Source organism: Euphorbia lathyris, chromosome 5 (genome assembly GCF_963576675.1).
Source record: "Euphorbia lathyris chromosome 5, ddEupLath1.1, whole genome shotgun sequence".
NCBI lineage: Eukaryota > Viridiplantae > Streptophyta > Magnoliopsida > Malpighiales > Euphorbiaceae > Euphorbia > Euphorbia lathyris.
The window spans coordinates 73,182,448-73,254,536 of NC_088914.1; the positions used below are offsets into that span (position 1 = coordinate 73,182,448).

The window sequence follows — 72,089 nt, forward strand, 5'->3', positions numbered from 1 at the left end:
TTCCATTTCTAAGATCACCTCAATCTTTGCGGGATTAGGCTCGATACCTCTTTCCGAAACTACGCAACCCAGGAACTTGCCGCTACGAATACCGAAGAAACATTTCTCCGGGTTCAGCTTGAGGTTGTATTCCCTAAAATTTTTAAATACCTCCGCCAAGTCACGCGGGTGGTCACTCTCAACAGCGCTTAGGACGACCATGTCGTCAATGTATACCTGCACCGTTTTACCGATGAGGTGAGCGAACATCTTATCTACCAGTCGCTGGTATATGGCCCCCGCATTCTTCAAGCCGAAAGGCATCACGTTGTAGCAATATGTGCCTTCATGCGTTATGAAGGAGGTCTTCTCGGCATCGGCCGGGTCCAGAGGGATTTGCTGAAAACCGGCGATGGCATCAAACTGGGACAAGATTTTGCGACCAGCCGTCTGGTCAAGAAGCTGATCTATGTTAGGCAGCGGGTAGGAATCTTTGGGGCATGCTTTATTAACATTGGTGAAATCTACACACATGCGATACTTTCTGCTGGCCTTCTTTACAAGTACAACATTAGAAAGCCAGTCCGGATAGTAGACCTCGCGAATAAATTTTACAGCTAGTAGCTTTTCGATCTCTGCTTTGACTGCAGCTTGCTTGTCCCTTGCCTGTACCCTCTTCTTCTGCTTTACGGGCTCAATAGAGGAGTCGATGTTTAATCTGTGAGTTGCTTGTTCGGGTGAAACTCCTATGATGTCTTCGGTGCACCATGCAAACACGTCCGAATGCTCCGTTAGAACGACCTTGATCTCGCTAGCCAGAGGAGGCGGGAGCTTAGTCCCGATCTTCAGTGTCTTGTTCTCCCCGAGGGCACAGTCGCTGACCGATTCAATTGGCGTTGGACTATACCCCCTCATATCCATTAGACCGTCCTCTAGGTAAAGCGCTGTCCGAGTTTGAGTCGCCTCCCATTGCAGTTTTTTGGCCAGGATGCGATCTCCGTGGATGGTGATTTTGTCGTGTCGAAGCGGCAAAGTCAAGCATAAGTTGGAGATATCAATTGTAGCTTTGAGGCTAGCTAGCAGAGGTCTCCCGATAATGGCGTTGTAGGCCAAGGGGATATCCACTACCACCCATTCTGCGGTGTCCTCTACTTCTTGATTGCTTTCGGCGAAGATTGTTGACAAAGAGATGACTCCCTTCACGGGGACTTCAATTTCTGACAGGCCAACTAGGGGAAAAGTTCCGGCGCGGAGGGCCGTGTGAGTATTTTTCATAGCGCAGAGCGCTTTCCAGGTGAGCAAGTTCACCGAGCTTCCTGTGTCCACCAGCACCCGATGCGTTTTAAAGCCGGCGATGTTGATGGTGACTACGAGGGCCTCCGAATGGCTGGTCCGGAGTGGTGGCTGCAACGTCAGGGTCTGATCAGCTGCTTTTCTCTTTCGGGAGCTCTCTGGGAATGGACAGAGTGCCGACGCTCCCTCCCTTATGACATGGATCTCTCGATGATACCTTGGTCGCTTCGCTTCATGTGTCTTGAGCATGCACTGTCTATATACCAAAGTTTTGACTTCTCCACGCATGTCAAGCTGACCTTCATTTTAAACTATTCGTTTTTAGGTACCCAATTCTTTTTGGGTCCTTTCTTGTTAGTGTAAACAGGTGCAAAGTCATATTTCAACTTGTGACGACATACTTTTATAGTGTGGCCAGGCTTACCACAGAAGTCACAAAAAGGTACCCTTTGAGGGTTGTACTGAGTATAGTCAGCATTGTTGTGTTGAGCATGTCAGCATACTTTTGTGGAATGCCCTTTTCTTCCGTAGAAGTCACATTGGACAATCCGCTTGTTATGCCAACACACATTTTTTGTGTGCCCCCTTTTTCCACAACACTCACATTGAGTGAATTGCTTATGCTGACTAGTACTTGCGTACTCAGCATGGGGTTTATTTCTACTTGAGCCATTCACTTGGCTCTGTAAGGTTGTGACATCCTTTCTAAGTTTCTTTGACTCAGATTGGACCTCCGTGACAAACTTATGCACGATTTGCATGTTGGTATGTAAATCTGAGTTGTCCTGGAGGAGATATCGGAGGTCACTCAGCTTGACCTCTTCAATCTCATCACATCGCCTGCTGAGTGATTTTATTTTGTTATTGCATTTTTTAGTTAGCTTATATAAATCACTCAGGGCATTTACCATCTCATTTCTAAACAAAAGTAGGGGTGTTACCTCATTAGTGTGTACCTCCTGGTCAGTTTCATCAGAGAGGTCATTATGCTCAGATTGAGAATGGTCAGCATCGTCAGCCATGAAGCATATGTTGGCTGTTTCATTTGCATCAGCTTCAGATGAGGTTGACTCATCACTATCGCTCCATGTTGCTACTATAGCCTTTTTGCTTCCCTTCTTCTCCTTCTTAAGGTTGGGACAACTTGACTTGATGTGCCCAGTTTGATGGCACTCAAAACATGTGACAGACTTGAAGCTGTCCTTCTTGTATTTGTCACTTGACTCAGCTTTGTATTTGTCACTTCTTCTGAATGACCTTTTGCCGTTTCTGTCATTTCTTCTGAACAGTTTCTTCATCTTTCGAGTGAACATAGCCATTTCCTCATCATCAGTTGACTCAGCTTCAGTCGAGTCAGCTTTCATGACAAGTGACTTTTGTTTCTTGTCTTCTGACTTTTCTCTCTCTTTAGTTTCAAAGTTTTTCATAGAAATTTCATGGGTCAGCAGGGATCCGATCAACTCATCATATTTGTAGGTAGTCAAGTCTTGAGCTTCTTCTACAGCTGTTTTCTTTGCTTGCCAGCTCTTAGGCAGACTTTTCAGTATTTTCTTCACCTGTTCCTCTTCAGTGAAGTTCTTTCCAAGCCTTTTGTGCTCGTTTATAATATTTGTGAACCTTGCGTTCATTTCTGAGATGTCTTCATTCTCATTCATCTCAAACAGCTCGTAGAGTCTCATATGCTGATTGACTTTAGACTCCTTAACTTTGCTTGTGCCTTCATAGGTTACTTCAAGCTTCTTCCAAATCTCCTGAGCTGACTCACAACCTGAAATCTTATTGTATTCTGCAGTATCTAGAGCACAGTGAAGCATATTTATAGCCAAAGCATTATTTTGTAATTTTCTGAGGTCATCCTCTGTCCACTCAGCTTCACTTTTAACAATTTTCTCATTGTTAACAGTTTTGTATGGCACATGTGGACCTTGAACAATTGCAAGCCATGCACTCATGTTAGTGGCTTGAATAAAGTTCTTCATCCTATTCTTCTAGAATGTATAATTGGATCCAAAGAATAGGGGAGGCCTAGTTATTGATAGTCCCTCAGGGAGTATCTGTGTTGTTTGGTTTCTTGGAAGGAACCGAGTGCTATTTTCAGCCATTTATTGGGATCAGCTCAAGATTGTTAGATCTTTGAGTAGTGAGCTTTTTGCTCTGATACCACTTGTTGGTCCCTAGTAATTAGTTCCAAGGGGGGGATAGGAACTAATGTAACTTTTTCGCTTTTAATTATGCTGACCTAATGTTATTTTAAGAGTTTGTTAACTCAGCGTGTTGGTCAGCACGGCCGATTGATTAGTCAGACAGTTTTAGTTCTATGCTAACTAAGACTGCTTGACTTGAGAGTTGGGAATTGACACTTGAGAGGTCAGCTTCCAACTCAGCACTTAGATTTACTCAGTTTCAGTTTTAACAATTTATATGCTGAGTAAATATCACAAGCAACACATGCACATATATATATATTGAGAGAAAGAGTTTAGAAGTTACTCAGCACGAATTATCCTGGTTCGACCTCTCTGCCTACGTCCAGTCCCCAGTTCCTCCTGGGATTTTCAATCCAATACTGAGCTCTTTCAAGGTAGAGCACAAACCCTTTACAAGGCAGTGAGTATGCAAGAGCACATCCTCTATTCGTCTACTCAGCTCCTACTAAGTACTACAACCCAGCACTTAGATTTTTCTATCACTGAATGCTTACAACCAAACACTCAGCATACACTCTCAATATTACAATTGATAAACTTGTTCTTTCTCAACAGAAGAACACTTTAGATGATTACACAACAATCAATCTAGCATTTACACAAAGAATAGAAGATTTGGTGTAAGATCTTTGTATTTGAGTGCTTTGAAGATTTCTCTCTTGGATTTTTCTTCTTTGTAATTCAGCAAATGTCCAAGTGAAATCCTTGTCCATTTTATAGATGAATTCTGGAGATTAGACCGTTTGAATTTGGTGTGTCCGTTGATTCCAAAACGGCTCTTTTAGTAGACAGCTTCTGGTCAGCTTCAGTTTTGCAGGCCAATCCTGTCATCTGTTTTCTTCAAGTGTCAGCCTTGTCTTCTTCCTACAGACTTGTCTTTTTGTGGCAGTTGTCTTTTACCAATAATCCATTGACCCATGTTTCTTGGAATTAGTCTTCTGTGTATTTTCGAGGCTTCAATTATTGGTGCAGAAGATTGGCAGACTTTGTCCTTTAGTGAGCGGATCCTTCATGCTATCCTGAATGTCACTCAGCTCCATTCGTTATCTTCGAATGTTCAACTTCCATGCTGAGTTCCTTCTTAGTCAGCTTCGTTCTGTTTATACAATTCTGAAGGAGTCTTCTAATTTAGTCAGCTTCGTTCTGGCAACTTTGAAGGAGACTTCTGATACTGAGTTCTACTCCACTCAGCTTGGCTTATGCTGACTTTTGTCATGTCTAACTTTATATATATATTTTTGCACTCAATATTGAACAAACACATTAGTACAATTAAAACAAAGCATTTAAATTTAATGGCCTCTTAATCATGGATGATTTTGTCAAATCAAAATCTTGTGGAAAGGTGTTTCAACACTCCGGTCGTGGCGGTTCCGGCCCTTCTCCCCGCGGGCAACTCGGGTCCTAAAGACTGCTCCGGGGACACGCCTTCCCTTTGTGTCTCCGCTGCTGTCTTGAGGTATTGCCAAATTTTGGCGTTTTCCTCTTGCAAACTTCTCTGTTGTTCTATGATCTCCATCTGAGCCACTATATGAATAGCTTGAGTGGTTTGAAAACCTTGTATCACACTGAGGAGCTGTGTGGTATTGTAAGTTTCCTCTTCTTTCGGGCTTACCTCCTCCATCAGTGGAGCCAAATTTCTAGGAGAGATTGGGATGATCGGAGCGGATCGGTCCATGTTTGTCATAGAACTCGTTGCTCCGATTTCCGGCGCCTCTGTTGGGGTGGACTCAATCGGCGTTTGCATCTCGCTGGAGGCTCTGCGGTCACTTGTAGTCCACGATCACCGTACCAAATAATTAGGATAAGCGGAACAGTGATCCGAGCTCTCTTCGGGGGATGCTCGTGTTCCTCGAGGATCGTCTTTGTGCGGGGAGCGGTCCCTGGGAACACTCCGACGATCAAGATAGTTAGTCGCTCGAGAGTATTGATAATCTATTCAAAGTGAGTTAGAGAGTGTGTTACCCGATCCCTTGCCTTGGTTGCCTCCTTCTTATTTATAGTCAATCCTCTTGGGCCTTTGAGGCCTCTTGCCCTTTAGCCCGCCGGGCCCATGGGCCTCATGGGCTTTTGAGATATTCCGAATCACTATTTTTAAAGGGTGAAATACATGAATATCATAATTACGTACAAAATTACAACTAAGTCATATCACCAAACTTAATTCTTAATATGTCATTATTCTCTATACATTATGATTTTAAACCATAATTTAAAAATTATAGACTCTAATTCATAAATCATAAACCCTAGAAAATATATTATAGATTTCTAATTTATAAATTCTAATCCTTAAAATATATTAAAAGTACTGATTTTACTAGTTTGACATAATCCAAAATTATGACTTGACATCATTGTAAATAGTTTTTAAAAGATGAATTTCTGTGTAATTTTCCCATTTTTAAATGATTATATTATTATTTCAGTTTCAGTAGAATTCAGTTCAGTTCAGTTGTATTTAGTTCAGTTTACTTAATTTCAGTCAAAAAGAATAGAGCCTAAGGGTCTGTTTGGATTAGCTGTTAGCTAATAGTTGTTGTTGTTGCTATTTACGGTCACAGTAAGCTGTTTATTGTTGCTGTTGGCTGTTTAATTATTAGTGTTCGATAAAATTATATTAAAATGTTGTTAGTATTTAAAATGTCTAATATGGGCATGTTTTAAATTAACTAACAAATAAATTATAAAATAAAAAAATGTATTACATAAATCAATAAAAATAATAAATAATAAAAATAAAAATAAGTTTTTTACTGAATGCAAAGTTCGTTCAGTAATTATGTTATAGAAATAAAAATAATGTTAAAAAAACATATTTTGTCGAAATAAGAAGGATAATTTTATCAATTACAAATAACTACAAACAGTTTTTACGAAAAGCTCTAAAAAAAAGCAAATGTCATGGGGTCATGTCTGAGCCAGGCAAAAACCCCTTGTGGTGCCTTGACTTTCCCCTAAATCTCGGCCAACCAACTCCTACCGAATGGGTCTATCCCCTTTAAGCGTCCCATCAATGCACATGTTGATATTCCGTCACGGAGAGTCTCCTTGTGATTAAACCTCATCCGGAAAGCTTCAAAACGCTGCAGTTTCAAGAGAAAATGTTAAATCCTACGGTTATATAAACATAATCAAACGTTATATTTTCTACGGTTTTGAGTGAAACGCTAGACGTTCATCCGAAAACTAAAACAATCGCTCATTAAATCGTAAAGCTGAAACAATCGTCCATTATATAAACCTAATCAAATGATATATTTCATTCAGTTTTGAGTGAAACGCTAGACTTTCTTCCGAAAAGTGAAACAATCGCCTATTAAATCACAAAGCGAAGCCAAGATACTAATTAGAGTGAAAAATTGAAAATATTGGGCCCATAAGTTCAACTAATTGATTTCCGATGAGCTCATGGTGTGGATGTTATGGCAACACTCTCTTCGACTTCCACCCCTTTCCTCTATTTTCTTCCTGTTTTTTTAGTCAGAAAGTCTAATTTGCTGCTCTGAACCGCAATTTCTTCTCCACTCCATTATCGATGTTGAATTGAACTAGTTCGATTCTTCAATCCAACTATGGAATCCACAACATTCCCTCACACTATCGAATTCTCCTTATTCACTTATTCTAGAGGTGGAAGACGACGACTCAACTCCGTCACTCCCATTTTCCACCATACTTCCATTTCTCACCGTTTTCACACCAAATCACTGCCTTCTCGGAGAGTCGTCTGCGTTGCTCGGGCCAAGGATCACCACCACGATCATGACCACAACCACCACCACCAATGCCACCATCATTGTCTTGGCGGAGACGGCGGAGAGCTGAGTGGAGCGCAGAGAGGTGTAATTAGATTTGCTAAAAGTGTGGGATGGATGGAGCTAGCTAATATGTGGAGGGAGAACTTGCAGGTTTGCTGCTTCTCTACAGGCTTGTTTGTAGCTGCTGGTGCTTGCCCTTATTTATTGCCCAACTCACTAATCAAGCCTATTCAGAGTGCCTTCATGGTCGTCGCCTTCCCTCTCGTTGGGGTACAATTTCTATATCCTTCACTTTTCTATCGAGTATACCCATAGCTGTCTGTTTCAATTTCTCTTTAATATCAAAAGAAATAGTCCATTGATTTTGTTTATATAGACTAAAATTCCAACTCAATAATTTAAGCCATGTCAGATGATTTTTTTAAGCAGCTGTATTTTGATGAGTTACCGAACAGGATCCAAATTCAATCCGCACATGGGTTCCCTGCGATCAGCTGTTCGGATTACTAGGATATGGAGCAACCGTTTACTATGGATGATGTGAAGGAAGCCCTCCATAGCATGTCTCCTTGGAAAGCGCCAGGTCCGGATGGGTTTCAAGCGGGATTCTATCAGCGGTTTTGGAATACTGTGGGAGCCAGGACCAGGGACTGTGTTCTTCGGGGCCTCAACTTGGGGGAGTTGGAGGAGGGAATGAACGACACCCTCATTTCCCTCATCCCAAAATAAAGGATCTTGAGAGCCTCACGCAGTTTAGGCCGATTAGCCTATGCAATGTCAGTTACAAGCTCATCACCAGATGTATTACAAATAGGCTCAAAACTATTCTCCCTGATGTGGTTGGTCCTATGCAGAGTAGCTTTGTGCCGGGTAGACAGATATCGGACAATGTGATTCTAATGCAGGAAACCACCTTCTCTTTCCAACGCATTAAGAATAAAAAGAAGCGAATGCTCCTAAAGCTTGACCTGGAAAAGGCGTATGATCGGATCAATTGGAATTTTCTTCAGGATACTTTGACCTTGCTCGGCATTCCCCCGGGTCTCATCTCGGTCATCATGAATTGTGTCACTACACCGGTTATGCATATCCTATGGAATGGGGAGAAAGGGACTGGTTTTAAGCCAACCCGGGGTCTCAGGCAGGGGGACCCACTGTCACCTTATCTGTTTGTTCTTTGTCTCGAGCGCCTAAACCATCTCATACAGGATGCGGTGGAAGCATGGGAATGGATTCCAGTTACTCTCTCTAAGAATGGGCCCAAAATATCCTATTGCTTCTTCGCTGACGACATTGTTATAATGGCTGAGGCTTCTGAAAAACAAGCGGAAACGATTAAAAAGATTCTGGGGGCCTTCTGTGATGGGTCTGGGCAGAAGGTTAGCCTTGAAAAATCCTGCTGTTTCTTTTCGTCTTGCGTCCAGACTCAGCTCCAAAACTAGATAACAGGGATTTTGGGGATAAAGAGCACCAGGAACCTTGGGAAGTATTTGGGAACTTACCTTGCTCATGAGAAAATAAACAAGCACTCTTTTGACTATGTGATTGACAGGGTTAGGAACCGCCTAGCGGGTTGGAAGGAGAAGAGCCTTTCCCTTGCAGGGCGAGTAACGCTGGTTAAGTCGGTCCTCTCGGCCTTGCCTATCTACACTATGCAGACTTCGACATTTCCGGTAAGTGTTAGTAAGCGTCTGGACAGCATGAACAGGAGCTTCATCTGGGGCAGTGAGAACAGTAGGAGGAAAATGCACCTTGTAAAGTGGGAAATTATGTGTAAACCGAAGGAGCTTGGAGGCCTTGGCATTCGTCAGACCAGGAAAGCAAACCTCGCTAATATTGCCAAGTTAGGCTGGAGACTCCTCACAGAGCAGGATTGCATTTGGGCTAAGGTGCTAAAGAGTATTTATGGGGGGAACAGGACTGGCTTGGATGTGTTCAGGAAAAAGAACCCGCAAAGCCCGGTGTGGAAAAGCATCATTCTGGGGGTGAATTTACTGAAACAGGGCATCAGCAGATTAGTTAAGAATGGAGAAGATACGAATTTCTGGATGGATAGGTGGCTACAGGCTGGTCAGTTGAGTGAGGAAGCGCTTAAACCCTTGACGGAGGAAGAGAAGGGGAAGAGAGTGGCAGACTTATGGATTGAAGGCCGTGGTTGGGACTGGGATAATCTTCAGCTCCTGCTCCCTCGAAATGTCTTGTATAAGCTAGCAGCTACTGTTCTGTTCCGGAATGATGAAAATAGGGACGGCTGGAATTGGGAACCGAGCAGAACGGGTTGCTTCTCAACAAAGACGGCCTATTTGTTACAAACGCAAGCAAATGACGCTGTCTTAAATGGGAGGGCTGCAGATTGGAAAACCATCTGGGGTATTAAAGTGACGGAAAGGATTAGGCTCTTCCTCTGGACCGTTGGGCATGAAGCGGTGCTTACTAACGCGGAACGGGTGAGGCGTCACATAGGTAACGAGGACAGGTGCGGAGGCTGCGGACTAAGTGAAGACCTGATCCATGTTCTTCGTGATTGCGTTGAGGCACGCAGAATTTGGACTTTTTTCATCCCTGTGAATAAACATGCTGTGTTTTTTTCAGGTGACGTGAAAACTTGGTTGTTCGGTAATTTGAAGGCCAAGGAGAAATGGAATGGGATTTCTTGGGCGGTTGTTTTGGGAACTGCTGCTGGTTAATATGGAAGTGGAGAAATGAAGTTCTTTTCGAAGGCGTGGGGCGTGGTCTGATAGAGAAAATCGATGAAGTGATTCGCCATGCGAAGGAACAAGCCGCTGCGGTTTTAAACAGCTACAGCATGAGTTTGGCTCCGCCGTTTGCTGCAGATCGTCTGGAGGGATGGATAAAAATCAATTGTGATGGAGCGCACAACATCAGTACGGGGTGGGCTGCTTGTGGGGGTTTAGCTCGTGACAACAATGACGAATGGTTAGGGGGTTTTTGCTGCAATTTAGGTATTTGCACAGCAGATCTGGCTGAGATTTGGGGCGCTTACTATGGTCTCGAGTTAGCTTGGAGAAAGGGTTGGAAAAAAGTCTTGATTGAGATGGATGCTCAGACAATTGTGGAACTATTGAAGAAGAAAGGCCATCGCTCTCATCGCTATGATTGGCTTATTGAGGAATGTCGGAAACGGATAAGTTCAGATTGGGATGTCAAAGTTACTCACACCCTTCGCGAAGGGAATAGAGCAGCGGATTACTTGGCAAATTTCGCAGGAGTTATGAGTTTGGGGTATCACGGGTGTGATAATCCCCCTGCATGCCTAATGGACATCATTAATACGGACCACTCTGGTGCTGGCATTATTAGGAGAGCGCGGAATCTGGTTTGATTTCCTTCTGTGTTTTGCTTTTGGGGCCTAGGCCCTTCCTTCTGTTAAAAAAAAATAATTTAAGCCATGTGAGACTCTTAATAAATTATTGGAAAAAAACCATTATGATATTATTTTAATTTTGGTGGATGTATTTGAATTTTGTTTTTATAGTTAATAAAATTTGTTTTCAAATCGTTAGAAATTTAAAATTTATAACACTAACGTCTTTTGATCATTAAAAGTTTAATGTAATAAAAAATAGGTATTGAATAAAAAAATGAATAATTCAATCAAACAAATTAAATATTTTATAATAATATTTGTCTAAATTATATCTTTATTTTTTTTAAAGAAAACTTAATTTATTTGTATGATAAAAATGATAATTTAAAAACTATTACAATAGAAAATTAAAAATACTTCTTTTGTTTATAAAAAAAAAATAGAAATACTTTTTTTTAATAGTAATACTAATATTTATTAAATCATAAAATTGCAAGTATATGTGAGACCGGTAAAGAATAAAACTTTACATATATATATATATAGGCTAAGCCTAATACATAATTCACGAGAACAAGAAAATGACTATTAAAAGCAAAAAAAAAAAAGTCAAATGTACATTAAACATATACAACATTTGAACATATATAGATCGTAATTCCAAATTCGCCGCAAAGCAACTGTAGTCCAATTTTTCAGTATTTGAATCTGAACCTTCGGATCTAAGTCATTTCTTTTGCAACCATGTAGATCCAATGATCTACGAATAAGATCTACCGTTTTTGTCATTGCTAAACCAGAAAAGGTTACAAAAATAAAGAATTTAACTAACCGGCACAGTTCAAACGGATACTGAGGTACAATGAAATATATAGGATCCAACTAAAAAATGACACAAACAAAAAGGAAAGTAATTACGAAAACAAAAAAACATAAAAACGGTGGGAGGAGGAATTCCTTCTTCCTCCTCAACTAAACAGCAACAAAAAGAAAAGCAGGCAAGAGAAGAGTCGGCGGCTTAGGAGGGATGGGGAGAAGAAGGAGCAGAAAACAGAGGAGGTGGGAGGCGGTGGTGGTTGAAGGAGAGATGGAGCTCGTAGAGAGAAGGGAGACCTCTCTCTAGCGGCCCCAATAAAATGATGTTATGATTTCTCTTTTTACTAGAAATACTTTTAAGTATACACCATTTCATTAGAAAAAAAATCTATCATGATGGACTTAACGATAAGAAAACGACTCTCGTAATACTTTCACTTAGATTCGATTTCTATTGTTATTGTTAGAATTTTCATAAATGGAGTGACATATGAACCTTCTCGTAAGTCTATATGTCTCTTGAAACTTTTTCTAACCCCGGAATTATCCCACCTAAAAATAAAATCTAAACAAAAGAGTTATAAATCATATATTTTTCATAAATGAACAATTGCAATCCAAACTTCAATCCTAAAATCTTTCTAAGAAAACGAAGTCTATTGAGTAAATCTAATTTTTTAGTTGTTGAATAGATTTGTGAAATTGATAATATATATAGTATTTATATTTCTACAAAAAGAATTGATTTTCTATTTTTAACAAAATTGAACTCCAAACTTATATATTGATATAGATTAAAAACAAAAAATTGAGATAGTAACAGGTTTGTAATTTTGTATAGCCGAATTATGCAGCGACGGCTCATATTGATTACAGACTTATAGTGAAAATGTTGGGCCCGTAAGTGGGATTGTGGAATGGCTGAAGCTCAACTATTTGATTTCCGAGCTACGGATGATGAGCTCATGGTGTGGATGTTAGGCAACACTCTCTTCAACCCCTTCCTCTATTTTTGTCTTTTTCTTTTCTTCAGTCAAAATGTCTAATTTGCTGTTCTGAACCGCAATTTCTCCATCTTTCTTCAATTTCTTCTCCACTCTGTGTTGCCGTTAACCGATGTTGGATTGAATTTCTTCGCCTTTTTCAATCCAACTATGGAATCCACAACCTTCTCTCACACTATCGAATTCCCCTTATTCGCTTATTCTAGAGGCGGAAGAGGACGACTCAGCTCTCTCACTCCAATTTTCCACCACAATTTCATTTCTCACCGTTTTCACACCAAATCCCTGCCTTCACCTCTCGGAATCTCCTATCTCCATCACCGGAGAGTCCTCTGCGTTGCTCGGGCCAAGGATCACCACGATCATGACCACCACCACAACCATAATCACCATCACCATCATCACGGAGACGGTGGAGAGCTGAGTGGAGCGCAGAAAGCTGTTATTAGATTTGCTAAAGCTGTGGGATGGATGGACCTAGCCAATATGTGGAGAGAGCACTTGCAGCTTTGCTGCTGCTCTGCAGCCTTGTTTGTAGCTGCTGCTGCCTGCCCTTGGTTATTGCCCAAGCCACTAATCAAGCCTATCCAAAATGCCTTCATGATTGTTGCCTTCCCTCTCGTTGGGGTACAATTTCCACTCCACATCTCTATATCCTTCATTTTGATACTCTCTATTCAGAATTCTCGGATCTGTTTAGTTCGCAGCCTTGGAAATGGAAATGAAATACTAATGTGGAGTAGAAGTATTCCATTGTTTGGTACACAAGGAACTTTTATGATTGAACAAAACCTGTTCATTCACTATCTTCAATTGGACTGATACTTAACAGCCATAACTTAGGTTTATATGAGATTGGGATGATTGCATTGAAACTAGATGCTTGTGTATTCAATTTTATTCTTACTCAATTCTCAATGCCATCTAACTTGACTCGTAGACCACTTGGACATAATGTGTGTCTAAATGTCTATACTGCTGATATACATTTGTCATAATTGGCATGCAATAGCTCAGGCAGAGGTATTGGATCTGCTTACTCTTTTAATGAATCTGATTTCTTCTATGAATGACTACTGCATGGTGTGTATTTCTTTCAGTCATTTCCTAGAATTTTCCCAACCTTTTTGCAGACGAATATGCATGACATATGCCATTCTATATGTCAGGTCTCAGCATCTCTTGACGCTCTTACTGATATTGCTGGTGGGAAGGTAAATATCCACGTGTTAATGGCTCTGGCGGGCTTTGCATCAGTATTTATGGGAAATACTTTGGAAGGAGGACTACTCCTCGCAATGTTCAATCTGGCTCATATTGGTGAACATTTCAAGCTAATGTAACTTCAGAAGTTTTTTGTAAGCCGCACTAAATTCCTTGTTCTAACATGCTTTAACAATTTGCAGCTGAAGAGTTCTTCACCAGCCGCTCAATGGTAGATGTTAAAGAGTTGAAGGAAAATCATCCAGATTCTGCTCTTGTGCTGGATGTAAATGATGAAAAATTACCAGATCTCTCTGATTTGTCATACAAAAGTATCCCAGTGCATGATGTAAAAGTGGGCTCATACATTCTGGTCGGAACTGGTGAGGTCTGTAATGTCAAAGTTGTTATCTTATTATTATTTGAGGAAAGTTTACCTTTAGTTGATAGTATTGCTGATATAACTGAAAAATCGATTATGAAATAAAGAATCATACTGAGTGTAATTGTAGATGATTTTTAGTGGCTTAGACTGCATCTTTATTTCCATATTAAATGCATATTCTCAAGTTTTTATGATAATCTGAGTTTTTAGTAAAACTAGAATTGTGATATCAAAACATTCAGAAGCTTAGTTTCACGCTTCGAGTGTTGTTTGTAACTCTATTATCAAGGCAAGAATCTTCAGATTAAAATTTAGAGACAGTAGTGACTGCCATATCTTGATGTGCATGCATATAATTTTCTAAATGTCCCGAGTATAAATATTCTTCTATATGTTGCTTTGACTCCTTAACAATAATGTTCAGCTTGTGTGGGTCTAATATAGAATATACTATAGCATAGGCATGACTAAGATATATTTGGATTTGTTAGAAGAAAAATCCAAAATATTAATTTTAGTAACATTTAAAAACAACAAATGTGTTTCGGACAACACATGAATTGCATTGAAATGACCTAAATTACCGTCCTAAGATAGTTATCCATGCCTATCGTAGATAACAATATTAACTAACTTTTACAACAAAGACATGTATACTCAATTGACAGAATCGGAGAGTTAAAAATTAAATGTATGCATGTATGCTCAGCCTGTCAAGGATTTTGTGACTTAATATCAATAGTACTTTTGCATCTCTTCCTTTTCTCAAGCAGTTTGATAAAGTTGCTCTCTTCACTTTCCAAAACTTCTAAGTGCAATGTTAGTTGTTAATGTTTATATTCTTTATTTTTTCTCTTACATAGTTGACATTTTAATGATGCACTATGACTATAGTGACATAGCAATATCCTTGCTGGGATTATTACCAGCACCCATAGGTTAATTAAGGCATGTCAAGGAAGTATAAAGTTTAATATTGCCTATGTATAGGAACACAGATACATGGTCTTGTGGTGCATTTAGGTTGTTAAACTTACAGATCCTCCCTAATAAGAGGTTAATGTTTAAAGTCACTGTAACTTGCTTGTTGACATCAATATGGTTTGTCATTTGGTAACAAGATGGATTTGCTATAATGCTATGTTGGTTTGAAAATTTTACCTTAAATGACAGTATATTGCAATTACCAATTTCATCACTGGGACTTGTATCATGTTTAGGCCATGCCTGTAGATTGTGAAGTTTTTCAAGGCAGTGCAACAATAACAATTGAGCATTTGACTGGTGAAATCAAGCCGATAGAGGCAAAAGTTGGAGACCGGATTCCTGGCGGTGCAAGGAATTTGGATGGTAGAATGATAATAAAGGTATGCTGTAAATGTACTTGTAAATAAATTCTTTCACAATTTGGTCGCTAGTTGACATTCCTTTTGTTGTTCTTTGTATGGATTCATTCTCTAATCCATTAGCTGCATGGTTAGGAGTTCAGACTGAAGTTTTGAACTCTTATACTATATGTTTTGCTGTTTTTATTAATGTTTAATAGTTTTGCTGGTTTCCTTTTTTCATTTTTTTTCTAAAAAAAAAAAAAATGGTTCAGGCCACAAAAACATGGAAAGAGTCAACACTGAACAGGATAGTACAACTGACTGAAGAAGCTCAACTAAAGAGACCAAAGCTTCAAAGGTGGCTAGATGAATTTGGGGAGCACTATAGTAAAGTGGTTGTAGGTTTGTCTGTTGCAGTTGCTCTACTTGGGCCATTTCTTTTCAAATGGCCATTCTTTGGCACATCAGGTAGCTTCTAGAACGACTAAATGCCTTTAGCTATGGTCTTAGATTATCATTCCTACAATTTGTGTTTGAAATGCCTTTATGCTATTGATGTTATTTGCTTGACTAATAGCCTACTTTACTTCCAATATGTTGCTTCTGTAAAATGATCATGGATGGCTTGAAAATACTTCTCCTGACAATCATAGGGCTTTCATGAACTATTGTTAAGGGCATTTGCTGGGGGTGATTCATGGCTGAAACAAATGAGTTCATGTGTACTTACGTTATATTTTGAGGAAAGAAACCTGCTGAACTTTATTCTTGCTGATATTTCCAATTTCGCTGCAGGATGAGTTGAAAAGCTGATTAGACATTGCACCTTTAGTTACCTTGTATGTGAGAGAGTGATATCCTTGATTAAAGATAGGCAACATGAAACAAAACCATGTTCTTTAATTTTGTCACTAGAGGAAACATGTCTTGGAAAATGTATGACAAACATTATCATTATAAATTTTTGCAAAATAATGCAATACAACCTTGTTAAATAATCGATTTTGCACTATCCAATTTAAGTACAAGAGGTACCCCTGGAGTCTTGTTATTCTGAAAATTGGTACACCAAGTTTAAGATTGAATATTGAAGTATTTGTGGGGTAGCAAAATTTTCTATGTATTACACCATTTTGTTATTGAATCCTTATTCATTAGTTCTCTATCTCAATCATTTGACCGGATGTTTTAGGATATTAAGTGGTGGAAATTGCAAGGAGAGAATCAACAAAAATTTGTGGATGAGATGACCAAAAAAGATGTTTGGACTTGTAATATGGATTTAGATATAGATTCGATATGGACTAAGATGGAGCATAGTATAAGGGAAGTAGCGAAGGAAGTTCTAGGGGAATCTAAAGGTAGCATGCCACCGGGTAAGGACACATCTTGGTGGACAGAAGAAGTACGACAAGCAGTAAAGAGTAAGCGAGAATCCTATAAAATATTGGGGAAATGTAGGAGTGACGAGAACTACGAAAAATACAAAGAGGCTAAAAGGGAAGTAAAGAAGTTCATACGAGATGCTAGAGCAAAGGTGAATCGGGATCTGTATACCAGATTGGATACGAAAGAAGGGGAAAGAGACATATATAGAATTGCTCGGATGAGAGATAGGAAGACGCGAGATCTCGGAAAAGTTAAATGTGTGAAGGATGTGGACCAGAAAGTCCTAGTTGGAGATAAAGATATCAAGGAACGATGGAGGTCCTATTTTGATGACTTATTTAATGGAGATCGCAGACAAGATGTTGGAGATATAAGTATCCATCACGATATGATAAATCATGAATGCCTGCGGAGAATTCAAAAGGATGAAGTCGAAATGGCATTAAGTAAGATGAAGTTGAAGAAAGCAGTAGGACCTGATGGCATTCCTATTGAGATTTGGAGATGTTTGGGAGAAAGAGGAATCGAATGGTTGACGACGTTCTTCAACAAAATTTGGAGAAACAATAAGATGCCATCAGAATGGAGGAAAAGTATCTTAATCCCTTTATATAAGAACAAAGGCGATGTCCAAGATTGTGCCAACTATCGGGGAATCAAATTAATGAGTCACACTATGAAACTTTGGGAGCGATTGATCGAACAAAGGCTAAGGAGGACGGTGAAGATCTCGGAAAACCAGTTTGGCTTTATGCAAGGAAGATCAACTATGGAAGCCATCCATCTAATGAGACAATTAATGGAGCACTATCGAAATAAGAAGAAAGACTTGCATATGGTTTTCATTGACTTGGAGAAAGCATATGATAAGGTACCAAGGGAAGTACTTTGGTGGGTCTTGATAAGGAAAGACATTTCGCGGAAATATATTGACATCATAAAGGACATGTATGAGGGAGCATGCACGAGTGTACGTACTAGTGTTGAGTTTCCTATTACGATTGGAGTGCATCAAGGTTCCGCACTAAGCCCATTTCTTTTTGCCATCGTTATGGATGAACTAACAAGTTCACTTCAAGATGGTATACCATGGTGCATGCTGTTTGCAGATGATATTGTGTTGGTTGATGAGACGAAAGAAGGAGTGAAGAGGAAGTTGGAACTATGGAGACAAACTCTAGAATCTAGAGGCTTTAAGTTGAGCCGAAGTAAGACAGAATATTTGGAGTGTAAGTTTAGCGGCCATAGGAGTAGGGAGGCAGGGACAATCACCCTAGATGGGAGAGTTGTTCAGGTCTCGGATTGCTTCTGGTATTTAGGATCTATTATCCAAACGGATGGAGAAGTAGATGGAGATGTTGCTCATAGGATTAAAGCTGGTTGGTCGAAGTGGAAGAGTGCTACGGGTTTCCTTTGTGATCCCGGCATGCCTAATAGATTGAAGGGAAAATTCTACCGGACGGCAATTAGACCAGCATTGTTATATGGTACGGAGTGTTGGGTAGTGAAACACTGCCACATCCATAAGATGTCGGTGGCGGAGATGCGTATGTTGAGATGAATGTGTGGTCATACGAGAAAGGACCGGGTGCGTAATGAAATAATTAGGACAAAAGTAGGGGTCACATCTATTGAGAATAAAATGAGAGAAAACCGACTAAGGTGGTTTGGCCATGTGAGACGTAGAGCGCTTGATGCGCCGGTTAGGAGAACCGAAGAGTGGCAAAGGGATGTAGTGGTGAGGGGTAGGGGAAGACCTAAGCAAACTTGGAGGAGGGTGATCGAGAGTGATATGAGTTTACTGGGAATTGAGGAAAATATGGTAGTGGATAGGACGGATTGGAGGGAGCGAATCTGTGTCGCTGACACGACTTGACTTTCACGGTTTTATATGATGGTTCATGTTAGCCGACCCCGAATCATTTCGGGACTAAGGCTTTGTTGTTGTTGTTGTTGGTCGAAGTGGAAGAGTGCTACGGGTTTCCTTTGTGACCCCGACATGCCTAATAGATTGAAGGGGAAATTCTACCGGACGGCAATTAGACCAGCATTGTTATATGGTACAGAGTGTTGGGCAGTGAAACACTGCCACATCCATAAGATGTCGGTGGCGGAGATGCGTATGTTGAGATGGATGTGTGGTCATACGAGAAAGGATTGGGTCAGCAATGAAATAATTAGGACAAAAGTAGGGGTCACATCTATTGAGAATAAAATGAGAGAAAACCGACTAAGGTGGTTTGGCCATGTGAGACGTAGAGCGCTTGATGCGCCGGTTAGGAGAACCGAAGAGTGGCAAAGGGATGTAGTGGTGAGGGGTAGGGGAAGACCTAAGCAAACTTGGAGGAGGGTGATCGAGAGTGATATGAGTTTACTGGGAATTGAGGAAAATATGGTAGTGGATAGGACGGAGTGGAGGGAGTGAATTTGTGTCGCTGACACGACATGATTTCACAGTTTTATATGATGGTTCATGTTAGCCGACCCCGAATCATTTCGGGACTAAGGCTTTGTTGTTGTTGTTGTTGTTGTTGTTGTTGTTGTTAATTCTTGGGTAATCGTGCAGCTTGCAGAGGATCAATTTACAGAGCTCTAGGGCTCATGGTGGCAGCGTCACCCTGTGCTTTGGCTGTGGCTCCATTGGCATATGCAACTGCCATTAGTTCATGTGCAAGAAAGGTACATATAAGCTTCGGCTCAAAACATATGAAATTCAATCTTCATAACTATATAGAACAGCTGGTTAAGAGTTCAACAATAATCTTGAATTGGTTTGCCTCAAGTATATATAGGATCATTTCCCTCCAGTCCATCTTTAGAAATATGTAAGACTTATCTTTGTTTCACCCCGCGCGTACACACACACACATCATTTCTAGGTGTAACCCTCCATTTCCCTTCACCTGCCATCCTATCAGGACTGAGCATAATTCGATTATAACCGAATTGAATTGTAACCAAACCGAAAAAACACTGCCATTCGGTTAGCTATCAGTGTGGTGCGATTACTTTTTCATGGTTATTTACTGTTAGCAGTTAATTTATATATATGTTTAATTCTTATTTAATATTCTATTTTGCGGAACATATAATTTAAATGGCTAAATCACTAAAGAGTAAAGCCCACTGGCCTAGTTGTGTCCACCATCCACTAATCCACCCATATATTATTTTTAATATTTTCAATTCCATATCTTTATGTATTATGTTTGAATATTTTTTTTGTATTCAATTGTTCATAATTCACTAACCCTTCCATTTATGATGCTTCACTTCAATTTCACATAAACCCTTTATAATTTTATGGATGGAATGAATGGTGTTTTTTGTTAGAGATCAACTTATATATTTACTTTTTAAATATCAATTCACTATTAAAATAAATTAGTTTAATATGTGAATTTGGATTTTGAATAGTGTATATTGAAATTAATTGGAAATAAAATTGGATATTATACTCTTTGTAGTATAATTTTCAGATTTGTAACTAAAATTATAATTTATAAATTTTGAAATTAAAAAGAAATTAATAATTTCGGTTAGTAAGCTGTGCGACACTGAACTGGACCGAAATTTTGCGGTACAGTCAGTTGCGGTTATTAAATTTTCAGTTAGCGGTTCAGTAATTATTTTTGGAGGATTGTTGGTGTGGTTAACCGAACTGACCCATACACACCCCTAATTCCTACTGATGGATTTATATATTATCTGGTCTAATAGCTACAGCATAGTACACCCTTTAACTCTCTGGCATTATGAAAGTGTTTTTTCGGATTTCAAGCAGAAGAGGTAGTTTGTATATCTACAACAACAACAACAACAAAGCCTTAGTCCCGAAATAATTCGGGGTCGGCTAACATGAAACATTGTCCTCATGAAACTATATAACTATTTGGTTCCTCAGGTTTCAGTATCTTATTGATATCTTTATACTGTATGCTCGAGTATATCATATAAAATACAGCCCCGTTATAAATGTTTGATAAATGAAATAATTCTTAAGCAGTAAAGGGCCTTTCCATAAATGTCGAACAAGAAAAGTTCATTTTAAGATATTAAGCGGTTAGAAAAGAATTAAGTTGTTTAGGTAATGTAGAGCTTTAATCTTTTGTGGGATGAATTCGTTTTGACAACCATGAATTTTTTGTCACAAGGGAATACTGCTTAAAGGTGGTCAGGTTTTGGATGCTCTGGCTTCTTGCCACACAATTGCATTTGACAAAACTGGCACATTGACAACTGGAGGGCTCATGTTTAAAGCTATTGAACCAATTTATGGACATCAAATAGGAAACGGGAATGCCAGTTCCACTTCATGTTGCCAGCCCAGCTGTGAGAAAGAAGCTCTTGCTGTTGCAGCTGCTATGGAAAAGGGTACTACTCATCCAATTGGAAGGTAACTTTGGCAAAAGGATATCAATCTGTTCATTGTTCTCAACTGCAATGTTGATATCGTAGTTAATAGCATGATTTGTTAGAATATTGTTTAGATGTAGTCCACATCTTCTATATTTCTGTATCGTAATTCTAGGCATAAGAAATGGGAAAACTTAGCTATGTTATCATTTTATCAATTTCATATGCTAATAACATCTTGAATTTATCTTCATAAAATCTTAAGGCTTAAATAAATGGTGATCTTATATTCATAATCTGTTTAATTTATGACTCATATTTGTTGCATTTGGACAGATCATACTTTAGTCATCCATCACAAACAGTTCAATATATTAACAATCCCATAATGTTTCATTCTCTTGAATGTCATCAGCTGTTATTTGATCACTCACATTGAGTTTTCTGCTTTTGGTAGAGCTGTTGTAGACCATAGTATTGGCAAAGACTTGCCTGCTATTTCTGTCGAAAGGTTTGAGTGCTTTCCTGGCAGAGGTCTTACTGCAACTCTGAATAACATTGAGGTACTATCTTGTTAGACAACGTACTTGTTACAACAAAATTGCTTTCTTAATTAAAATGTCAATTTAGGAAATTTTGCTTAAGCCATTGTCACTAGATTTCCGTTCTGTTATTACGCACTGCAAAAGCCTTATTCTTTATAATTAGTATTTTGCAAGTTTAGATTTCTTTAAATCCCATTCATTACATGAATTGACAATTCTATTTTTTTTATAGTCAGTAACTGGAGGAGTTAAGTTGTCGGCATCACTTGGTTCTGTGGAGTTCATCACTTCACTCTGTAAATCTGAAGATGAATCAAAAAGAATTAAGGAAGCAGTTAATGCATCTTCATATGGAAGTGACTTGGTTCATGCTGCTCTTTCTGTTGACAAAAAGGTTAGCTTTCATAATAATAATAATTAAAACAAAACAAAACAATTCATTTTGTTTGCTTTTATCAGATGTAAAATCCTGAAGCCCTAGAAACTAAAAAGAAACGTCCATTTTCTGGAAGTGCTTTTGCTTAAAATGAAATATGAAGATAATATAAAAGCTAATCTTAGATCAAGAGATGTTGTGGACAATTTTAGTTAAAGTTAGTAGAAATGTAACTGCACAATTTTGTGCTGAACGTAAGTTGTGCGTTTTTACTCTACTCGTAAGAGTATTATAATGATCCACAATTTTTGTGCTAGCGGAATTCTCAATTTGATTCTGTGCAGCTTCCTCTGGGCCAATATCTATAAGTTATTTAAGTGTCATAAGTAGCATGCTTTTGCCATTGTTAAGTTTCCATGTTTGCAGCCTAGGACAATCAGCGCCTTTAAGGGATAAAAGAAGTCATCAGCCTTAGTATGTGGTTGTCTGTTGCACCTAAGAAGTCTTGATGCCTAACACAGGTCACTACCACAAATTTGTCATGTGCCCTTACCTGATAACAGAGGCTTTAACATGTATATAGCTCTTTTCCGTTCTCTTTGTCTCACTGTTTTTAGTTTCTTCAAGCCTTTGGGATTCTGTGTATATTTTTTTATTTATTTTTTTTTTTTTTTTTTGAGAGAGGATTTTATGTATATTCTAGTATCTATCAATTAGGTTAATTGGTAAATGAGGATCAAACAAAGTGGACTACACCCCTGCAGAAACTAATTCTTGATCCTAAAAGATGTGTTTAGGAAGAGTTTGCTTAAAAAGGAATCTGTTATTACTAATAGCAAAAGCAAATAACTTTTTCTTCAGTTTTTTTTCATAATAGACAGAGAAGACAAATCAAACATAGCCCAAAAATGTTTTGAATATTTTCTGATATGTCATGGTTGTATTGTGTGTGCCACAGGGTCATCGGACATGATTTACCTATTACAGAATGAATCACCATTTTCTGTCTCTTGTTTTCCTTTTCCTCTGGAAAGGGGTGGTGAGCAGAGAGTTTGGTTCAACTATATATACTGCTTTTAATGGTAATCCACCTGTGTAGGTTACACTGATTCACCTCGAGGATAGACCTCGAGCAGGGGTTTCTGATGTCATAGAAGAGTTAAAGGCTCAAGCAAGGCTCCGGGTTATAATGCTAACTGGTGACCATGAATCAAGTGCTCAGAGAGTTGCAAAAGCTGTGGGTATCAATGATGTTCACTGCAGCCTAAAGCCTGAGGATAAGCTCAATCATGTGAAGAATATCTCACGGGATATGGGTGAGCTCTAATGTCATATTTCAAAATCATATTATTAGTATTACATCTATGTTGTATATTCAAATTGAGTAAACAAGCTTTAGGTGTGAATTCCCTATATCTATTTAACATTATACATTTTCCCTAATTTCTTAAGCTAGAAATGAGCCACTACAAACACTTCACTTCTGCCAAAATGCTATCTTGGAAATTGATGACAGACCTTTTTTTTTCATATTCCTTTGCAATCTTTGCTTTTGATAATTATTTATCCTCTTGGTCTATCTGAATTCATCAGGGCAAAATTACAAAGCCTAAAACTCAGAAACCACAACATTTTCTTGTTTATATTTTCCATGTTCTAGTTGCCATTTTGTATGATACTAAACAATATCCTTCGAGGAATGATCTGAAGTTGCAAAATGCATTACATCTTACTTGGTTCGCTGAACAAATTTTGGGAGCGTTATTGCAGGGGGTGGTCTGATCATGGTAGGTGAAGGTATCAATGATGCACCAGCCCTTGCTGCTGCAACAGTAGGGATTGTTCTAGCTCAACGTGCAAGTGCAACTGCTATAGCTGTTGCAGATGTCCTATTGCTACGGGACAATATATCTGGTGTTCCATTCTGTATCGCCAAGTCCCGCCAAACAACTTACCTGGTACTTACTAGATCCTGTCTTTTGACCAGTTTTTTTTCCCCTACGGATCATAATTTTTATTCTCATGTATGACCGTACAGGTCAAGCAAAACGTAGCCCTTGCTTTAACTTGTATAGTTTTGGCGTCTCTTCCATCTGTAATGGGGTTTCTTCCCTTATGGTTGACGGTATGTTTTATGATCAATTCATTCCTTTTATGCTTTACTGTGCAGCAACAAATTTTGCACTGTCTCACAAATTTGTGAAAATCTGATCACTGTTCATACACATTAATAAAATCACCCCATGACCCATCTACCCTTGGTTTTCTGGTCATATGGGTTATACAAGAGCATGCACTGCACAAGGGAATTCTTTATTTTCTGGTTATATGTTATTTGCATAGTTGTTAAAGGCGTGCCTCGGGCGAGGCTCAAGGTCCTGCACCTAATAAGTCCTAGGCGAGGCTCTGTTTAAAAGGCTCTCCTCTTGTGTGCCTCGCCTGGGTTTCACAGACTCTTCTAATGCGCGCCTCTTGATTAATGATTATTTTTTAATTTTTTTTACTGCTCTCATTAAAATAAAAGGTTGATTAACCTCAACCACTTATAAGTAAAAAAGACTAAGAAGAGACCTAAAAATAGGAGGGAGGAAAGAAGAGTAAGAGACGTAAAGGAGAGGAGCTCCTTCTGCGGTGTGACACATGAAACCAACAGAGGTCTACTGCAGTTCTAGTATCTTAGTCTTTGTTGTCAACACTTAACTTGGTATTTTGACGTTTGATATTATGTTTTTACGTGATTTTGTCTTGTTTGTGTGGTTGTAGTGTCTTTTAGTTCATCATAACTTGTGTTTTAACTACTAATAAAGTATTTTTTTTAGTTCAAAAAAAGAACTAATAAAGTATTTGACATTAGTATCAAATATTGATTAGATTTTGTATTTATTTTTTCTCATTTTATGCGCTTCTGTTCGTCAGGCACGCGTTGAGCCTTGCGCCTAGGCTCTATGACCCCCTAATAATGCCTCAGTGCGCAGCAGCTGAAATTTAAAAGAGTTTTTGTAGTTATTTTTCTGTATAATCTTTACGTAGTGAATCCCAATCTAATTCGATCTTTTGCTGGTTATGAAGTTTAAGTTACGAGGTAGTCGAAATTCAGTCTATTTAATGACAATTTTTCAATGTATAGGTTCTTTTACATGAAGGCGGTACTCTTCTGGTTTGCCTCAATTCTATACGTGCTCTAAATGACCCCAAATGGTCCTGGAGTGAGGACTTGTTGCATGCTGTAAAAGAAATCAAATCTAGACCGGTATCATTAAAGACAGAAGATGCTAGCTCAGGCTCCATTCAGGCTGCTCCTTTATAACCCCTCTTAAATTCTCTTTGGTACATCTTTCTTAGCAATAGGAACATTTTTCCTATGTTAATTTTTGCACAGTTTTATTGGGATTATAGATGGTTAGTGTAAAGAAAAATGTAAGAAGAGCCCTTCTGTTTTTGCAGAACTATATAAATAAAATACTTTGCCCTTTGAATTGTAAAATCCTTGCTTATCAATGAAAACATAAACTCTTATTTGGTACTGTTTATTTGGAAATTTATGCCTCTAGAAACAATTCAGTGATTGGTTTGCAGAAGCATGAAGTAAAATCTTATCTTCAGGGAATACGGTTTCAAAATGCACAGGTTGATTCAGACCACTAACAAAGCGTCATAGAAACTGGTAAATAGTAATTGAAACTGTTTCAAGAAAGTAGCAATCGAAAATAAATAGCCAGTCCTTATTAATGAGGAATAGGTGTTAGTCAATTAGTAATTTGAAGTTATTATCAGTATTAACTAAAAGGGAAGTACGTAGTACGTACCACCAGTAGATGAGAAGCATAAAGTATGAACCGTTACCTAGAATTAGTTGAAGAAATAGTTAGTTCGTTGTTAGGAAATTAAGATATGGTTAGCGTAATAAATAGTGTTTGGCCCATCAACCAAAACGCGTACCGTTCTCTAACTGATCAATTCTAGCCATAACTACTATACAGCCCTAACTTCATCTTTGTCTTGAAATCCCAAACATCAAACATCAACATATCTATAATTAAACATATCGGTCCAAGCATTTCCTAGTTTTGTTGTAACATGTACATCATTTTTTTAATGTGTTAAATATGGGCCAATAACATAATTGCTTTCCCTACTTGAAAAGTTCACAATTTCTTCGAGGATTATAGCAGTTACTGATCAAACAGTTGGATATTGATATTAAACAAATTTTATTTTTCATGATTATAGCTTAGGAACAACTTATCAGCAGGATTAAAATTATCTATGAAAGAACATCTGCTAATCCAGAAAAACACAGAATACTAAACCAGGATTGTAATTATAAGGATTTTTTTTCTTTTCCTTTTTCTCCTTTTGCTTCGGAGTCTGTAGTCTCAATTTTTAGTTCCTGATACCAGGCTTACAAATGGGTAAAAAGTAGAGCAGGTTTTACTCTTACCCTCCCATCAAAATTACAGTTGAATTTCATAGCCTTTTTCATTTTTTTTAACCGCTGATCAAAACATTCTCCAGTTGATGGTAATTAAGTTTTTACCCATCCCTCTCTCTCTCTCTCTACGTTCTCTGTACAATGCCCAAAATTATTCTCTAAACCAAAGAGGAAAAAACGAAAGCCCAGTTTTTTCTCTTTCTACTCTGTTCAATTTCGGACGCTACTCACTACCTACTCAATCTTACTAATCCCAACTCGCTTCTTCCCAACATTCCTAAATCCTTCTCCACCGGCTGCCTGAAAACACATACCAATACCACCTCCACCGCCGCCGCCACTACCACCATATCCATTTTGCTCCATCATGTAATCCCTCACTTCTCTCCTTATCATATCTTGCATGACAGCCATAAACTCCGCCGTAAACCCCACAAATCCTCCACCTACTCCACTATTCGCTGCTCCCTGCTCCGCAGCAGCAGCAGCAACCGCCTCCATCGGTGCCATCAGAGACGTATTCATCACCGGCATCAACGGTGTGTTATTCGTTTCCTGAATTACCTCGGGCACTCGCAGCGGGGGTGTTGAATCGGCCGCCCTATTTGACGCCTCAGAGGAATCGGCTCCGGAACCAGGAAGAGAAAGGCTGAGCGAGGTGGGTGGGCCGTTATTATCAGAAGACGACGTAGTTTCGAGTGGAGGAATAACGGCTCCACTTCTAGCCACGGGTCTGTACACATACGAAGAAGATAAAACAGGAACACTAGAATCGCTGACGTCGGATCCAGATGGACTACCCGGGTTCATATAAAGCCCAGTAGAAACAGGCACACCAGAACCCGCACTCACCGATCTTTTCAACGGCTGACAGTTGGCTCCCAAATTACCATCATACCCTTCACGGTTACCTAAACTAGCATCGTCCGATGAGCAGCACTTCCTCTTAAGAGTAGAGTTCCAGTGGTTCTTAATGGCGTTATCAGTCCGGCCATTGAGAAGTCGCGCGATCGTGGCCCACTTGTTCCCAAAACGAGCGTGAGCTCTCATAATAGTGTCGTCCTCTTCAGGTGTGAAGGCTCGGTGCTCGACCTGAGGGCATAGCTGATTACACCATCGGAGACGGCAAGACTTGCCGGATCGGCCAGGAATTGATTTGCTAATCAAAGACCAGTTGCGCGGACCATGCTTCTGGACAAGCTTCTGTAACGCATCGTCTTCCTCAGGACTCCATGGGCCCTTGATCCGATCGACATCTTTTGCAGTGATCGCCATAGAATAGAATTAAAAAATAGAAATCGAAATCAAAGTTATTCCTTTGGTGTTGATTAGATTTTGTGTGATTAAAAAAGGAATGTGGATTTGGAGAGGAGAGGAGGGGGGTAGATCTGAAGGGGAGAAAGGAGGCAATGGAGAAGAAGGAAAGGGAAGAGAGAGATTATTTATAAGAGAGGGAGAAGGGGAACGGGGAGAGGCGGTGATAGGTAGGAGAGAGGAGTTATGGAGCACCGATGTTTCGAGGCAAGCGGTTGAGTTTAGAGAGAGAGAAGAGGTTGCGATACAGCTGGCAAATGAACACGCGTCGCTTCTTATTAGCACTGATTTACATTTTGCTTTTCTTTCTGTAGACTTTTTTTTTTTTAATAAAAGTAATAATTGGTGTGAAGTGAGTGAGTGCCGTTATGGAGCGTGTATTCCACTTTCTGTTTTATTGTAATAATAGAGCGGTGGTTTTTGGTTTGGAGCGTTTAGCCTTTTTGTCTTTTTCAATTTCAAATTTTATTTTGTTTTTCTTTTCTTTTTTTTTCCCACACAAACTAACTGATATTAACTTACCCACTTCTCATAATATCTATATAAAAAAAAAACTGATATTTTCCTTCGTTTCTATTTAACTATTTTACGAAGTAATTAATTTAAATTATAGTAACAATCTTTTTTTGTTAGATAAGATTTATTCAAAATTAAAATAGATACTTTTTTGAGGAAAAAAATGGATACTTGAATATGAATAATAGTAAAAATGGAGTAACAGAAATCAAATGAAAGGATGAGAAAGTGTTTGAAATTCTTATAAACTCTTTGGAATAACAAGAGAGAAATTTGAAATATATATTAGAATAAATAATTATAAGGTCCTTACGTTTTTACTTAACACGTTAGTAAGTCCATTATATTATTATAAGGTCCTTAAGTTTTATCGTAATAGATTCTTTAATCCTTCCATCTGTTTTTGTAAATGAAAGTCCAAATTTGCCCCTAATTATATACATTAAAAAATTAATCTTTTAGTTTCAAATTTAATCTAATTAGTTTTAATGAAATTTTTGAACTACGTATTCACCAAAATTAATATACTTGAAAAAATACATTATTAATTTTCTTAAATTGCAATTATTTTTTTGATATAATATCTTTAAACTAACATTAAATATCATTATAATTTTTTAAAAATCATATATTTTTTCTTCATTCGTAAAATTTATTAGAATGGTAAAACCTTTTTACAATGATAGTCTTACTCCTATTTTAATAATTTTTGAAATATTTTTCATTTATTTTTTTAGTCAATAGATTTTACGTTATTAAATTAAATTTCTATAATTTTATAAAAATTAATAAATCAATTACTTTATATTGGAGTTTATAATGGAAAGATTGTAATTATGTAGGAAAAAATAGAAAAAAATATAAAATAGAAAAAATAGATGTTTTATTATTAAAACATAAAGTAAAGGGTAATTTTGGTATTTTAAAATTTATATAGTATAGTTTGACCATTGACTCAAGCATAAAGACTAAGGAGTTAACAAAAACAAAAACTGTAGGACTATATAATTATTTCTAAAAACATAGGGACTAAGTAGTGTATTAGGTAAAAACACAGGGATCTTATAATTATTTACCCTATATATTAACAATATTTTTAAGATAGATTTATATAACATATTACCTAAGAATAGGATTATATATCGAACAGAAAAATAATTATAAAAATTACAAGATAAAAATAATTATATAACATATTACAAGATTTATGTGTCGGATCTGGTGGTGGCGGGGCGATGGCGGGGCAATGACTCCGGGATCGATGAGGCGTGGGCGGCGGCGGATGATGGGAGATCCGAGGGATCTCCTCGGGGGAGGAGGCGGAGCAGCGGGATTCGGAGGGATCGGTCGAGGGATAGGAGTAGATCGGAGTGGGTGGATGGTGGGGAGGCGGATCCGACGGTTTCGACGGGGGGTGCTAGGGGTGCGTCGGTGCCGTTGGGGGCTTCTAGGGATGCGGCGGCCGATCGGGGGCTGGAAGGTGTTGGTGCCGCGGCCGCGGCCCTGGACTCGTTTTTCGCGGAGGGACGCGCGCATGATTCCGGAGTTAGAGGGCCGCTTCCGGTGCTTGGGCCACAGGGAGTACCGGCCGTCTCTCCCCAGCAGGATGAGCATGTCGTGCGACTTTCGTTGGCCGCACAGGCCGCGCAAGCCGCACAGGCCGCGCAAGCCGCACAGACTGCGCAAGCCGCTCAAGCGGGAGTTTCCGTGGATTTGGGAGGCCCCTCCTGGAGGGATAAGTTGCTAGGGGTGTCAGAGGAGGATCCCATGATGGAGGTGGATGCTTTTGAGAATGATTCCGGGGATTTTCTCTCTGATTCCGATTCTGAGGATGGAGAGCCTGATAACCCGCTGTGTCCTAGGATCCGGCTGTCCTCAGATGACAAGCGGGTCATGAGATCGAAGTGGAAATTGGCGTTAATCGTCACTGTGTTGGGGAAAAGGATCAGTTTCAATTATTTTGCCCAGAGGATCCAGGCTCAGTGGGCAAAGAAAGGAAAGGTTACTATCACAGACCTTGAAAATGACTATTATGTCATTAAATTCACAAGGGCTGAGGATTTCAATGCTGTTGTGAATGGTGGTCCGTATATTATCTCCAATCATGTGTTGGCTCTGAGACCTTGGGTCCCAAATTTTGATCCCCATGATTGCTCTGTTAACAGGATCCTTACTTGGGTTAGGTTCCCGGGCCTACCTTTTGAATACTACAGTGATAGGTTCCTGAACAAGATTGGTAGCCTTGTTGGGAAAGTCCACCATGTTGATAAGACTACCATTGGGGCAGTGAGAGGCAAGTTTGCCAGGGTCTGTATCGATATTGATCTCGCTAAGCCTCTTCTTTCTCAGTTCTGTACTCAAAACAAGGTCTATCATATTGAATATGAAGGTATACACAACATCTGCTATGAATGTGGTATGTTTGGCCATACCCTTGAGGGTTGTCCTAAGAGGAGGAAGGACGTGGAGGAGTTGGTGCAACCTATCATAGGCGAAGCTGAGAAGAGTCAAGGGGAAGTAAGGAGCTTTGGCCCATGGATGCTTGCCAAGAGGCCAGTGAGAAGGAAGCCACGGGCTAATGTTAATGCTAATCATTCACCAGATATCAGTACGAAGATGACTACTCTCCAGATTGCTCATGAGATCAAGGTCAGACCCCCAGATATTAAGAAGGGGATTGAGACTAGAGTGGACTCAGCTTCGGGTTCCGGGTCAAGGTTCGGTGTTTTGTCTATGGAGGAAGATCAGGACTCGGATCCTTCTGATAAGCAGATTGATTTAAGCATGCCTAGTCTGGAGTCGGTAGAGCATGCCTCTAGTCTGGGTAATTCTATTAATCCTCTCTTTGTCTCTAATGCTTCTGCTAAAGGCAAAGGGATTCCCCAGTCTATCCTGTCAGCTGGGAAGGGTTTGAGTAGGGAGGCGAGTACTCTACATCCTCCTATTGATGCTCCTATTGGTAAGACTATAGGAGTGAGTAAGTTAAACATGAAGAATCCCAAAGGGAAACCTAAAAAGAACCTTCATGGTTTGAATTCTTTGGATAAAAGGGGTCCTTCTAGGACCACCTCTAGGCTCTCCGGAGCCCCGAACAAATACCTGATCTAGGGTTTGGGCCTGCGTCTATAGTCTCCCCCTCTGATGGACTTCTTCGTTTGGAATGTTAGAGGTGCGACGAGCAAGGCTACCCGCATTCATGTCAATGATCTCATTAAACAGTTTAACCCTTCCTGCTTTGTCCTTCTTGAGACCAAGGTTAGTGGAGCCAAAGCAGATGAGGTGGTTAGAAAGTTTAAGAATTGGAATTGCGTCAGGTCGGAGGCTACTGGCCGGGCAGGGGGGATTTGGCTCTTTTGGAAGCCAGGTCAAGTCAATATTGATATTGTTACTATGGACAGTCAATTCATCCATAGTAAGGTGTGTTACCCGGGTAATAAACCCTTCTTTATTACCTTCGTCTATGCTGATCCTGTTTCGACTAACCAAAGAAGGCTGTGGGAGATCCTTCATTCTTTTAGCTCTAACATGGTGGAGGCGTGGTTGGTTGCCGGGGATTTTAATGACATTGCCCTCTTGAGTGATCAGAGAGGAGGGGGTAATCATTATGTGAACCAGTGTCTTAATCATAAGCAAAGTATGGATATGTGCGGGCTTTCGGACCTGGGTGCTGCTGGCCACAAATTTACCTGGAAAAGGAATAGTGTGTTTGTTAGGTTGGATAAGGTGTACGCTAATGTTGCAGCGATTTATAGGTTTCCTGAGGTCAAGGTACTTAATCTCCCTTTCCGTCACTCAGACCATTGCCCTATCCTCATTAATTTGGTCAAAGGAAATCGGCTGAAAGGTAATAGACCTTTTAAGTATCTGGTGGCTTGGGAGTCTCACCCCGAGTTTAAGGATTTCATTAAAAGCAATTGGCATCCCCACTCTGATGTTCTCCTCGCTACTGAGGAATTCAGGAGGAATGTGGCTGTTTGGAATAAAAATACTTTTGGTCATATTATCAGGAGGAAGAACAAACTCTTGAGGAGAATGGAAGGTGTTCAGCGTTGCTTGGAGGTTAGTTTTGATCATAGCCTGAATGGTCACCTAAGAGCTCTTCAGAACGAGTTGGAAGCTGTGCTTAGACAGGAAGAGCTTCTATGGTTCCAGAAATCTAGGAAGGCTTGGATTCAAGACCGGGATCGGAATACCAGGTTTTTCCACCTCTCAACGATCATTAGGAGACAACGAAATAGGATCGAGGCTATTAAAGACGCCAGTGGTGAGTGGATTTTTGAGGAGGAGGACATTCGGCGCCTTGCCCTTGATTTCTACAAGGACCTGTTCAGAGAGGAAGCTGTGGACCTAGAGAGTGCCCACTCTGGCATTTCCTTTCCTCGTTTGGGGGAGGATGCTATTAATAATGCTTTCCATCCCATTGAGCTTAAAAATATTGATCTGGCCTTCTCCAGCATCGGTTCCACTAAGGCTCCTGGTATTGATGGTATCCCCGCTAGTTTCTATCATAAACACTGGGACACTGTTAAAGAGGGTATATACAGCTTTGTGTTAGGTGCCTTTGGTGGTTCGAACAATATCAGTTTGGTTAATAAAACCCTCATTGTCTTGATTCCTAAGGTTGCCAAGCCTTATTCCTTTCTCCAGATGAGACCTATCAGTCTTTGTAATGTCTTGTATAAAGCTATTACTAAGATTGTGGCTAATAGAATCCAGAAGATTCTTCCAGATATTATCAGCCAAAATCAAGGGAGCTTTGTTCCTGGAAGACAATTGATGGATAACGTTGTTATTGCCCAGGAGGTTGTCCATTCTATGAAGATTAAGAAAGGCAAGAAAGGGATCGTGGCTCTCAAGCTGGATCTGGAGAAAGCCTATGATAGGTTGAACTGGAGCTTTCTTCTGGATAGTTTAGCCAAAGCTGGTATCCCGGAGAACTGGAGGAATTTGATTGGAAAGTGTATCTCCTCTCCTGTTTTCCAGGTTATGATCAATGGGGATATGTCGGATGAGTTCTCTCCATCCAGGGGTATTTGTCAAGGCGATCCTATGAGCCCCTTCTTTTTTGTTATTGCCATGGAAAGATTGTCTCACCTGATCCAAGAGGCGGTGACCAAAGGACTCTCCACCCTATTTCCATCAACAGACATTGCCCCCCTGTTACCCATTTACTCTTTGCTGATGATGTCATGCTTTTTGTGGAGGGTAATGAGGAACAAATTAAGGCTGTGATGGATATCCTCGACTGCTTTTGTGAGGCTTCTGGCCAGAAGATTAACATCCATAAATCCCGTATGCTTTGTTCCAAGAATATGGATAATAGCTTGTGTAGAAGACTGAGTGAGATGTCTGACATTCCCCTGACTCAATCGTTTGGGAAATACCTTGGGGTCCCTCTTCATAGTGACAGGGTGTCCAAAGCCTCTTTTAAAGACATTTTGGACAAATCTAACGGTTTGTGTGCTAGCTGGAAAGCTAATTCTCTTTCCCTTGCAGGTCGCCTTACTTTAATCCAGTCTATCAACTGCGCTGCTCCAAATCACATCATGCAAGCCTGTAAGCTCCCTGAGCCGGTCCTCAACGACCTTGATAAAATTAATCGGTGTTTTCTGTGGGGAGAGTCTGGGGATGGGAGGAAGATTCACCTGGTCCCTTGGAAGGAAGCCTGCCAGCCTAAGAGCAGGGGGGGTCTTGGTATAAGGCAAGCTAAGGACAATAATAAAGTCCTGTTAATGAAGCTTCTTTGGAGAATGTGGCAATCCCCCTCCTCCCTTTGGGTTCGTCTTCTGTGCGGCAAGTATAGGAAAGATAGAATCTTTGGTGGCCCGAAGGAGAGGGTTGTCAGCTGTTCCTTCCTCTAGAAAGGGCTTAGTGCTGTTTTTGCTGAGTTCTGTACGAGGATTGGCTTAGAGGTGGGTAATGGAAGATCCATTAGTTTCTGGTATGACACCTGGATTGGTGACAAACCGTTGATTGAGGTGTGCATCGCCCCTCCGCCGAATGATCTCCTCTCCTAGAGAATTGCTGATGTGGTGGACTCGGAGGGAGACTGGATCTGGTCTAAGTTCGACTCCTTTCTTAGCCTGGAGACCCTCCTTAATATTAGAGGTGTGAAGATTAGTAATCAGGAGGAGGATAAGGACAGACACTGCTGGACCTTGACTAATAATGGTTCTTATTCTTGCAAATCGGCCTATGAAGCTTTTACCCCTAATAGGGCTGATCCTCCCTTGGAAATTTGGAAGTCCATTTGGGCCCTCAAAGTCCCCTACCGCATTAGGAGTTTCCTATGGCTGGGAGTCAAAGACAGGCTCCTCACGAATGCAGATAGACACAGAAGGCACTTGGCTGTATCTGGTGCCTGTAGCAGATGCAGTGGCCATGTGGAAACCTTGTGCCATGCTTTGAGGGATTGCCCGAATAGTAGAAAGGTTTGGGAAGGGGCCCTTCCTCACCACATCCTTCCTTCCTTTATGGGGTTCTCTGATATTGACTGGTTCTCTGAAGGCGTTAATGGGAATTTGTTGGCCAGTATGGAGCACAGGGCTATTCTCTTCGCTATTATTTGTCACCAAATGTGGAAATGGAGGAATGAAGAGTTATTTGCTGAGAAGACTGTCTTTATTCCTGACCTCCGGTTTTACTTCTCGAAAAAACTCTCTGTTATTACAAAGAGTTTTGAAGGAGAGCCCCTGGTTCACCCCTCCTCGGTTAAAGAGGTCCAGTTAGTTGGTTGGAGGAAGCCCAGGGAAGGGGTTGTCAAGTTGAATACGGATGGCTCCTGCCTTAGTAATGGCAGAATTGCTGCTGGTGGAGTTCTTCGGGATGCTGGTGGCGCCTGGCTGGCTGGGTTTACCCATAACTTAGGTACGGGCTCCTCCTTTACTGCGGAGCTCTGGGGGATCTTGTCTGGCATTAAACTCGCCATTCGCATGGGTGTTAAAAGACTTTCGGTGGAGTCTGACAATTTGGAGGCTATCAACAGGATTTCGGATAGACAGGTTGTTTGTCTTAAGAGTCAGAATCTCATTAAAGCCATCTTGAGGCTTCGTCCTGCCTTCAATTCTCTTACCTTCTCCCATATTTATAGGGAGCAAAACCGCGTGGCGGATCGCTTGGCAGCTGCTGGGCATGGGGGGATGTTAGGTGTTTCTACCCTTTCCGTTCCTCATTCTTTTCTGTTACCTTCTCTTCTTGAGGATAGGATTGGGGCCAGTCTTCCTAGACTGATCCCGGGTTAGGTTTTTGTTTGTTTGTTTTTTTTTCTTCCCTTCTTACAAAAAAAAACAAGATAAAAAAAATAAGATACAAATAAAACTTTTTTTAAATAAAGAAAAATGTTTTTCTTTCTCGGTATTTTATTTTTATTTTTCTTACTTTCACTACAAGAAATCAGGTTGTTTGTGACAATATATATTGTCACGTAATCATGGAATGTTGTCATATAAAATTTTATGTGACAATAATTAGTTGTTACGAGAGTTGTCACGTAAAACTCCGTTACTAAAAGTTTTTAACAAATGTGACAATAAAATATTGTCGCAAAAATTATTATTATTTGTGATAATAAATATATTGTCACACTACTTTTAATTGCTACAACTTTTATTGTAACCGAAAAATAAGATATTATCACAAATATAGTATGTTGTCACATATTATCTTTTAAATTAAACTAAAATCATGTGACAACTTTTGTTTATTGTCACTAAAATAATTTGTGTGACAATTGTTATTGTCACATTTAAACTTGTAACAATATTTTTATTATAACAATTGTAAATCAGTTACAATTTTTTGAGTTATCACAATGACAAATTAGCTGATTACAACAGGATTATATGTCGGTAATCAGCGTAAATATAGATTACATTCGTCAATAATTAGTTCATCAAGATATCCATGATGAATTTTGATAGAGACAGTGTCATGTAATTTCCTTTCACAGACTGACAAAACCATGGCGAGACGATTTGCGATAGAATATTGACAACAATTAATTTTAAAAAATCATATGAATAAAAATTGCATTGCATTTTAATGTTTGGATTGAAAAAATGCTGGATTGAAGGGACTACTAAAGATAATTGGTTGATTCACGATACAATTTGGAAAAAGAAAAATACAAATTTTAAAGAGAAATTTATTCCTATAAATTTAAAGGAAGCTACATTTATGATGTTGATAAAGGGTTTGTATATCTTCTAGTTTCATTCCTCCAATTGTGATCCGGTTACCTCCCAAAGTTCTCACCTGTAGAAAACCCAAGTTCATTACAAAGTCTGGCATGAAGAGGATATCAAAGGAATGTTCAATAATATTATAAAAATCTTGAACATTAAGATTATTGAAACAAAATGAACATTAAGATTATTGAAACAAACATCTTGATCATTTTAATGGATAAGATTGCTTAACTGGTTTATTGATTAAAGGTAACTCTCAGTAATGCCACAAAATTCAAAATTATAGAAACTTACATCATATTTTCAAGCTCAACAAAGAGACTCCATTATTGGCATGTTCCCAGCAAGGCTATAGAAAAACAAAGATAAAAATGCATGAAACATTAGTAATTTCAGATGGGAATTTTCTTATTCTGCAATTGCACTCAATCACATGCTAAGTATTGCTTTAAAAAGTGGTTAGAGACCTTGAATTGCATCTGTCATAGCCTCAGGATGATTAACATATCTGAAAATGGTTTTCAGTTGCAAATCGATCAACGTGAACTGTTAGTTACCAGCTCCTTCCGTCTTAAAGGAAAACTCGAATGCTCTTAAACACTATACTCAACTATTTGTTTACCGGTTCAAACACAAAATCAGCAAATTCCAAAAACCCGTAACTATCTATATAACCCTCATAAACCATGGATGACAAAACCCATACCATAGCAACAAACGCAAACCCTTAATTTACAAATACCCAATTAATATCCAAAAAGCTTAAATTAACTAACCTGAAAGTCAATCATAGGATGAGGGAGCAAGTAAACTACAATGATGTTGTTGGAGCTACAACGGTGGGTTCAAAGAAATTTCGTGGCTCTGTAATTAAAATTCACGGATATGGGTTGGGATAGAGAGCAAAGGAAAAATAGAAAGGAACAAAGGAAAAGAGCAGGCGGCCTCAAGATTTGGTAGGTGGAGAGCATCAAAGGTGTGACGTGAACGTGGGGTTTAGAGGGTTCAGGGTCGTAAAGAATAAAGGGGGGAAATGGATTTCATTCCCGCTTCTGCTCCCTCCCTCTGTATCTCTCAACTTTATTTTCTTAATAATATTTTTATTAATCTTATTAATTTTTTATAGAAGGAAAAACTGTCACGTGTTTCTATTTGATTTTTTTTTATTTATTTCAAACTTTTTTTAAAGAAAACTAAATCTTTTATATTGTTGCGTAATTATATTTTATGACAACTATAAACGTGATGTCACACATTTAAACTTATTTTTTTGGTAGAAACAGGAAAGAAAACAAACCAACACCGAGACAAAAGCTAACCTGGGATCAGCCTAGGAAAGCTAACCCCAACTCTGTCCTCTAAAAGGAGAGAAGAAAGATAGATAGGAGGATCAGAAAGGGTGGAAACACCTAACATCCCCTCGTGCCCAGCCGCCGCCAAGCGATCCGCAATTCGATTTTATTCTCTGTAGATGTGGCTGAACTCTAAGGACTCAAAGGAGGAGCCAAGACTTCTTATTGCTTTGATAAGGTTCTGGCTACTAAGACAAAAAGCATGATTATTAGAGATCATAGTAATAGCCTCCATATTATCAAACTCCACAGCAAGCCTTTTAATACCCAGATTTCTGGCAAGCTTGACTCCAGAAAGAATACCCCAAAGTTCCGCTGAAAAGGATGAGCCCAAACCCAGGTTATGGGTGAATCCAGACAACCAGGCACCTCCCGCGTCCCTGAGCATGCCTCCAGCCGCGATCTTTCCATTGTTGAGACAAGAGCCATCCGTGTTCAACTTAACCACCCCATCCTTCGGCCTACACCACCCAACGAGTTGAACCTCTTTATTCTGGGTAGAATTGGCAAGGGGGTCCCCTTTGAAGCTCCCCGTAATGGTAAGGAGCTTTTTAGAGAAGAACTCGAGTAAGTTCTGAATAAAAACAGTCTTCTCACCAAAGATCTCCTCGTTTCTCCACTTCCAAAGGTGGTGGCAGATAATAGCAAATAAAATGTCTCCCTGCTCCATGCTAGCCATTAACCTACCTTTAACCCCGTTGGAGAACCAGTCATTCTCAGGGTAGGCAAAAAAGGAGGGGAGAATGTGGTGCGGAAGAACTTTCTGCCAAACCTCCTTACTCTTAGGGCAGTCCCTAAGGGCATGGCACAAAGATTCAACTTGGCCTCTGCATATACTGCAAGCACCTGAATCCTCCAAGTGACGTCTATGTCTATCCGAATTAGTCAGCAACCTGTCCTTGACTCCAAGCCACAGGAAGCTCCTCATTCGGTAAGGGATTTTCAGAGCCCAAATGGATTTCCAAGTGTCCGAAAGAGGGTCGGATCTGTCAAGAGTAAAAGCTTCAAAGGCAGACTTGCAAGAGTAAGCTCCATTTTTTATCAGGGCCCAGCAATGCCTATCCTTGTCCTCCTCAAGGTTACTAATCTTCACTCCCCTGATTCTGAGGAGAGAATCAAGGCTCAAGAAGGAATCAAACATAGACCAAATCCAGTCCCCATCAGAGTCCTCCACATCGGCAATCCTCCAGTTGCGGAAATTGCTAGGCGGGGGAGAGCAGCAAACCTCTATAAGAGGTTTATCTCCGATCCAGGTGTCATACCAGAAGCTTATGGACTTACCATTACCCACCTCCAGGCCAACCCCCGTGCAGAACTCAGCAAACACAGCACTGAGCCCTTTCCAAAGGAAAGAACAATTGCCAATCCTCTCTTTAGGGCCCTAAAGATTTTGTCCTTTCGATACTTGCCACAAAGCAATCGAACCCAAAGAGAAGAAGGGTTCTGCCACATTCTCTAGAGGAGCTTCATCAACAAGACCTTATTGTTATCTTTAGCTTGTCTGATGCCAAGACCCCCTTTGCTTTTAGGCTGGCAGACCTCCTTCCAAGGGACTAGGTGAATCTTCCTACCCTCTCCAGCCTCACCCCAAAGAAAACGCCGGTTGATTTTATCAAGCTCATTGAGAACCGGCTCAGGCAACTTACATGCTTGCATGATATGATTGGGAGCTGCGCAGTTGACAGACTGAATTAAGGTTAGACGGCCAGCCAAAGAAAGAGAATTGGCCTTAAAGGAGGCTTTGGAAACTCTGTCACTATGAAGGGGAATCCCAAGATACTTTCCCAAGGATTGGGTAAGAGGGATACCCGAAAGATCGCTAAGCTTATTACAGAGGCTTCTATCCATGTTCTTAGAGCAAAGCATCCGGGACTTGTGGACATTGATCTTCTGGCCAGAAGCAATGCAAAAGCACTCCAGGATATTCATGACCACACCAATTTGCTCCTCATTCCCTTCCACAAAGATCATCACATCGTCAGCGAAGAACAAGTGGGAAATAGGAGGGCAAAATCTATTAATGGACACAGGATGGAGACTCCCCTTATTCACAGCTTCTTGAATTAGGTGAGCCAGCCTTTCCATTGCTATCACAAAAAGGAAAGGGCTCATAGGATCTCCTTGACGGATACCCCTAGAAGGAGAAAACTCATCAGACATATCTCCATTGATCAGAACCTGGAAAACAGGAGAAGACACGCAACCTTCAATCAAACTCCTCCAGTTCTCAGGAATACCAGCTTTACTTAAGCTATCCAAAATAAAGCTCCAGTTTAAATGATCATAAGCTTTCTCCAGATCAAGCTTGAGAGCCACGATCCCTTTCTTACCCTTCCTCATTTTCATGGAATGGACCATCTCCTGGGAAATTACCACATTGTCCATCATTTGCCTACCAGGAACAAAGCTACCTTGATTTTGGCTAATAATCTCAGGAAGGATCCGCCGGATCCTATTCGCCACAATCTTAGTGATAGCTTTGTATAAAACATTACATAGGCTGATCGGACTCATTTGTAAAAAGGAGGAGGGCTTTTCAACCTTAGGGATCAGAACCAGGAGGGTTTTATTCTCCAGGCTAATCTCGTTGGAACCGCGGAAGATTCCAAAGATAAAATTATAGACACATTCCTTCACCGAGTCCCAGTGTTTATGGTAGAAACTAGCAGGGATACCATCGATCCCTGGAGCTTTAGTAGCTCCAATACTGGTGAAGGCAAGATCAATTTCTTTCTGGTCGATAGGATGAAAGGCATCAACAATTACCTCCTCCTCCAGCCTAGGAAAGGTGACCCCAGAGTGGGCTTTGTCCAGATCCACAACTTCCTCTTTAAAGAGGTTTTTATAGAACTCAAGAGCAAGGCGACGAATATCTTCTTCCTCATAAATCCAGTCACCATTAGAATCTTTAATAGCATCGATCTGGTTCCTTTGCCTTCTAATAATAGTAGAAAGGTGGAAGAATCTGGTGTTCCGGTCACCATCCTTAATCCAAGCCTTCCTAGATTTCTGGAACCAAAGGAGCTCTTCCTATCTAAGGACCGCTTCCAGCTCGTTCTGGAGAGATCTAAGATGACAATTCATACTGTGGTCAAAACAGATCTCCAAACAGCGTTGAATGCCTTCCATCCTCCTTAAGAGTTTATTTTTCCTTCGGATAATATGGCCAAAGATGTTTTTATTCCATCCCACCACATTTCTTCTAAACTCCTCAGCAGCAAGGAGAACATTAGAATGGGGTTGCCAATTATCCTTAACAAAGTTCCTGAACTCAGGATGGGTGTCCCAAGCAACAAGGTACCTAAAAGGTCTATTCCCTTTGGGCTGATGACCTTTAACCAGCTTAACGAGGATAGGACTATGGTCTGAGTGGCGAAAAGGGAGGTTCAGCACGTTTACCTCAGGAAATCTATAGATCGCCGCTACATTCGCATACACTTTATCCAACCGAACAAACACGTTGTTCCTTTTCCAGGTGAACTTGTGGCCAGCCGCACCAAGGTCCGATAGCCCGCAAAGATCCATATTCTGCTTATGGTTAAGGCACCGGTTGATATAATGATTGCCCCCCCTTTCTGATCACTCATCCGGGCAATATCATTAAAGTCACCAGCGACCAACCAAGGATCCATCATATTCGTACTAATAGAGAACAAGATCTCCCAAAGCCTCTTCTGGTTAGTCAGGATCGGATCGGCATAGACAAAGGACACAAAGAAAGGTTTGTTGCTAGGATAACACACTTTGCTATGAATGAATTGGTTATCAATAGTAATAATATCAATACTTACACGACCTGGCTTCCAAAAAAGCCAGATCCCCCCTGCTCGACCAGTCGCCTCCGACCTGACACACTTCCAATTCTTAAACTTTTTAACCACCTCATCTGCTTTAGAACCACTAACCTTAGTTTCAAGAAGAGCAAAACAAGAAGGGTTAAATTTCTTAATAAGATCATTAACATGGATGCGGGTTGCCTTGCTAGCCGCACCTCTAACATTCCAAACAAAGAAGTCCATCAGAAGGAAGACAACTGATCACATGCACACACCCTAGAGCAGGTATTTATTCGGGGCTCCTGAGAGCCTAGAAGAGGTGCCAGCCGGCCCTCTTTTATCCCAAGAATCCAAAGAACCAATGTTCTTTTTAAGGTTAGCCTTAGGTTTCTTCAAAAGAGACTTATTAACTCCTATAGACTTCCCAATTAGGGGGTCTACAAGGGGATTCAGGACACTAACCTCATTAAGCTTTGCTTTCCCTGTCGAGCCAATGATCTGGGATTTCCCCTTGGCATAAGCTTTGGGATCGAAGAGAGGATTAATAGAGTCACCAAGGATGGTAGCTGGCTCAGCAGATTCCAGGCTTGGCATACTTAACTCCACGGGTTCAGCTGATAACTCTGAATCCTGACCATCCATAATAGACAGGGCTCCGAATCTAGATCCTGAACCGGAAGCTGAGTCCCTACCAACACCACTCTTAGTATCAAGAGGCCTAGCCTTGATCTCAGGAGCAATTTGGAGAGAGGTCATCTCCTTGCTGATGTCTGGAACTTGATTCCGAGAAGCATAAGCACGTGGCTTCCTTCGGGCTGACCTTTTGGCCAACATCCATGGCCCAAAATTCTTCTCCTCACCTTTGCTACCTTCATCTCTGCCTATGATAGGCACCACTTTCCTTCTTCTGGGGCAGCCATCATAGGAATGGCCAAACATACCGCATTCATAGCAGATATTATGAATACCTTCGTATTCAATATAAAAGACCTTATTCTGAATGGAAAATTTAGACAGAAGAGGCTTAGCAAGATCAATGTCAATACAAACCCTGGCAAACTTGCCTCTTTCTGCCCCCACAGTAGTCTTGTCAACGTGGTGAACTTTCCCAACCAGGCCACCAATCTTATTCAGAAATCTTTCATTATAGTATTCAATGGGTAGACCTGGGAATCTAACCCAAGTAAGGATCCTATTAACAGAGCAATCATGCAGATTAAAATTTGGTACCCAAGGCCTCAGCGCTAAAACATGATTGGATATGATATAAGGTCCACCATTAATCACTGAATTGTAATCTTCTGCCCTTGTAAATTTTATGACATAATAGTCATTCTCCAGATCCGTGATGGTAACCTTCCCTTTCTTTGCCCATTGGGCCTGGATCCTCTAGGCAAAGTAATTGAAGCTTATCCTTTTCCCAAGAACAGTGACAATTAAGGAGAGTTTCCATTTGGATCTAAGAACCCGCTTGTCTTCCGATGAAAGCCGGATAACAGAACACAAAGGGTCCTCTTGCTCACCATCCTCAATATCTGAGTCAAAAACATCTCCCTCAGAAACCTCCTCGATAATGTCATCCTCAATCATGGGTTCTTCCTCTACCACCCCCATTACCTTGTCTTTCCAGGATAAATTCCCCAGCCCTAATCCAGGGTTACCATGAATACCGGGATTAGACCTAGGAACTGAGATTTTTAGGCAAGCAGCCCCCTGGGCCAAAGCCCCGCTCAACGAGGGAGCCACAAAATCCCCAACATCCCTAAACTCCGTGCCATCCTTCGGGGCCTCGCCTTGGGCATCCACCTTTAGTGCCGGCAACCCCGCGTCGCTGCCTACACTCGTAGGAGCGCCAGGCGAAGGCCTACCGCCCTCCCCAGCTGGGGCGATAAAATCCGCACCGCAGGCCTAGGATCCCGCCCCCCGCTCATGCTCTCCCTCTCCTGCAACCGGCAGAGAAACGGAGCCAGCGCTCCCGCCTACACCATCAACCAGTCCCAGCGCCCTCGAAGCCGCGGCCGTAATCTGGCCACACTCCGAGCCACCAAACCCCGCCCCAGCAACGCCTTCCTCCGGAATAGAAACCCGTTCCCTCGACCTTTCACGGATACGGTCAGTACTGAACCGTCTAACCCGCGGAGAAATATCCGCCGATCTCCTAGCCTCCTCCGCCAATCTTCCATCCGGATCCAGATCCACGCCCAGCCCCTTCGCCGCCACACGAGCCGTCGCCTCCTTCGCAGCCCAGCCGCCCGCTCCTCCCATTGTCACCCTAGACCTAGCCTCCCGTTCCTTCGCCATGAAAAATCGCCAAAAGAATCGCCCGTTTGTTTTTAGGATTTAGGTCTTAAATTCTACTATTAGTTATAGTTAATTTAGTTATAACTAATAGAGAGAGAGAGAAAAAAAAATTGAGTTATAAAATTGATCCTGTGTTTTAGAGAGAGAAGAGAGATCTGAAAGAGAGGAGATAGATCTAAAAGAGAGAAATAGATCTAAAAGAGAGAAATAGATCTGAGAGAGAGAAGATAGATCTCAAAATTCTCCATCTTCATAAAAATTCTTCACCATGACAACAGATCTGAGAGAGAGAAGACAGATCTGAAAAAGAGAAGATAGATCTAAAAGAGAGAGAAAGATCTAAAAGAGAAGAGATAGATCTCAAAACTCTCAATCTTCATAAAAATTCTTCACCATGACAACAGATCTGAGAGAGAGAAGACAGATCTGAAAAAGAAAAGATAGATCTAAAAGAGAGGGAAAGATCTAAAAGAGAAGAGATAGATCTCAAAACTCTCAATCTTCATAAAAATTCTTCACCATGACAACAGATCTGAGAGAGAGAAGACAGATCTGAAAAAGAGAAGATAGATCTAAAAGAGAGAGAATTGGCTATGATTAAAGACTCACATTTAAACTTATAGTTACAACTGATAATTATAACAAAAATGTTTTAGTTATAAATAAAATTTATTATCACAAATTAATAATATTTTTTGTGACATTGTTTTTAGATTGTCACATAATTAAATTTCGTGACATCTTTAGATATATTGTCATGTATTTTAATTTTTTAGCTACAATTATTAATTGTAACAAAACTAGTTCGATTACAATAAATTTTTATTGTCACAACTAAAATAAATAAATTGTGACATTTCCTTTTAACCGTTACAAAATTAGTTTTTGTGACCATTATAAATTTGCTGTAACATATTTTATATTTATCGTTACAATTTTAATTATCACATAAAAAATTTAGTTACAACTAATAAATTATTGTTACAAAATCATTTATTTATTTGTGATAATTTCAAAAAATAGTCACAAAATTACTTTGTGTGATAATTAAAAATTTATTGTAACGAATAATAAATTTTTTGTTACAACAATTTTGGTGACAATCAAATTATTGTCACATATAATCAGATTTCTTGTAGTGTTTTTTAATAAAAAGTAGAGCAAAATTTAAAGAAACCCAACAAAAATAATGTTGAAACAACTGTTTCAAACGGTTACCGTTTTGATGTTTTTTTTTAATTACTTTTTATTTATTTGGATTATTTAGAGATTTATCCAACAATTTTTACTAATATTATATTTTTTGATACTAATATTATGTTTGGTTTACTAATCTAATTATAATTTAAAATTAATTTATAGTACTTTATCGATTTTTTATATATTAATAACAAAAAAAAGACACTATTCCATTAAAATAAATGATTTTTTTTTCTTTTTGAGAGGAATAGACGACTTGTTTTAAGTTTTGAAGGATTTATTTAAGAATTTAACTTTTTTTACTAAAAAAAATTGAATTCTGTAAAACTGAATATATTTCCTTTTTAAGAAAATTGCTTATATCCTCTCGTTAGATGAAAATTCTAAGATATACAATAAGTAAAATGTAAAAAATAAAATTTCATATAAGTACAGGTTAAAGCCCATATACGATCTACGAAGAGATAAAAACGACTACAAAAAGCAAACAAAACCATAAAAGGAATAAAAAAATACAAAATATATACTTCTTATAAATCTAAATCTGTAGAAAAAACATTTGCAATCCAAACTTTATCATTTAGGTCATTCCGAACATTCGGATCTGACTCATTTCTTTTGTTGCAACCACGTATATTTATTGATCCACGGACAAGATAAACAGTTTTTGCTCCTGCTAAATTCGTAAAAGGTATAAACAACAGAATAATAGAGAACAGATATGATTCATACGGATAAAGAGATCCTATAAAATATATAAATACGGACAAAAAGAAAATAATAATAACAAAAAACACAGGAACCTAACTCTTGTAGATGGAAGAAGGAAGATAAACTTTTTTCGTCATCCTAAAGTAGATTAACTAAATAAAAAAGCTTGTATATTTGATGGATTACAAGACTTTGACATTATGGGGGGAAAAGAAAAATTGAATATGTTTCTGCTTTTATAAAAGGGTGGAATTTATAAATAAATTTTTTTTTTGAATCAAAGAATAAATGAATTAATGAGCCAAATTTTGGCAAAATTGTAACAACGATACATGAATGAAACTCGGTAATGAATTAAAGAATAACGGACAAGTATTGAAACGAGAGGACCGAGCCATAGCATGAGCCATCCCATTAGCTTGTCTCCGAACCCATTTGACTGAGTAAGAGTCATTTGTTAAAAGCAGTGATCTGATGTGCATTATTTGGTCACCAAATTCGGAGTCATCGTCGGTTGAATTCATAAGGGCATCCACTACTTGTTTTGCGTCAACCTCAAAGACGACATCCCGTAACCCAACCTCCGCCAGCCATTTGATAGCTTGAATTAAAGCTTCTGCTTCGCACTCTTTAATTGGCGGACTGCTAAGCAATTTCGCACTGCGACACATTATAATATTCCCGTCCGAGTCGCGAACCACAGCTCCAACTCCCGCCTGTCTCCCCTCCATAAACGTTGCAGCGTCCGTGCAACACGAGACCTGGCCTGCTGCGGGCGGATGCCATTTTACGCATAACCCAGACGCAGACCTGCTCTCATCGCTGTCACCTTCCCTAATAGGAGCTTTAGTGAGTTTTATGGCGTTAGCTAAAGACCAGTAGTGCCGAACCGTGTTTGCTAAAGCAGAAATTTGGTCCGCAGACCTCACCTCATGATTCCAAAGTCGTGTGTTACGCGCCTGCCAGATGCTCCATAGGTGCATCAGAAAAACAGTTGATGTCTGATCTGAAATAGAGTTCAGAAGATTACTGATCCAAGAAGATAGACTATACGCATCAGCAGCGACAGAAGTAACACGATGAAGCAGCCCCGCCTTATTCCATACTCGAACAGCTTCAGAACACTCAATGAAAATATGCCAATCGTCCTCCCAAGGCCCGTTACATGAGACACAATTGTTACTGATCTGTATCCCTCGACGTTGAAGGTTTACCCGGGATGGTAGACAGTTTCTCATTAGTTGCCAAACAAAATGTCTGACTTTATACGGAACCTCTGCAAACCAGACTTTCTTCCATGCGCCTTGTACATGAAACCTCTCTCCATCTTCTAACGTGGACGCCAGACGGTATGCACTTTTTACCGTATATCTTCCCGATGGGTGAAAATGCCAAATTAACCGATCTGCTGCTTCTATATTTGCAACCCCTATTTTTTGTAGCTCTCTGATATCCTCTTCGATAAAGATCTCTTCTAATAACTCCACATCCCACTCCTTCGAGTTCAGGATAAAGAGGTCACAAACCTTCAGTTGCTCAAGCCCTTCTATCATTGGCGTCCGAATGAACCTGTAACCCTCCTCACAGAGCCATTTCTCCTTCCAGACATTAATTGATTTTCCATTTCCGACTTTCCACCGAATTCCTTCTCTAATGATCAATTGAGAACTCCAGATACTTCCCCATATAAAGCTTGGTGAATGCCCTAGTGAGGCTCCCATGAAATCCCCTCTTGGGTAATATTTTGCTTTGAAAACTTTGCTGACTAACGAAGATGGATTGGTGAACAAACGCCAACCCTGCTTTCCCAATATAGCAAGATTAAAGGCAGTGAAGTTACGGAAACTAAGACCTCCAAACAATTTAGGTGCACATAATTTGTCCCACGACATCCAGTTTAACCCCCTCTCTCCTGTCTTCTTATTTCCCCACCAAAATGAGTTCAACATCTTTTGTAGTTCATCCGCAGTAGAAATAGGAAGTAAAAACACACTCATAAAGTAAATAGGGATAGCCTGACCTGTAGCACGAATGAGTGTAGCCTTTCCTGCTTTTGATATTCCTTTCCCTCTCCAATGCTGAAGAAATTTCCATAGCTTGTCTCGGTAATGCGCAAAAATTGCACGCTTTGACCGCCCCACCAGTGATGGGAGTCCTAGATATCTGCATGTGTTTAGAGGGGTAGTAATGCCAAGTATACTAGAGATACCGACAGCTAGGTCTGCCGCCACATTTCTGCTGAACATAATCCCTGATCAATCGCTTGACCTGAAGCCCGTTCATATTTCCTCAACAGGTCTTTCATGGCTCTTGCTTCATTTAACGTAGCCTGACAGAATAAGAATGCATCGTCTGCGAATAGAAGATGTGTTACTGATGGAGCCCCCCGAGCTGCTCGATAGCCATGAGTCAATCCCTTGTTTTCAGCTTCAACTAGCAGTGCAGATAGCCCTTCAACACATAACAAAAACAGGTACGGGAACAATGGGTCGCCTTGTCGGAGGCCTCCCTTGGGGATCACAGGGCCCAATAATTGATCATTTACTTTTACCAGATACTGAATTGATGACACGCAATGCATAATCATCTTGACCCACTTCTCTACAAAGCCCAGTTTTAGCATTAATTCTCTCATGTAATTCCAGTCCACCCTGTTATAGGCCTTGCTAATATCTACTTTTAAGGCAACATTTCCCAACTTCTTTGCTACATTTTTATTAATACTATGGATGAGCTCAAATGCAATTAGCACATTATCATGTATAGATCGACCTTTAATAAAGGCGGATTGATTCTCAGAAATCAAATCAGGAAATAGACATTTCAACCGATTAGCTAAGACTTTCGTGAAATTTTTTAGCAGAACATTGCACAGGGCTATAGGGCGAAGTTCTGACATGGTAGTTGGGCTATCACATTTTGGGATTAAAGTGATAATAGTCTTATTCAACTCAGAAAGGAACGTACCTTGCTCAAACCATAGCACGCCAGCAGCAAATATTTCATCCCCGATTAGATCCCAAAAGTGTTGGTAGAATCCCGGATTGAACCCGTCAGGGCCCGGTGCCTTATCCGGGTGCATCTCAAATAAAGCCCTTCTATATTCACACTTCGTAAGAGGTCTCATTAGGTTCTTGTTGTCTCTTTCAGTGACCTTTGGCTGAATACGGTCTACCACTTCCCTCCATTCGCTGTTACTCTCTGAAAAAACCGATTCAAAATAAGAGACAGCCACCTGACCAATTTCTGTTTTGTCATCGGCCCATTCCCCTGGCTTGTTTTTCAGTCTGGATAGGAAGTTCTGTTTTCTCCTGCCATTTGCAAATAAATGATAGAACCTGGTATTTGAATCCCCCTCCTGAAGCCAAAGCAATTTAGACCTTTGTCTCCAGTGGTCCTCTTCCTGGACTAAGATCTGAACCATTTCCGTTCTAGTTGCTTCATATTCCCTCCCAGCCGCTTCACCATTTGCTGATCAAAGCTGCTCTAATCATACCTATAGATCACCGATTCACTGACAGAAGTTGGACCTGTGGTTCCTGCTCCACCTAGTGAGCGTCATCGCCACCTGATTGAGTCGAGCTTCCATTGATGGGTAGTTAGCAGATCTCCATGCATTGGTAACAACCGACCTGAAGTCCTCCTCACGGGTCCATTGATTTTCAAACCGAAAATGTCGCTGATAGTGTAATTTTTCCATTGGAGCCGTGTGCAGTATTATAGGTGAATGGTCTGATTTGGGGGCTGTGATATTTCTGCAATAGTGATCGGGGAAACGGTTTTGCCATATACCCGTACAAAGACTTCTATCCAATTTCTCTTGGACTTCATTTGGCTTACCCCTGTGTCGGATCCATGTGAATTGATATCCCTGCAAAGGTATATCATTTAGCCCATAAGCCTCCACGGCTTCTCTGAAGCCTCTGTAACACCACTCCGGGTGCTCGTGTAGACCAACCTTATCACTGTGAACAAGCATGTCATTAAAATCGCTAATGATGGCCCAAGGAAAAAAAAGAGACGGCAGCAAGGCTTCTTAGTAAATCCCAAGAAGACCTTCATCTAGCTCTCTCCGGAAATCCGTAAAATCCAGTAATGCGCCAATTGCCTGAAATAGTATCCTCCACTGTCAGATCAATATGGTTGGAGGAAAAGGAGTTGAGGTGGCATAACTTCTCCTTTCTCCATAAGGCATAAATACCCCCGCTTCTTCCGATACAGTCAACTGAGAAGCAACATTCAAAACCAAGTTTTGATTTAATAAACTCAATACGGGATTGACAGACTAGTGTTTCGAACAAGAATATGATGTCGGGCCTGTGAACTCGCATGAGCTCCAACAATATAGGAACTGCCCTGGTGTTGCCCAGACCTTGGCAGTTCCAGCTAAAAATCTTCATTTCTTCGGGCGAACCAGCTGGTCCGCCTTTCTCTGTTGTTGTTTTCCATTACCCTGCATGTTTGGATTAATCTATTCCTGATCATTTCCTGTTTTATCTCCTCCCTCGTTAAGAGAACTTGTAGGCAGGTCTACCTCCATTGTCTGTATCATGACTTCATGGATCTTCTCCCCAGTCAGCGCACTGTCTAGGCTCTCCCCTCCCCGTCTTCTCTTTCTCTCTTCTATCACTTCCAGCCCCACCTCTGCTTTCTCACCCTTTGCTTTTTCACTGTCAGTGCCCGTGTGGTCAAAGATGCTAACCCTAAAATTTCTGGCTAGATGAGTGAGATTCTGCCTCTGAATCGTCCTGCGCTCATAGCTCCCAAAAGTGCCTCCTGATTCCCCTGTTGCTTATATCGAGCCGGTTATGGCTGTATCAACTTCTTCCTTTAACCATCTCTCCGCTCCCATGAGATTTGAACGTCTTATAGGCGCTTTAAGAGAGACATCCCACTCTCTGACGATCGCATCCTCTTCACTACTGAAGAAAATCTCACAATGACGATCCAAATGGCCGATCAGGCCACATATGAAGCAGAAAGTTGGTAACTTCTCGTATTTGAATTTGCAATGAAGCCAATCCCCTCCAGCTCTCCTGACCTTTTTGCCTATTTTCAGTGGTTGCCGTATATCCAGGCAGACACGGACCCGAAGGTAACTCAGATCATTCATCCATTTATTCTTGGTATCCATCATAATGTATGACCCAATAAAATTCCCTAGAGCATTAGCTACCATCTCAGTGAATAATTGTTGAGTCAAGCCATGAATTTGTACCCAAAAATTGACATGAGTCAATTGAGCATCAGCTGGTTCTTCCCTCTCTTTTAGCTGATACAAAATAAGTAAGTGGTTGTCGAAAGTCCACGGCCCGTTATCCATTACCCATTTCAAGTCATAGGGGTGGAAGAAGCGGAATAAAAGCAATTTGCCCCCAAGTTCAGATATCATCATACCTTTTCCGGGTCTCCAGATGCTAGCCATACAGTGTTTAAAGACCTGGAATTTGAAATTTCGGTCCGTAACCAACGATCCCACCAGGCACCATTTATAGTCGATTGTCGCTGCTTCCGATGGTGCTGTCTCAAATTCAAACCCGTCGTCGACGATCTTTAGCTGCTCTAATTGGTCCTCCATGTTAGAATTCCAATATCCCCAGAGGTTCGACAAACGAAAGGCGTGGAGGTGAGGAGTAATCGATGAGGAGATAGATAGTGAAGGGTCTGAAAAAATCAAAGCTAGAAACCCTAACCGTAAAAACACAGAAAACTCTCAAGAGGAGTATCGCTCTCAAGAGGAGCAAAAAGATGTAAATAAATAATTTTTATTTAAAAAATGAAGTAATAATTTCATTTTAGGCTATTATATTTTATATATTTTTACTCAAGTTAATTTTAATCGTATTTTAAATAATAACTAAATATTATTTTGTTTTTGTTTTTTTGATAGAATTCTTAGTGTCTCTTAACTCTAATGCAACACAAGAGAGACTATTTTGTATATAATATTATGATTTTTTTTCTATTTTTTCTTTTATTATAAAATATATATGTTATAGTTAAAATAATATATATCAAAATTTAATAATGTAAGATCTTTATTTTTAAAAAGCCGAACTTTTTGATAATTTTAATATACATCTTGTCATATTTATTTTTCTAATGGAATTCTTTAGAATAATAATAAAATATGAGATTAATTAAAAAATATATCATAATACAATAAAAAATTAAAAATTACATTAAATTATAATTAAAATTTAATATTATATCTACCATATAAAAGAATTATAAATTTATATTACAATTGAACCAGCATCAATTTACTATGCTACAAAGTATTTCAGTCAATGCTTTTCCAATTTCGCACATGAAAAGACTTTATCAATTTAGTACATTATATATATATATATATATATATATATATAGTTTTTACATTAATAACCTTTAATTTCATATATATATATATAATAAAATTCATAAGAATTAGATACAAATTCATTTTGATGATATTCATTTTGCTTAATGGAATTTTATGATCACCAAAATATTCGAATTTAATTATTCATTAGATTGTAATAACCCAATATATCTGATTGAGTCAACTTAAGGTGATGAGTCCTTATATTTTTATCTCGTATTAGCTCATTAATACATTCAATCAATCTGTTTATCATTTTTTCATTGTATATAATCAGGACTGGCCCAGGGCTTTGATTTTTGGGTGCAGGCCCATAGCCCATAACTCTAAGGGGCCAAAAAAATTATTCAATATATATTTAAAAAAAAAAATACAATTATTAAACCTAACAGATACATGTCGCGTTTAGGGATTATAATTCCCAAATCTTCTTCTTCTTCTAATTGATTTGTTGTCGTCCTCATCGATAATCATTTGCTACCATCCAAATCTTTTTCTTATTCTTCTTTTGTTTTTCTCCCCAAATCTTCGTAAGTTTTGTTTTGCTTCTCTCCTCCCTTAAGTTCCCTTTTGCTCCATTCTGCTGCGAATATTATTCAAATAATGAAGAAAAAAAATAAAGGAACAACGAATAACGGAAATTAAGTAAAACGAAATAAAGAACGTCCTATTGCATACGAATAAGCAACGAACAGAAACTAGGTGTTGAATCGTAAGAGTGACGACAGGTACTGACACGACCAAAATTAGCAAGAGCATCAGCAACCTGATTACCCTCTCTGAACACATGAGAAGAAACCACAATCATATCAGCCATAATCTCTAAACAGGAATACCACTCCACACGCAAAGTCCAAGGTACCAATGTAGAACGAGAGCGAAAAAGATGGATGATACAACTAGAGTCACTCTCAATCCAAAGACGTCTCCAACCCATAGAATGAGCAGTCAGAACAGCAAAAATGGTAGCCTTAAATTTTACCATGTGCACTAAAGAGCAGTCAAACGAAAAAGCAAAAGCACCAACAACACAACCACGATGATCCCTAAAGACACCCCCGCAACCCGCCAAACCCGAGACCATCGAGGCGTCAAGATTAGTCTTAACCCGACTGTTAGGCATGAATTTGACTACAAATTAACATGTTATTAAGGGTCTTTTTATAGCTAAATTACAAGAAAGAAGGTCTTATTGTTGGTCCCTTGTAAGGTTGCAAGTATAGTTCCAAGGGGGGGTTAGGAACTATTTAAACTTTTTCGCAATTAGGGCAGACTTCTTTTTCTAAGGAAAAAGGTTTTAACAGCGGCGCTGAGTAAACAGCAAGATACTGGCTTAGTCAACTGGTGACTAGGTCAGTTTCTTAGCTTGAGTCAGGAGATAGCACTTAGAGTCTATTCCTGAGCTCAGACGTTTAACGCGCATAACTCAACTTGACCTCTTTACTTGGTCAGTTTTTGGTTATTTTAAGCAAGCAATATAAATAAGGAGTTAAAGGTAAGAAATACTTTACTCAGCAGATTTATCCAGGTTCGGCTTCTTCTAAGCCTACGTCCTGTCCCCGGAACACGTTCCGAGATTTCGAATCCTCTACTGAGCTCTTTAAAGGTAGAGCCTCAAACCTTTTACAATCTTAGCAACTGAGTATAACAAGAGTACCTTCCTCTATACCTCTACTCAATCCTAATCTCTCGCTGAGTACTATAACCGAGTACTCAGCCTCTCCTTTCTATCTTCTAGAAATGATAAGTGTTTGTCCTATACAAAGATTTGCTAAGACACTTTAGACGATTGAAATAATCACTCTAGACTTTTACACAGATATAAGAATTGTAGTTTAAGATTTGCTCTGCTTCTTTGCTTGCAGAACTTGTGTAGAAATTTGGTCAGCGTAATGGCTTGATCAAGTTCTGTTTTGAATGAAGCTTCTGATGGCACTATTTATAGAGACGTCTGGGCATCGGTCATTTCGAATTTCGAAATAACCGTTGGAGGGAAATGACTACTTGTCGTTGTCATCCTGACTTGCTCAGAGCTCTCGGCCAATCAGAATTGTGTATCTTCTGTCCTCGGTCAGCTCAGCAGACTGTCTCTCCTTTTATGGTAAAGTCAACTGGACAGCATACTGTGTCGTCTGAACTTTACCCAAAGTAGAAATACTTTATCTGGAGGTTTTCATTAGCCAGATGCTGTCTTGTACGCTTTGTCGAGACTACTCAGCAGCTTCATCTTGAAGTTGTTCCCGAAGGTCTTCTAGATCCTTCTCTTGCTGAGTTGCATTTTGTTCAAAGCGACAACGTTTTAACAAACGCGGACCGAGTTGTACTGAGTTGTTTGACTTGGGCCTTGACTTCCGTATTGGGCTTGGGCCTTTTAATTCTTGTGTCTTATAAACAATTTAACTCAACATTGAACAAACACATTAGTAGAATAAATCAAAGCATTTAAACTTAGTGTGTTTAGAATATGTATTTCAATTATACTTAAACAATTTTGTCAAATCAAAATTATATGGAAAGGTGTTTCAACAAACTCCCCCATTTTGATGTTGGCAAAACTATTCAGTGGGGAACTCAGTATTGAGCTCCCCCATGATAGTTGACCTATTATACTTAGCAAACTCCCCCGTAAGGGTTGAGCTACTGACTTAGTTTTACTCTAAACATTTAAAGGTTTAATTGAGTAAGTCTAAGGTCAGTTTTTAGATATAGGTCAGCTTATTAAACATATTCTATTTACTCAGTATAAAGCGGAAGGTTTAATCATATAGAGTGCGCCGAGTAATTTGTTGTTCAATGGATTCTTAACAAACAATGTTTTATAAGCACATAGGACAATGTCAAACATGTTATCAACATTTGATTCAGTCAATAAGATCTATAAGTATAAAACATAGCTGATTTAATTGAAGATACGTAATGACTCAATACACAGTAACATATATTAACATATATCATAACTCAGGAATAAGAATAAAAGATGCAGATATGATATATTGATAGAAGTCAGTGTTTACACAACAAAACTTATAGATAAGGCATATAGATTTCATCTGACTTAGTCTATACTGAGCTAGCCTATCTATTTCTTTTTCTTGTGTTGCGACTGACTTCGCTCATGCTGAGCTCTAGCTGCTTGTTCTTTCTCCCCCGTTTTGTCACCATCAAGTTCTTCCTCAACTTGTGAGATGAAGTGATCATCCAGTTGTACCTCATGTTCTTCAGACTCAGCTACACTACCTTGACATTGGGTGAAGTGAGAGTCACCCGGTACTACAAAGTCTGTAGGTATGGCATTGAGGGGAGTCAGTGTAGAAGGTTGCTGCTTCTTCTGAGGTTGCTCAGCAGTTTCCTTAGTTCCAGGCTCACCTTGCCTGCTTCGTTTCTCAGCTGACTTACCAGCTGACTTCTGTCTTTTTGCTGGAGACTCAACATTTTTGGAAGGAGTCTCAGCAGTTTTTCTTTTGCGGGAAGCTGGGGCCTTAGTCCTTCGCCCTTTCTTTGGCTCAGCAGTTCCCTCAACTTGTCCAGCAGCAGCAGCAGCTTTACCTTTCTTCAAAGGCTGTCCAAATTTTAATGCTCTCAGCGAGGCAGCTGTTATCTCAGATCCTCGAGTCTTCTCCTCACCTTCGAGATCAACCTTGTGGTCAAGTAGCATTCTGGTGATGAGCGATCCTAGCCTCAACGTACCAGAGCTGCGTAGAAAGCCGACGAGAAAGACTGACATATTGATCGGTGTGTACGTCAGCATATGCCATATAACGCATTGCTCGAAGTTTGTTGCTGATGTAGTGCAGTTGATCTTCGAGTAGATGAAGTAGGTCAGCAAGTAATGAGCCATCTTCTGATGCTGACCCATGGATGAAGCTGAGACTTCTCCTGAGTGGCCCTCAGGTTTGCAGAAGTTATGTGCATACCCAGTTCCATCCTGATCTCCAGATCTCCTCAGCCTTGCTCCCTCAGTTTTTAATTTGAGCAGATTTCCTAAGTAGAGAGGGTTGATGAAGATGGTTTTCTGTTTCACCACTGTACACAGATAGTCAGTGTTGTCATTTGCAACGCGGAGATTATGGTAAAACTCCCTTACCAGGTCAGGGTAGGTGTCATCCCTAACCGAAAACAGCTCCGTTCAGCCATTTTGTGAAATCCACTCGCAGAAGGGTTGTTCGTTTTGTACGAAGTTTTCTGATACCCATCTTGAGGGCTCAACTTTCCATTCGCGGACGTTCTCAAAGACCTTGGAGTAGGTCCTGACTTTTACAGGCTTTCCCTGACCAGAGGTTTGGCCAGCTTGTCCTTTGCTCGGCGAGGTTACTTTGGTAGGTTCCGGCACAGAGGTTTGCCTGGAAGTGTCATCGGAGCTGGGCTTAGAGTGGCCAGCACCGGAGATGTTGTAGGTAACCTTAGTCATTGTTGAGGATGGGAAAGCTTAGAGGGATTTTTAGAGAGAAAGAATTTCTTTGTCAGAGTATTCGATAAGCGTAAAGAATAAAAAATGGGGAATTACCCATTATTTATAGAGGTGAGAAATGGATCTTATCGAATCCATGTGTCAGTTTTGCCTCGGGATTGTGAACCGACAATAATCCTGGCATTTATGACACATTCGACGCGTACGTCATCCTAGGTGGCTATACGCGTGCTTTTGCAATGATTCTAACGGATATAACACTCAGCGTTTAGAATACTAATCGTTTGATATTCTGAGTGGTCAGTATTGCATAATGGGATGATTTCTAAGTTTAAGTTTAAACTAACTTACTCAGTGTGTAAGTTTACTCAGTATTTGCTGTTCAAATGAGTACACAGCAAAAACAATCATTCAGCATAGTAATTCACTCAGCATGCATATTCATTTAGTTCAGGAATTTACTGAAGAGGATTAAACATACCAATAGCTTCTCTCAGTATGCTGAATTGCTCACGAGCCAGTGGCTTCGTGAAGATATCCGTAAGCTGTTCGTCCGTTGGGACAAAGGTCAGCTTGATCTCACCTTTGAGTACATGGTCTCTAATGAAGTGATGTCTGATGCTGACATGCTTCATTCTGCTGTGTTGAATTGGGTTCTTTGAAAGATCAATTGCACTTTTGTTGTCACATTTGACTTCAATTGTCTTTGTTTGAACACCATAGTCTTCGAGCTGTTGCTTAATCCATAGGACTTGAGCAACACAATGACCAGCAGCAATGTACTCAGCTTCAGTGGTGGACAAGGCTACTGACGCCTGCTTTTTGCTGAACCAGGATACAAGATAGCTTCCTAAGAAGTGACATCCTCCAGAGGTACTTTTACGTTCCAGCTTATCCCGTCCATAGTCAGCGTCAGTGTATCCAATAAGTGTGAAATCGTGAGTATTGGTATACCATAAACCTGCGTTCACTGAGCTTTGCAAATATCTAAGGATTCTTTTTACGGCAATGCAATGAGATTCCTTAGGGTTAGATTGATATCTAGCACAGTAGCATACTGAAAACTGAATGTCCGGTCTACTGGCTGTTAAGTAAAGTAGAGAGCCTATCATACCTCGATATAATTTGTTGTCTACTGACTTACCATTCTCGTCAGCGCAGAGGACAGTGCCAGTGCCCATAGGAGTGGATATTGGCTTGCAATTCTCCAAGTCATATTTCTTTAATATCTCCTTGGCATATTTGGCTTGACTGATGAAGATGCCATTCTTTCCTTGTTTAATTTGAAGACCGAGGAAGAAGTTGAGTTCTCTCATCATGGACATTTCAAACTCAGTCTGCATTTTTTTGCTAAACTCCTTGCACATTGATTCGTTAGTTGCACCAAATATTATATCATCAACATAAATTTGGGCCAACAGGGTATCTTTACCCTTTCTCTTAATGAATAAGGTTGTATCAGCTTTACCCCTGACGTAATTTCTAGTCAACAGGAAACTGGTCAGCCTCTCATACCAAGCACGTGGTGCTTGCTTGAGGCCGTACAGAGCCTTTTTGAGTTTATAAACGTGGTTAGGGAATTTATGATCCTCAAAACCTGGAGGTTGATTAACATAAACCTCCTCGTTTATAACTCCATTAAGAAATGCACTTTTGACATCCATTTGGAATAATTTAAAGTTCATGTAAGATGCATATGCATATAGAATCCTAATTGCCTCTAGCCTTGCCACTGGGGCAAAGGTCTCACCGTAGTCAATACCTTCTTGCTGACTGTAGCCCTGAGCTACAAGCCTTGCTTTGTTCCCGATACATTTCCTTATTCATCCATCTTGTTCCTGAAGACCCATCTTGTTTCAATGGTCTTTTGACTCTTTGGATGAGGCACTAGCTCCCATACATCGTTTCTTCTGAATTGATCGAGCTCCTCTTGCATTGCGTTCATCCAGAATTCATCGTACTCAGCTTCAGCGAAATTCTTCGGTTCTTGAACTGAGACGAAAGCAACATTGCTGAGGTACTTCCTGAGTTGATTCCTCGTCATCAGGGTATTCCCAGCAGAATTAAGGATTGCACTTTCTGAGTGCCCTCTTGGGATCCTTATCTCTTTAGGTAGATTCATGTCTTGTGCTGTCTGTGTTTCAACAATCTCTGCAAAAGTAGATGGGTCAGTAAAAGTAATCTTAGGTTCACTCTTACTCTTTGTCAGCCTTTTCGTGAATGACTCAGTAGCTGGATCTTGGTCAGCGGTTATTGAGTGTGGATCATCTTCGGTCAGCGGCTGGTATCTACCTGCAGGGTTAGTTTCGTCGAACTCTACATGTACTGACTCTTCTAAAACTTGAGTTCGCTTATTAAAAACTCTGTATGCTTTGCTGTTTGTTGAGTAGCCCAAAAAGATAGCCTCATCAGCTTTTGAATCAAACTTTGCTAAGCTATCTTTGGTATTTAAAATAAAACATCTACAGCCAAAGGCACGAAAGTATCCAATATTGGGCTTTCGTCCTTTCCAAAGTTCATAGGGGGTTTTCTTTAATATAGGTCTAACTAGAGCCCTATTAAGAATATAGCATGCTGTGTTAACAGCCTCTCCCCAAAAATACTTTGGAAGCCTATGCTCATCCAGCATTGTCCTGGCTATTTCAATCAGAGTTCTGTTCTTCCTTTCTACAACCCCATTTTGCTGAGGTGTTCTAGGAGCAGAAAAATTATGGTCAATGCCGCTGGCTTCACAGAATTCAACAAACTTTTGGTTTTTGAATTCTCCACCATTATCACTACGGATGTGAGCTAATTTTAGGTCTTTTTCATTTTCAATTTTTCTAACCAAATTTGAAAATGTCTCAAAGGTTTCATCCTTGCTGGTCAGCAAGATGACCCACGTATACCGAGAGAAGTCATCTACAATGACCAAGGAAAATCTTCTTCCACCCAGACTCAGCGGCTGGACTGGACCAAAGAGATCCAAGTGTAGTAACTCTAACGGACGCTTAGTTGAGACAATATTTTTGCTGTGAAAAGATTGTTTGGTTTGTTTTCCAGCTTGGCAAGCGTGGCATAATTAATCTTTTTCAAATTTAAGTTCGGGCAGACCCTCAACCAATTGCTTTCTTGCTAATTTGGCCAAGAGGTCCATGCTTACATGACCAAGTCTCCTGTGCCATAGCCAGGAATTTTCTTCCTTTGATACTAAGCACATAGTTTTTGAAAACTTTTTCTCTAAGCCTAGCATAAAGACATTATCTATGCGAGGGGCAGTTAAGATTAACTCATTTGTTTTACCCTCGTATATTTTACATCCAGTAGCATCAAATATAACTTTTCTCCCATTGTCACATAGCTGAGCTACGCTGAGTAAGTTATATTTGAGTCCGCTGACTAGGGAGACAGATTCAATACTAGGATTACCTCCGATGGTTCCTGACCCTACTATCTTACCCTTCTTGTTGTCTCCAAAACTTACGCTCCCTCCTCGTTTACGCTCAAACGTGATGAACTGAGTTTCATCACCCGTCATATGCCTTGAGCATGCGCTGTCAATATACCACATCTTTGACTTCTCAGCACATCTCAGGCTTACCTGCATTGTAACTAGTTACTTTTAGGTACCCAATTCTTTTTGGGTCCTTGCTTGTTAGGTGCAACAGGTAAAGCATCATATTTTATTTTATGGCGGCATACATGGACAGTATGGCCATTCTTTCCACAGAAGTTACAACTGACCTTCTGTTTAGGATGTTTCACTGACTTGTCAGCACCCCAGTGCTGAGCGTGCCAGCACACCTTAGTGGTGTGTCCTTTCTTCCCACAAAAGTCACACTGGACTTTTCGTTGGGGATTCCATCTCTGCTGAGTACCTTGGTACTAAGTTCTCAGAGGAATGTTTCTTTTATTTGGAACCTTTAGTTGGTTCTGGATAGTTGTGACGTCCTTTCTCAGTTTCAATGAAACTGATTGGACTTCAGAGACAGACTCATGTATGATCTTCATGTTATCATGCAGAGTTGTATTGTCCTGAAGAAGGAATCTGAGGTCACTCAGTTTGACCTCTTCCACTTCGTCACAGCGCCTGCTGAGTGCTCTAACTTTCTTATTACACTTCTTGACAAGTGTGTAGAGATCACTCAGGGCATTAACCATATCGTTTCTGAGCTGGGGAAGAGTAATTACCTCATTTGATTGTTCTTCATCATCTGACGCGACGGATAGGTCAGCATGCTCAGAGACGCACGGCTCAGCAAGTTCGTCAGCCATGAAGCATATCTTCGCTGACTCGGTGGCCTCAGTTTCTGTAGATGAAGACTCATCACTGTCGCTCCATGTAGCCACCATTGCCTTTTTGCCGTTCTTCTTATCTTTCCTCAGTGTGGGGCAGCTTGACTTAATATGGCCGGTTTGATGGCACTCAAAGCATGTAATGGGCTTTGAGTTGTCCTTTTTGTATTTGTTGTCTCTTGAGTCAGCTTTATACTTATCAAACTTTCTGTAAGGCTTCTTAGAGTATTTGTCATTTTGCCTGAATAGCCTTTTCATCTTCCTTGTGAACATAGCCATCTCCTCATCATCAGTTGAGCTCCCGTTAGTGGAGTCAGCTTTCATGACAAGGGATTTCTGCTTCTTGTCTTCAGATTTTTCCTTCACCTCGAAGTTCTTCATAGATATCTCATGGGTCAGCAATGAACCGATGAGTTCGTCATATTTGTAGGTGGTTAAATCCTGAGCTTCCTCAACTGCTGTCTTCTTTGCTTGCCAATCTTTAGGAAGACTCCTGAGTATCTTTTTGACTTGTTCTTCCTCAGTGAAGATTTTTCCAAGTCTCTTGAGCTCATTAATGATGTTGGTGAACCTTGCATTCATGTTTGAGATGCCCTCATCATTGTTCATCTCGAACAGCTCGTACAGTCTCATCTGTTGATTCACCTTGGACTCCTTTACTTTATTTGTTCCCTCGTAGGTGACTTCCAGCTTTTTCTAGATCTCTTGTGCCGACTCACAACCTGAGATTTTATTATATTCTGCAGCATCGAGCGCACAGTGAAGCATATTGATAGCCGAAGCATGGTTTTGGAGCTTCTTAAGATCATCCTCTGTCCATTTGGCCTCAGTTTTTACAACTGTTTGGCCAGCCACAACTTCGACAGGTACAAATGGGCCTTGGACTATAGATAGCCAGGCACTCATGTTTGTAGCCTGAATGAAATTTTTGATCCTATTCTTCCAGAAGGTATAGTTTGACCCGAAGAATAGGGGAGGCCTAGTAATGGACAGCTGCTCAGGCAATATCTGAGTTGTTTGGTTTCCAGGGAGAAACCGAGTGCTGTTTTCGCCCATGGTAGGGATCAGCTCAAGGTTGTTAGACCTTTTATAGTGAGCTTTTAAGCTCTGATACCACTTGTTGGTCCCTTGTAAGGTTGCAAGTATAGTTCCAAGGGGGGGTTAGGAACTATTTAAACTTTTTCGCAATTAGGGCAGACTTCTTTTTCTAAGGAAAAAGGTTTTAACATCGGCGCTGAGTAAACAGCAAGATACTGGCTTAGTCAACTGGTGACTAGGTCAGTTTCTTAGCTTGAGTCAGGAGATAGCACTTAGAGTCTATTCCTGAGCTCAGACGTTTAACGCGCATAACTCAACTTGACCTCTTTACTTGGTCAGTTTTTGGTTATTTTAAGCAAGCAATATAAATAAGGAGTTAAAGGTAAGAAATACTTTACTCAGCAGATTTATCCAGGTTCGGCTTCTTCTAAGCCTACGTCCTGTCCCCGGAACACGTTCCGAGATTTCGAATCCTCTACTGAGCTCTTTAAAGGTAGAGCCTCAAACCTTTTACAATCTTAGCAACTGAGTATAACAAGAGTACCTTCCTCTATACCTCTACTCAATCCTAATCTCTCGCTGAGTACTATAACCGAGTACTCAACCTCTCCTTTCTATCTTCTAGAAATGATAAGTGTTTGTCCTATACAAAGATTTGCTAAGACACTTTAGACGATTGAAATAATCACTCTAGACTTTTACACAGATATAAGAATTGTAGTGTAAGATTTGCTTTGCTTCTTTGCTTGCAGAACTTGTGTAGAAATTTGGTCAGCGTAATGGCTTGATCAAGTTCTGTTTTGAATGAAGCTTCTGATGGCACTATTTATAGAGACGTTTGGGCATCGGTCATTTCTAATTTCGAAATAACCGTTGGAGGGAAACGGCTACCTGTCGTTGTCATCCTGACTTGCTCAGAGCTCTCGACCAATCAGAATTGTGTATCTTCTGTCCTCGGTCAGCTCAGCAGACTGTCTCTCCTTTTATGGTAAAGTCAACTAGACAGCATACTGTGTCGTCTGAACTTTACCCAAAGTAGAAATACTTTGTCTGGAGGTTTTCATTAGCCAGCTGCTGTCTTGTACGCTTTGTCGAGACTACTCAGCAGCTTCATCTTGAAGTTGTTCCCGAAGGTCTTCTAGATCCTTCTCTTGCTGAGTTGCGTTTTGTCCAAAGCGACAACGTTTTAACAAACGCGGACCGAGTTGTACTGAGTTGTTTGACTTGGGCCTTGACTTCCGTATTTGGGCTTGGGCCTTTTAATTCTTGTGTCTTATAAACAATTTAACTCAACATTGAACAAACACATTAGTAGAATAAATCAAAGCATTTAAACTTAGTGTGTTTAGAATATGTATTTCAATTATACTTAAACAATTTTGTCAAATCATAATTATGTGGAAAGGTGTTTCAACACTTATAAGTGTTTTTATGCAGATATGTAAAGATTAAGTCAAACATACTGGAAGCAGCTTGTTTCACGCATACCATGAGGAGTTAAGCCATTCTTTTATCCAGCGGTCAAACGCTGGAACTTCTGATGACGGACAACGACAGGACGGAAAGTAGGTACGGCAGTAGTAGCAGGAAGAAAGGCGGATAAGAGCATGTCAAAGAAGCATGATGAAATGAAAGTTCGGCCCTTGAGTGTTCAAGGGTCAAAAGGATCTTAACCACTAATAGCAATCTAGGATTTGTGAAGACAATTTGTTTTTGATTTTGTAATATTTGCTCGGATACTTTTTGTACCGGGTTGACCCTTTTTCTTTTCTTTAAATAGACGTAGGAGCAAAGAAAAATGGATCATCTTTTGTGGAACTAAAAAATAGACACTTTGATAGAGAGGAGAGCTCTCAAGGAAGAAAATTCCATTGATGGAGTTGTATAGCTTTGTATCAGCAGATTGCTCACTTGCCACTATGAGTGAGTAGTCATTTTGAATAGGTTTGGTCAGTTAGGGCCGGTTATGTAAGTTTCCTAATCCTTATTTATGAATGAATGTAGTTAATTTATGAAGTGTTTGCTAAAGCTTTATATTACATTGCTCATGCATGAACGTTAGTGTTAGATGAATGATAGGACACTGCTTTCATCTACACCGAACCTTTTATCAAACATCCAACCCCGAAGCAGAGATGTTAGGTGGTTGTATCAAGGGTTTTCTTTATTGAAATGTTGTTTCAATCGTAATGCAAGAAAAACCAACCTTAGGGACGCTTATGGTTGTAGTAAGTCTTAGAATCTTAAGAACACACGAGAATTGACTTAAGTGAGCATTAAAGCAGAGACCTTGACTTCACTTTGCGTCATTCATGAATAAATAAGGTGTTTAGGGACCTGTTCCGCTGTGCCTAGCCTGTTCTACCTTTTTATCATTATCAAATACTCTTTTCCATAAGTTGAATCAGTTACTTTGTTACCAATTCACAATATCTCTTAATATAAAGAATTCACACACCACGAACACCCTGTTCTGCAATGTTTTTCTAGTAAAATTTGGTCATCAATCCATGTGGATACGATACTTGACTTATCACTTTATTACTTGTATTTGTTCTTTAACTTTTTATCAATCAATATTAAATTCTTCTTCAAGAAGCTTGTTAAGGTTTTCACCTTTAACAATGTGGGATCTTTGATTTCCTACGGATTTAGTCCGTAAAACCCGGGATTCACTCATTCTAGTTTAGCTAGAGAAGAAATATCTTTGTAAGTTTATGATTAAAACTTTCAGATAAAACCGATCTGTATCATCTATTTAACATTTTCTTTTTAACATGTAACCAACACTTTGACACGTGATGGAATGTGTTTTTTTATTTTTTGTATCAATAAATTATATTGAAAAATAAGATATTATTGAATGGGATAGGAAAAAAATATCTATTGAAACTTTGAAAATATAAATTTTATACTTCATCCGTTTCAACTTTCATATTACATGTCATTTTAGATAGTTACATAGAAATTAAGGATATTAGAAAATATACATTGTTGCCTCTTATTTATTGATTTCACTATTTATTTTATAATAAATCTATTATTTTAATTAATTTTCATAAATTTACGATTTTATAACAGGAAAAAAAGATGATTCACCCTGTACCGAAAGCTGAGTCAGTAGTATGTGTTAAGAATTTAAAAAAATTCTAAAAAACTTTGATAAATGTATAAAAAAAGAGTGCAGTTTTGGAGAGATAATGAGAGAAAGTAGAATCACGCGCATGGAGGAAGGTGTAGAAGAATGAAAATTCCAACACAAGATACTTTACTGTTTTGGAAGTTATAGAGACAAAATAACCATAAATAAAAATTTCCACGTTAATAATTTGGACAGGCAATAATATAATATAATATAATAATAATATATATGGATAAAGATGGTAACGGTTGGGTATGGTTTTTTATGGAGTCTGAAGTTTGACTCAGTATGCCAGCCTGTATGCCATTTTCTTTACTTTCAAAATTCGAAAAAATCTTAAATTAAATAAAACAACGGCCGCACGGAACTGCTGAGTTGGCACTAAACGACAATTTTGATCGCCGAATCGGAAAGAGAATCATTACTGTATTTTCCTGCATTTTCCAGCCTGTAAACCTGCTACCACCACCATCCTACCTTCCACCTGCCGGTATCAAACCCCTTTCTTCGGTAATTTTAGGTCAATTTACTGATGCTGACTCAAACTTTCTTTTTTTTTTTTATAGGAAAAGTATCTTGTATTAGCCGTTCTTAAATGGTTTAATTTTCAGTTTGATAAATGATCTTGTATTTATAGATAGTTTATTAATATTTTTTGGGTGAAATTGATAATATTTTTTGTTTTATATATCAATTTTTAATGGGTACATATGATTTAAATGAAAAAATAAACAAGTAAGAGTTTGAGATTGACACTAACCGTAAAAAGTCTACTCATTGTCAATTTTAATTTGTTTCGTATCAGACACTTCAAATAAGTTTGTTTATAAAATGAAGCAATTTTGTACAAATTTTTTTTGTTAGTTATTTATAATTATATTAGTAATATAGTAAATCCCTTAGATATTTTGACAATTTTTTTTTGTAATTAATTATTAATATTCTAATAGATTTTTTTAATAGTATTAATAACGCATTAAATATTTTAGACATAACTGATATTTAAAATGTTCGATGAAACCGTTAAATAAAATGTCTAACAAACATTTTGAAATTTTAAAAAAACTATGTCTAGAAAACTCCTTTCCTACCGACACTTGTCGTTATACTGTCCTTTCTTCGGGTAAATTTTATTGATGGTCACTAAAATTTAAACGATCCCGCTAACGGACGCCCCGGGACGCTAGATAAGAAAATTAACTGTCATTAATTGCTATTTTAAAAGAAAAAATAAAAGGATGTTATTATTATAATTAATAATTGATCGTTAATCATTTTTTTACTAATTGATTATTAATCTTTTTTTACTAATTAATCATTAATATTTTTTTTAACTAATTGATCATTAATTACTCCATTTTATTCCCACCATAACATCTCATTCCCTCTATTTTCTATTCCCACCATTTCATCTTCCCTTGGAAATTTTATAATTTTTTCAACTTTTTTTCATCTTCCCACCATAACATCTCATTCCCTCTATAATATTTCCCACCATTTCACATTCCTTTTGAGATTTTTTCTTTCAATTTCTGCAGATTTTTTTCTTTCAATTTATGTCCTCACTTTCTTTCCACCAACAAAAAAAAAATCAAATTGGCCTTTGAAATTTAAGGCCTGAACATGCCCTCCACTTCCTTCTCGCCATTTCATTTGTCAAATTTAACAATCATATCTCATCCCAATCAAATAAAAGAAATAGGATTTTCAACTCATAAAATAAAAGAAAAATCATAATTAACAACTCATAAAGTAGAGGGAATGAGATATTAAGACTTTATAATTGAAAGTGTAATCTGATTATTATTATTTTTTTTGGCGGAAAAAGGAGTGGGGAAAAAAAGTTGAAAAAATTATAAAATTTCTAAGGGAAGATGAAATGGTGGGAGTAGAAAATAGAGGGAATGAGATGTTATGGTGGGAATAAAATGGTGTAATTAATAATCAATTAATAAAAAAATGATTAATAATTAATTAGTAAAAAAATGATTAATAATCAATTAGTCAAAAAAATGATTGGTGATCAATAATGACATCCTTTTATTTATTCGTTCAATGTAGTAATTAATGACAATTATTTTCCTTAACGAGCGCCCCTGGGGGCGCTCGTTAGCTTTTGCCAAATTTAAATTACTTTTAAAAGTGTATTTAACTTCGTTTTGTTTCATTTAATTATTGATTTTTTTTATTTTAATAAAATCATTCGGCTAATTTTAGCATAAAATATGACCAAAATAATAAAGTGACTATCACATTAGAATAAACTGACTTTTACTTATTGCTGTGGTTGAATTTTGAAAGTCCACTTAGAGATATGCAATTTGACAGAAACAAGGTCAAACAGGAGGTCATTGTTCCGCTAACCTACTCCGAAAGTCAGTTTGAGATAGAACTCGATGATGAACACAACAGTAAATCAAAGTTATAATGTAAGCTTAATGAATTATTAAAATAGTGTACATTGAGTTGACGCTACTCTATTTTTATTGTGATCGAGATGTAGAATATGGTAATGAGTTGAGGAGCGGGATGTGCTACGTGTCACCTATTGATAGGTGAATGTACGCCCATATATCAAAGCCTAATATTCCTAAGTCCATTAGGCCCAAGATTCACGGGATCAGACATGATTACTGTAACAAATGAATTATTCACGAGGTCTTTTGAGACCTCCGGAGTTGATGTCTCTAATACGGAGTTGTATTGTTCATTTTGGCTGTAAAGGCACCGCGTGTTCTTCTCGCCTGATATAAGATGCCCTTCGAGTCTAATTAATCATTATTGAGGATGAGAAAATATTGGCTGTACTTGTTGATAAGTTGAAGGAGGATGATTGATCTTTGATAATTTTTGATTTTTTTTTAGAAATGAGGGACTGATAAAGAGATTGTGCGGGTTCATGACAATTGATTTTCCCATTGCTTGGTCTGCTTATTAATGCAACTGTTAGAGCAGATTTTTCTATGTGTTTGGGCGTCTTTCAAGTTGACATTGATTCGTCTTTATTCACCACGTGTCGCAGCTTCTCGTTTTTTGAAAGGGCGCACCGAGGATTATTAATGCTCTTCAATCATTACTTGTTAGTAATGATGGTGCCTATCGATTCATTTGCCTTCCGAACATTACAAAAGGAGGAAGGTGTTAGGTGTATTTCCTTCATTCCTCATTTATCTATTTCGTCTTCTTGTTATTTCTTGTTATGGTGATTCCATGAGATTCTTTTGAGGAACAATATTTCATATTGATTTCGAGGAGATCGTGGTTATTTCTCAATTATAGGTGTGCATATCCTTCCGTTCTTATATTGTCAATCGAACATTGCCCATCGTGGGTTGTTGGGTATTTATGCCCAACATATTGAATTAGGGCAACTGTTTTCGATGAGCAGTTTTATGGACATTCTAGGGGAATTTTCACCTTACCTTTCCCAAGATTTTTCTAGTTCTTCGGTTGAGCTTCTGGCTTTTGCAAAGATTGTCCCTAATATGGGTTTTGAGATGCGCAAGACCGTCTTTCATCGTCTCTCAAAATCCATACTGATAAGTTGGTGGGGGAGGGAAAGGGTGTGAGGGACAGTGGCTCCGTTTGTTGAGTTTGATCTCAAATGGGAGTGTCTGGGTAGGTTGTTAACAAGCTAGACCCTCTTGTAGCCTTTTGCTAACATCATTTCCTTTTGATCCTCTTTATGGGATGCGTGCGATATCAAGAGTGAATCTTTGCTGATGCTCCTTTTGTGTCTTTAACTTTCTTTTGTTAATGTAAAGAAGTTTTGTATTTTGATGAATATTCAGTTATTTCTCTTGTCAATTTTTTTTTATGGAAAAGTTATGAGTTTTGCTTCGATCTTTGTAATATGATTTTTAATCGAATAGACGTAGATGCGAGTCTCGAAGGGTTCGAAGTCATTTTATGTGTTCAAAAGGGTTTTGTTAGGGTATTTTTGACCAAGGATTGTGATCGAAATCCTTGTAGCATGTATACGATTAACCTTTAATATAATCTAAGGGAACTTTAACAACAATACTAGAGCCGAAACGAAGATAAAAAATGATGTTATTGTCATTATTTGTTTCTGACTATCTTTGTAGATAGTAAGTTGAAATAAAAATTACAATCGCAAGTCTTTATTTGGAGGGCATGGGGCGGTTTTGAGAAGAGCCTTCATTGATATGAACTTTCTAAGTGCGTTGGCTCTCTAAGTCCGAGGAACTGGCATGCCATCAAACTCTTTTAACTTGTACACATATAAGTTTACACATTCTGTTATTTGGTGCGGGCCTTCCCACCGTGCTCCCAATTTTCCTTGCTTTTTTTTGGATTGGGATGATTATATGCTGTGCATCACGGGGTCCCTCAAGAAGAATTATCACAGCCTGACTTTATTGTCATAGGAGGACATGGTGTTTTGCCTGTATGCCTCCATATGTATGATGGTTTCTTCTCTCATTTCTTCCAGGAGATTTAACTTATGCCTAATGTTGGTCTTGTTGTTATCTTTAGAGTAGAAAAGTTTGTTGAAGACTGACCACTCTTATCTCAACTAGGATGAATGCTTTGGTCTTGTATATGAGTGAGAAAGGAATTTCACATGTAGGTATTTGAGGTGATGTGTTGTTCTATAGGCCTATAACATAGTGTGTAGCTGTTTGAGCCACTCGAAGTCGAGTTTTTCCAGCCTTTTTTGAGGCCTTGCACGATGGTTATGTTTGTGACCTCGAAGTTGTAATGTAAGGTTAATGGAATGAAGTAGTGTATATTAAGCCGAACTTACTCTATTTATATTGTGATCAGACTGTAGAAGACGGTAATGAGTTGAGGAGCGGGATGTGCTACATGTCATCTGTTGATCGGTGAACGTGCGCCCAGATATTGAGTTTAATATTCTTCAAGCCTACTAGGCCCGAGATTCGCAGGATAGGACGCAATTATTGTGATAGATGGATCATTAACTTGGTCTTTTGAGACTTGCCAAGTCGATGTCTCTAATAAAGAGTCGTATTGTTCTGTTTGGCTATAAAGGCGCACATATTCAGTTTCTTCGAGTGTTGATTCGAGTCTCTTAATATTCGCCTGATATTAATATGACATATACGTATAACAGTCATGTCCAGGGGCGGAGACAGGGGGGCCCGGGCCCCTCCGGCCGTCGAAACTACCATGGTCACGAGTAGTTTCGATCCCCCTAATATTAGTCTATATACACTCTATGTAGTAATATTTTATTGTTTAAAAGTAGATGAGATGGTTAAAAACACTTGTTTATATTTAAAAGGTCCTAGGTTCAATTTCCCTCAGCCTCAATTTATTTTCATAACACTTTTTAACTCATTTTTATTATGTATTTTCTATTAAAAAATTAATTTATTATTTTTGAGACTCAAACAACTTATTTTTTAAAAATAAAAAAATAAAAAAACGTTATAATTTTTTTAGAAACTAGCATTGAACTAATAAAAAAATTAAATATCTCAAGGTTTGTTCAAAATTCAAATATTTTGGACGTATTAGGTACCCCTAAATCCAAATTTCTAGTTTTTTTAGACATCTTAGGCTTCTCTAAATCCAAATTTCTAATTTTATTGGTCATTTAGGTCTTTCTAAATTCAAATTTCTGTTTTTTTTTTTTTACCTGTTAAGCCTCCAATAATCCGGTATTCGTCACTGGTCATGTCGTACGTAGAAGTAAGTTATTTTCAATATAGTCTCCGTATCACTAAACAAGTGATTTATCTCTTTGAATTAACCATAATTATTTTATTGAAATAAAATAGAAAGTTTTCTCATTTTATTCTATCAAAATGAAGTTGAATTAACTTTTGAATATACTGCAAACTTGAGTACCATTAATGTAATTTAGCCCTTTCTACATCTTCTTTTTCACCCTGTTCACCTGTACGGAACCGGTGACTTGTGAAGTGCACACGCCCCCAGGAACAGGGACTTTCTCTTCACCTTCCTTCGGATTATTATAAACTAAATTAACTGATTTTATTTTATTTTTTACTAATTGGAATTAATTAATTAATTAATTTCAATTAAAAAGAAAAGGAGATATGGGGATGGATTTTAAATTTTAATGGAAAATAGAGATCCGTATCTTATTTCTGTTACTCGTACATCGTACCTACTATTGTTGTTTGTTGTGTGAGTATAATAAATATTATTTTTCTATTTATTGAATTATTGGTTTTATTTGCGGTCGGTGGTTTCCTAAATTCATTTCCATCTATTATTCCACTCTTCTAATTTTTGTTCGTAAAAAAAAAAAAAAAAACATTATATTAAGTAGAAATTAACTAAGGGATAATGAACATAAAGGTTGCTCTTTAAATGGATTTTTCTATAGGGAAATTTACATAAAATTTTATTTTTTAAAAATTATCTACTAATTTAAATAATGTCAAATCAAATAAATTATTATTTTTAATATATTTTAAAGATAAGGTTTAATAAATTATGAATTTAGATTATGTTTTTTTTAGGATTTAAAATTTATAAATTGGAATTTATAATTTTTAAATTAGGATATAAAATAATATTTTATTTGTGATATATAGAAAAATTGACATATTTAAAATTAATTTTATTAGTATGATTTAGTTGTAATTTTATACCTAATTATGAGTTAAAAATCAACCCAACAACCTCTTAAGGAGGGAGAGTTAAAAATCAACGGCCTCCTATAGTTAGTTAGATTTAATGTTAATGGTATAATAATGATTTTCGAATTCGTTTAGGATTTATTTGTTTAATTTATTAGTATATAAGTCGAAATATTTGAGTTCAGAGTTCATTTGCAATACTTCACATTTTATGAGTTTGCTTCGCAATTACCAAATTGCGAAGCAATAAACCCTAAACCATCATCTATAACTTCGCAAATAGGTAAATGAGAATCCTTCTAATGAAATGTGAAGCCATTTTTAGCAATATGTCTTCACAAATAAGTAAGTGTGAAGACTTCTCATGAATTGTGAATCCATTTTTAGCAAAAGGACTTCACAAATAGGCAAATGTGAAGACTTTTGATGAATTGTGAAGCCATATTTTACCAAAAGAGTTTCATAAATATGTAAATGCGAAGCCATTTTTTAGCAAAGGGCCTTG

At 39.0% G+C, this 72,089-nt stretch overlaps 2 protein-coding genes across 3 annotated transcripts; one reads left to right on the forward strand and one right to left on the reverse strand.

Annotated features, from left to right (window-relative positions):
* Window positions 1–12,288: 12,288 nt before the first annotated feature.
* LOC136231119 (probable cadmium/zinc-transporting ATPase HMA1, chloroplastic) lies at window positions 12,289–25,500 on the forward strand. Of its 2 annotated transcripts, none has more exons than XM_066020400.1 (13): window positions 12,289–13,015; window positions 13,522–13,708; window positions 13,795–13,979; window positions 15,197–15,343; window positions 15,577–15,772; window positions 19,260–19,372; window positions 20,848–21,089; window positions 21,507–21,612; window positions 21,827–21,988; window positions 23,070–23,286; window positions 23,741–23,928; window positions 24,009–24,095; window positions 25,098–25,500. In XM_066020400.1, the coding sequence occupies exons 1-13, from the start codon at window positions 12,539–12,541 to the stop codon at window positions 25,275–25,277; spliced, it is 2,487 nt and encodes an 828-aa protein (XP_065876472.1). In that variant the 5' UTR covers window positions 12,289–12,538; the 3' UTR covers window positions 25,278–25,500. The 2 variants fall into 2 exon arrangements, with proteins under 2 accessions (XP_065876472.1, XP_065876473.1); XM_066020401.1 differs by having other exon boundaries at window positions 12,291–13,015; window positions 13,558–13,708.
* Window positions 25,501–26,272: 772 nt separating this feature from the next.
* Window positions 26,273–27,821, reverse strand: LOC136231121 (transcription factor MYB44-like). Its single transcript, XM_066020402.1, has one exon. The coding sequence runs from the start codon at window positions 27,675–27,677 to the stop codon at window positions 26,637–26,639; it is 1,041 nt and encodes a 346-aa protein (XP_065876474.1). The 5' UTR covers window positions 27,678–27,821; the 3' UTR covers window positions 26,273–26,636.
* Window positions 27,822–72,089: the final 44,268 nt, after the last annotated feature.

Bases quoted from the DNA above. Each gene is read 5' to 3' on its own strand.
- LOC136231119 (XM_066020400.1), top strand. From the start codon at position 12,539: ATGGAATCCACAACCTTCTCTCACACTATCGAATTCCCCTTATTCGCT. The intron at 15,773-19,259 runs GTAGCTTCTAGA...GTAATCGTGCAG, and splicing joins GCCATTCTTTGGCACATCAG to CTTGCAGAGGATCAATTTAC. The intron at 23,287-23,740 runs GTGAGCTCTAAT...GCGTTATTGCAG, and splicing joins GAATATCTCACGGGATATGG to GGGGTGGTCTGATCATGGTA.
- LOC136231121 (XM_066020402.1), bottom strand. From the start codon at position 27,677: ATGGCGATCACTGCAAAAGATGTCGATCGGATCAAGGGCCCATGGAGT.